Genomic DNA, 65000 nt, shown 5'->3' on the forward strand with positions numbered 1-65000 from the left:
TCTGTTATGCATGTGTGGGTGTATGTGTGAATGTGTGTCTTCATGTTTTACATTTATTTGCTAATTTATCATCATTGTTGTCTTTTTTTCTTCTTCTTTTTTGTCTTTTTTTTCTTTTCTTTTTTAATTATTACTACTACCTTTTTTATATTATAATTATTATTTATTTATTTATTTATGTAAGCTTATCTATTATTTATTCACCTTTTTTTTTCTTTTTTCTTTTTCTCAAGGCCTGACTAAGCGCGTTGGGTTACGCTGCTGGTCAGGCATCTGCTTGGCAGATGTGGTGTAGCGTATATGGATTTGTCCGAACGCAGTGACGCCTCCTTGAGCTACTGAAACGGAAACGGAAACTGCCGTCACAACCAGTTTGAACCGGTGCCGTTGTGTTATTTTCTGTTGACGCCCTCTGTTACGAATGCCGTACGCCTATGTGTGCGAGAGTTTCAGTTTCAGTATCAGTAGCTCAAGGAGGCGTCACTGCGTTCGGACAAATCCATATACGCTACACCACATCTGCCAAGCAGATGCCTGACCAGCAGCGTAACCCAACGCGTTTAGTCAGGCCTTGAGGAAAAAGAAAAAAAAGGTGAATAAATAATCCTCTACCCCACCTCCCTCCGCACCCCCACCTCCCCCTCACACACACGCGCGCGCGAGAGAGAGAGAGAGAGAGAGTGAGTGTGAACGTGAAAATACATGCTGCTTTTTCTTTTCCGAGTTTCCCATCCTTTGCTTTGATAACACGCCTACCAAGTATTGTTTTATCAGAATCAAGCCAACTTCTTCATTAACATGAAAACACGGTGTTGTGTTTTTTTCCTCTAGGACCGCGTACTTAACCTCCTTTCGTTATCTGTTTGGACAATAGGCCAACACCTTCAAGTTCTGGAGAATCGATAATTGCTGTTTTATTGATAATTGAGCGATATGGGTGTGTTAGCTCAGTCAGTGATCACGTTTCTTCTTCTTCTTCTTCTTCTTCTTCTTCATCATCATCTTCTTGACCTAATCAGCAATGGCATTATTTTACGTTTTTAGGTTCGCGAACATTCAGAACCAAAATTGATTCATTATCACAGCTGGAGAAATTAGGAGTGGGGAAGATTGTGACCTGCTGATTACACACAGAACGGTAAAAATAAAAAATAAATATGAAAAAAAAAGTATAGGCCCTTCAGCATAAAACACACTCTAAAGGTCAAAGCCAGCCCGAGTATCATCTTACCGTTATTCAAAGTACACAGACGCACGAGCGGACACTTGCGCGGGCACTCATGCACGCATTGTGTATGCAGACACACATAGAACATACGTATATGATGGTAAAGTCAATATAAAACTAACAGCACAACTTGTAAAACACGTGACACAGTGGCAAAAGAAATTCGACATAAAAACATCCATCTCCATAGTTGTTATTGGTTTGGGGGGGTTGTTTGGTGTCTTGTGTGTGTGTGTGTGTGTGTGTGCGTGTGTGTGTGTGTGTGTGTGTGTGTGTGTGTGTGTTTGCGTGTGTGTGTGTCACAGTGTGTGCGTGTGTGTGTGTATGTGTGTGTGTGCGTGTGTGCGTGTATGTGTGTGTGTGTGTGTATGTGTGCGTGTGTGTGTGTGTGCGTGTGTGTGTGTCACAGTGTGTGTATGTGTGTGTGTGCGTGTGTGTGTGTGTGCGTGTGTGTATGTGTGCGTGTGTGTGTCGGGGGTCGTGTGCTTTAATGTGTAATGTTGGACCTGTGCACATTTGTTTGTGCTTTCATATCTTTGAGACTACGTATTTGTTGCATATGTGTTGTGCATGTGCATGTGCATGTGCGTGTGTGTGTGTGTGTGTGTGTGTGTGTGTTGTCCTGTCCGGGCGCCGATACGGGGATGGAACTCTGAACCTAGAGACTGAAAGTCCAACGCTCTAACCACGTGGCTGTGACATCCCTTTGTTCCGCCAGTCCCTCTGCTGGGCCCTTCCTCTGGATGTGGTTTGGTTTCTGTTTGTTTTTTTGTTGTTTTGGGACGTTTGGGTGGGGGGGGTTGTGTGTGTGTGTGTGTGTGTGTGTGTGTGTGTGTGTGATTTGTGGGGGTTTTTTGTTTTGTTTTGTTTTTGTTTGTTTTTTTGTTTGGGGTTTTTTGGGGGGGGGGTTGTTGTGCGTACGTGTGTGTGTGTGTGTGTGCGTGTGTGTGTGTGATTTGTGGTGTTTTTTTGTTGTTTTTTTTTTTGGGGGGGGTTGTTGTCGTTGTTGTTTTAGGGGTGGGGGTTGGTTGTGCGTACGTGTGTGTGTGTGCGCGTGCGCGCGCGTCTGTGTGCGTCTGTGTATGTGTGCGTGCGTGATTTGTGGTGTGTGTTTTTGTTTTTTTGTTTTGATTTTGTTCTTTTTGTTAGTTTTCCACATTCCAGGTTGGGGCATTTAACAATAAACGGGATACTGCAAGACAGGGAGACAAGAACATACAATGGTAAGGCGAGAGAGAATGCACTGTTGGGGAGCCTGCAGACAGATCGACAGGCTGACATGAAGAAAGGAGGTGAAGAAGCCGCCTGCTTGGCTGAACGCTAGGCTCGCATTTGACGTTTCTTAGTTCAAATCCTGTGCACCCAAGGAAAAATGGGACTCAGGGGGGGGGGGGGGGGGGGGGGGGGGAGAGAGTATTCATCTTGGTGACTACTTGAACGCGTTATCGTTCTGTTGGCATCATTGTTATTGTTTTATCAGGTGTCCTATCCTCTGCTCCCAATCAAACCCCTCCCCCCCCCCCCCTCCCCCCACTCTATCACAGACTTAAATTGCGCCACGCTTTCCCACTCCTTCGCCTATCCTTCGACGGATAGTCCCGTCAGCCGTATCTCCCGAGGGGTCCGTGGCTACGTTATCTGTTGTTTCTGACCCACATGTTCAAAACAGTTAACTTCCACCGACTGGAGGAAGACATTACCTTGAAGGAGACTGCCGTTTTGATGTCACTGTAGGGTCTTTAGTACTTCAAAGTCCTCATCAGCGTGTAATGATAATGTGCACGAGGGGTTTCCACATCTTGTGCCCGTGGGGTGGGGTGAGGGGTAGGGGGTCGGGGGTTGGGTGGGGGGGAGCGGAGGGGGGGGGGGTCACTTATAGTGCCCGATAGATTTTCACAGCTGGTTGTCTTTTTTCTGTTTTTGTTGTTGCTTTTTTTCACAGCTGGTGCCTGATGATTTTTCACAGCTGGTGCTTTTCTGTTGGTTTGTTGTTTACAGTTAGTTCCTCATGACTTTTCACAGCTAGTGCACGAGGGTGGGTGGTTTTTGTTGGGTTTTTTACAATTTGTGCCTCAGGGTTTTTCACAGCTTTTGTCTGAGGATTTTTTTTTTTTTTTTATTCCAGTGCCTGATGGTTTTTCAAAGCTAAAGCCTTTGTTTTGTTGGATTTTTTTTTTAAATAGAAACCCAGACACAATATCAGAGCTAATGATCTGAGTGTTTATCAGAACTGGTGGCCCTGAGTTTTTTTGTTTTGTTTGGTTTGGTTTTTTTGGTTTTTTTAATGGTGGCTTGTTTTATTAGCCATAGTGGCCCAAGATATTTTCATAGCCATAATGTTCTAGTGTGACAATAGTGGCCCAGGATATTTTCATAGCTATAATGTTTTAGTGTGACAATATTGGCCCAGGATATTTCATAGCAATGTTTTAGTGTGACAATAGTGGCCCAGGATATTTTTATAGCCATGTTTTAGTGTGACAATAGTGGCCCAGGATATTTTCATAGCCATGTTTTAGTGTGACAATATTGGCCCAGGATATTTTCAGATCCATAATGTTTTAGTGTGACAATAGTGGCCCAGGATATTTTCATAGCCATAATGTTTTAGTGTGACAATAGTGGCCCAGGATATTTTCAGAGCCATAATGCTTTAGTGTGACAATAGTGGCCCAGGATATTTTCAGATCCATAATGTTTTAGTGTGACAATAGTGGCCCAGGATATTTTCATAGCCATAATGTTTTAGTGTGACAATAGTGGCCCAGGATATTTTCATAGCCATAATGTTTTAGTGTTACAATAGTGGCCCAGGATATTTTCATAGCCATAATGTTTTAGTGTGACAATATTGGCCCAGGATATTTTCAGAGCCATACTGTTTTAGTGTGACAATAGTGGCCCAGGATATTTTCAGAGCCATACTGTTTTAGTGTGACAATAGTGGCCCAGGATATTTTCATAGCCATGTTTTAGTGTGACAATAGTGGCCCAGGATATTTTCAGAGCCATAATGTTTTAGTGTGACAATAGTGGCCCAGGATATTTTCAGAACCATACTGTTTCAGTGTGACAATAGTGGCCCAGGATATTTTCATAGCCATGTTTTAGTGTGACAATAGTGGTCCAGGATATTTTCATAGCCATGTTTTAGTGTGACAATAGTGGCCCAGGATATTTTCATAGCCATGTTTTAGTGTGACAATATTGGCCCAGGATATTTTCATAGCCATAATGTTTTAGTGTGACAATATTGGCCCAGGATATTTTCAGATCCATAATGTTTTAGTGTGACAATAGTGGCCCAGGATATTTTCATAGCCATGATGTTTTAGTGTTACAATAGTGGCCCAGGATATTTTCAGAGCCATACTGTTTCATTGTGACAATAGTGGCCCAGGATATTTTCATAGCCATGTTTTAGTGTGACAATAGTGGCCCAGGATATTTTCATAGCCATGTTTTAGTGTGACAATATTGGCCCAGGATATTTTCAGAGCCATACTGTTTTAGTGTGACAATAGTGGCCCAGGATATTTTCATAGCCATAATGTTTTAGTGTGACAATAGTGGCCCAGGATATTTTCAGATCCATAATGTTTTAGTGTGACAATAGTGGCCCAGGATATTTTCATAGCCATAATGTTTTAGTGTTACAATAGTGGCCCAGGATATTTTCAGAGCCATACTGTTTTAGTGTTACAATAGTGGCCCAAGATATTTTCATAGACATGTTTTAGTGCGAAAATATTGGCCCAGAATATTTTCATAGCCATGTTTTAGTGTGACAATAGTGGCCCAGGATATTTTCAGAGCCATAATTATTTAGTGTGACAATAGGTGCCCATGATATTTTCATAGCCATAATGTTTTAGTGTGACAATATTGGCCCAGGATATTTTCATAGCCATATTTTTTTAGTGTGACAATATTGGCCCAGGATATTTTCAGAGCCATACTGTTTTAGTGTGACAATAGTGGCCCAGGATATTTTCATAGCCATACTGTTTTAGTGTGACAATATTGGCCCAGGATATTTTCAGAGCCATAATGCTTTAGTGTGACAATAGTGGCCCAGGATATTTTCATAGCCATAATGTTTTAGTTTGACAATAGTAGCCCAAGATATTTTCATAGCCATAATGTTTTAGTGTGACAATAGTGGCCCAGGATATTTTCAGAGCCATAATGCTTTAGTGTGACAATAGTGGCCCAGGATATTTACATGCCATAATGTTTTAGTGTGACAATATTGGCCCAGGATATTTTCATAGCCATGTTTTAGTGTGACAATATTGGCCCAGGATATTTTCAGAGCCATAATGTTTTAGTGTGACAATAGTGGCCCAGGATATTTTCATGCCATAATGTTTTAGTGTGACAATATTGGCCCAGGATATTTTCATAGCCATGTTTTAGTGTGACAATATTGGCCCAGGATATTTTCAGAGCCATAATGTTTTAGTGTGACAATAGTGGCCGAGGATATTTTCAGAGCCATAATGTTTTAGTGTGTCAGTAGCCCAAGATATTTTCATAACCATAATGTTTTAGTTTGACAATAGTAGCCCAAGATATTTTCATAGCCATAAGGTTTTAGTGTGACAATAGTGGCCCAGGATATTTTCAGAGCCATAATGTTTTAGTGTGACAATAGTGGCCCAAGGGTTGTTCAGGTAGTAGTGACCCGAGGATATTTCACAGATATTGTGGTCCTAGGGTTTTTCAAAGCTCGAGGCAAACAAATCAAACTAAATTTCTTTTCTTAATTTTAAAGAATGATTCCGTACTGGCTCGGTAAACATCTTGCAGTTTTGACAGTGGATGCATTAAAACGCACAGCGGCAGAATCGATAGGGCGTGTGACATCTGACTTGGTGTTCACCATAGATTTTGACGCCCCGTGGTGTTTTGTCCTTGGGAAAGACACTCAAACTCATATTTTCCTCACTCCATGATTCAGTCGGGGAAGGTCATATTGACAGAGGGAAGAACTGGGTCGCACCTTCCCAAGCAAAGTCCTTGACACAGTGAATATGAATTCACTGCCCGTATGGCCGTATAAGGCAATGGAACCTTCAACCTAAAACCGTTTTCAGACAGAAGGGATTTGCTTTAAAAAATATTAATATATATTTTCTAAAGTCATATGTAGATAAGGGGCAGAACAAAGCAGGAACGACCTGATCAAACTTAATCTTTCATATATACATATATAATAATAATAATAATACATAGTTTTTCTATGGCGCGATATCCAGCACCAATGCTGTTCAAAGCGCCTTACATCATAGTTGACTAAAAACATGCCTTAAACAAATATCAACCGCTATCTGACAATGGAAAACATCCAGTGTGTTCATATGAATGCAAAAGCACACTAAAGATTATAAAAGCTATGAAATAAATAAGGCTTAGATTAAAACAAAATGCATTTTATAGAACACACACACACCCACACACAGAGATTATATAAACGTCCCTCCCTTACAGACACACACACACACACTGATATTAAATATCAGCTGCACTAAAAACAAAATTGCATAAGAATTAAAATCTTTCTTATTTTCTAACATAGAATTCTGTTCGGACACATGCCTACACACTTACACATGCGTACCAGAGCATTGTAACCTCACAAACACATGCACGCACGCACACACACACACACACACATGCCCATTAAAAATAACCAGATGGAAAAAAATGACATCACATCTTAGACCGAAACCACATAAAATACACAATGCATTCAATGCATTAAAACAGGACTGTAAAAATACTAGCACAAAGATACTTGCCAATAAGCATACCTTTCTTTAACCATTCCGCCCAGAACAAAAATGCTTATGGAAAAGGTAAGTTTTCAGATCTGACTTAAAGGAATGTAGATCAGAGTAATTTCTTCTTCTTCTTTTTTTTTTTTTTTTTTTTAATTTTTTTTTTTTTATAATGAGAGGTTGGTGTAGCATAGCTTGTTGCAGTAACTTTGTGGACAAGCAAACAGGTATTTTCTTTTGATTTCCTGGACAGCATGGTCCAAGCGAACTGTATTTTGAAAGGTCTGTTTCTTTTCCTGGAAAATTTATGTCCAAGATCAGCAAAACATTTTATGAAAGATATTTATGGCCAGGGACCTTAGTAAGTTGGGTCAACTTAATGTTGGTGGTATGTTGGTGTGATACGTATTATGATGATTTCAAAGCACATGGACTAGTCCATATACTCTACACAATATCTGCTACCAAAAATTTTTTTTAAATAATTTTTTTTTTTTTTTTTTTTTTTAAAGAGCAGATGCCCAACTTTCACTTAAACCCATCACAACAATTTGCAGTCTCACACACATCAATGTTTAACCAACAAAGGTGCCGTCCAAGGTCCCACCCCAAACCAACACCGACACATATACCTTAAGTGCGGTTCACAAACACATGAAGTGTCACTTAGCGGGATTATGGATGCGCATACACACACAAATGCACACGCACATACACTTACGGTACAGATCTCATAAGACAAGCACATGCATGTATTTGTGCAGCCACACTAGCACACCGCTCCCCCAATCAACGCAATCAAACACATGCACAATGCCCCCCCACACACACACACATTCCCCAGCCCCCACAACACACACACAACACACACACACACACACACACACACAAGCTTCCATGACACATTCATAAACACATACTGTGACAGTTTTGCTGCAAAAGGGGTGGGAAGAAATCTCCCATGCCATGGACGTAATGTTCAGCATCTTGTTCATTGATCACTATTTGGGAAGCCCCAGATAGGCCCTGCTCAATTTTGAAGAAATCTGCACATTGTAGGTTTAGAGATAATACCAATTTTCGTTTAACTGTAATAAGTATTGTGAAGTGTTGTGATAAGGTATGTGCATTATTATGCTGTGTTGTGTGTGATTTTGTGTGTGTATGAATATAAAGTGATATTTAAGCGTTTGGTTGGATGTTTGTGCAGGGTTCTGCTAAATAAATTTATTTGTATAATTATTATCATCATCATCATCATTCTTATAATTTATCATAATCATTATATGGTCAGTACATCTTCAAGGAAAAATTTGATTTCTAAATAACTGTATTCTTCTTCTTCGATTGTGGGCTGCGACTCCAACGTTAACTCATACACAAAAGTGAGCTTTTATGTCTATGACCGCTTTTTCCCCCACCATGTAGGCAGTCATACTCCGTTTTCAGGGAGCAGAGGGTTGGGGAGACGGGGGAGTATGCATGCCAAGTATGTTCTTGTTTCCGTAACCCATCAAACGCCGACATGAATTACAGGATCTTAAACGAGTGTATTTCCTCTTCTGCAAGCATATATATACACGAATGGGGTTCACGCACTAGCATGTCTGCACATCTGTTGACCTGGGAGATTGGAAAAATCTCCTCCCTTTACCCACCATGCGCCGTGACTGTGATTCGATCCTGGGACTATCAGATTGACGGTCCAATGCTTTAACCATTCAGTTGTTGCAACTGTCGTTTCATTGTGATAAGTATTGTGAAGTGCTGAGATGTGATATGTGCATTATATTGTGTAGTGTGTGATTTTGTGTGTATATTTTTAAAATTTCTTTGAAATTTACTCATCTATTAAAAAACATGAACAAGCTAATACTAAAAATATAGCATAAAGAAAAAATTGCTGGCATAAAACTACTCACTTTCCATGCATTCAGCCCATCACACATACACACACCGACCTTACTTCTTTTTTTCTGTGTCCTGTTTGTCTGTTTGTTGTTTTTATTTTTTGTTGGGTTTTTTTTTTTGGGGGGGGGGGGGGGGAGGGGGGGGGGGGGGGGTTTGGGGGGGGTTTTGGGGGGGTACCATTTTTGTAGCGATACTCTCACATCACTCATTTCACAAAACAATGCACACAGTTTTGGTTTTGCTGCAGCACAAATGCTACATTTATCAGATGAGGATCAATCACCACGGATTCAAACACGATCTAAAACCGATCAAACGTAACAGGAGGAATGTTAACTCACTCAGTACGGCCAGTCCTCTTCTCCTCTACACAGACCCCTCGGATGTCCAGTGGGTGTCTGAATGACCCAACGTTTAGCTTCCGTCGTCAGAATTGTGGTATTCTTTGTCAACATTCACTTCTTCAGTATAAGAGCGTTCCGCTTGCAATATTTTGATGGTGGTAATTGGGGTGAAACGCTGTTAACGTCGTCTCTTTCGCCGTTCGTATGGAGAGAGTTAAAGATCACAGATGTTGTATTGCATCACCCACATGAAATGCCTCAAAGCCAACAACTTTTCCCTCCCTCCCTGCATCATCTGCCGACAAAAGCGAAAGAGTGTCCAGCACCACAGCCGACTGACAGTGTTCCTTTCACCTGCAGCGCCACCTGCATTGGCAAGGGCACGTCACTCTCGTTGCCTGTGCCGCACATGCCGTGCTCATTCCATCCCCAGCACAGCAGCTTGCCGTCGCCTGGAAGAAAGAAAATTTTAAAAAAAAGGAAAAAATAATGGACACCACTTTCTTATCCCCAGCCCCCACCCCACCCCCCACGCCCCCCAACCCGTTGTTTTTTAATTTAAAGTCTCCTCCTGACTGTGCAACATGAAAACACTGCCACATTTAATGAACTGATTACTTATTTGTTTATCTAATTGATTATTACCTATTTATCTTTGATTCTTATAGCACAGCCAACCACAAAGGGCCATACCAGGGCTGAAAACTGAAAATAATTATTTATTTATTTATTTATTTATTGTTTATTTATCTGTTACGCTTACAGCACAGCTGAACGCAAAGGGCCATACCACAGTTGAAAAACCATAAATATTGGCCCCACAGAATTTGGCAAAAAAAAAAAAAAAAGGAAAAGAAAATCTCACAGGCAAAACAACATTCACATACATCTCAGATACCCCTATCCACTGTTTTAGTACTGTGAGATTTATTCTTCAGCTGTTCAGAAGAGGCAGGCCAGAAAGTCACGGGCAAACAAGCTCCCTGACAATGGTATGCCTGTCTTTGTCTGCCCCAACTGTCAGCGAACATTTCGTGCGCAGATTGGACTATTCAGCCATCTGCGCATTCACAGATAGATTCATGAGCATCCTCCCCCCCACCCCACCACCACCCTCCCCCCATCCCCCAGCTGGATGACAATGATGGTCATCATCGATCTCGATGGACACACCACCACCATTGTGAGATTTATTCTTCTACCCTAAGATCAAATGCATACAATACACATACACAGTACTTATCGCAGAGCCACTAACTACACCTTGCACATAAATCCTTCTCGACAATGCCATATATCTGATTTGATTTTATTTGACATGGATGCTTATATAGCGCTCACGCTCAGTTGGAGACCAGGCTCTAAGCACTTTACAAACTCGGGGTCATTTGCACGACAGGATGCCTAACTGGGTAGAGCTGACAGATGCTCATCATTTATTTCCCGTGTCATTCAGTCAGATTTCAAGCACGCACACATACACACTCAGACAGACATTTAACATTTTACGTGTACGACTGTTTTGTTTATTTACCACGTTTTCTGGGGGTGCATGCTGGGTATGTTCAGTCTTGTTTCCATAACCCACTTATCGCTGACATGGATTTTACAGGATCTTTAACGTGCATGTCTGATCTTCTATGTGTGTATAAACACTAAGGGAGTTCAAGCACTAGCAGGTCTGCACATATGATGACCTGTGCGATCAGAAAAATCTCCACCCTTTATCCACCAGGTGCCGTTACCAAGATTTGAACACAGTACCCTCAGATTGAAAGTCCAAGGCTTTAACCACTCGGCCATTGCGCCCATTATGTTATAATAATAATAATATTAATGGTATTTATATAGCGCTGAATCTTGTGCAGAGACAAATCAAAGCGCTTTCGCACCAGTCATTCACACGCATGCATAACTCTAAAACTGGAGAAACTGAAGACAAGGAAGAGGCAAGATAGGGAGGCTATTTTGGGAAGAGATAGGTTTTAAGGCCAGACTTGAAAGAGCTGAGTGTGGAGACTTGACGAAGCGAAAGAGGAAGTTCATTTCAACTGCAAGGTCCAGAGACAGAGAAAGAACGGCAGCCAACAGTCAAGTGTTTGAATCTGGGTATGCGTAAACAGAGTCGATCCGAAGCCGAAGTTATGTGCTTCTCACAGAAACAAACCATATCACTCAGCAGATTTACACACATACATAAACAATACCCCCCCCCCCCCCCCCCCCCCCCCCACACACACACACAGAGTACCTGTCAAAGCGAGGCAGTGCTCCGAGCCACATGCCACACCTCGTGCGTCTCGAACGCCGGCCACAGGTCTTGGAGTGTGGTCACATGACCCGTCACATGACCGCCCCAGCTGTCCGTAGTCTGCACGTCCCCAGCTGTACACCTCGCCGTTCTCTGTCACATGGAATACGAACCATTACATATGTTCTGGATGCACCATAACTCACACTATCACCATTCACTAAACGATTTTATTACTCTGTTGAAGATTCACTTTCACCAAGTTTTATAACGCTGTCTCTACAAAGGATTCAATCACCTGCTCCCTCCAAAATGGTGGAATTTCAAACAGAAAAAAAACAACAGAAATAAACTGTTAAAATGTTCATCAAAAAACCTTTGCTACACATCGTGGGTGCACGAGTCCTCATACTTCCATACACTGCCAATGCGAATGCATCCACACTGTTTCATGGGAACAAACTTCCTTTGGCTCCGTGCACATCTTCAGACCACATCAAATCATGCTGCGTACACTGACAGCCTGGGCAACCACAGAGGGGCCATTTCAGGGATCAAATCAAATGAAGCTGCTAATACTTACAGCTCTGAAAACACCAAAGGGGCCATTTCAGGGATCAAATCAAATGAAGCTGCTAATACTTACAGCACGGTCAACCCCAAAGGGGCCATTTCAGGGATCAAATCAAATCATACTGCTTATACTTACAGCAAGGACAACCCCAAAGGGGCCATTTCAGGGATCAAATCAAATCATACTCTTATACTTACAGCAAGGACAACCCCAAAGGGGACATTTCAGGGATCAAATCAAATCATACTCTTATACTTACAGCAAGGACAACCCCAAAGGGGCCATTTCAGGGATCAAATCAAATTATACTGCTTATACTTACAGCCTCGACAACCCCAAAGAGGCCATTTCAGGGATCAAATCAATCAACTGCTTATACTTACAGCAAGGACAACCCCAAAGAGGCCATTTCAGGGATCAAATCAAATTATACTGCTTATACTTACAGCACGGAAAACCCCAAAGAGGCCATTTCAGGGATCAAATCAAATTATACTACTTATACTTACAGCAAGGACAACCCCAAAGGGGCCATTTCAAGGATCAAATCAAATCATACTGCTTATACTTACAGCAAGGACAACCCCAAAGAAGCCATTCAGAGATCAAATCGAATCATAATGCTTTTACACAAGCCGATAAAAAAAACAAAAAAAACAAGAGAGGCAAGGCCTTCAAGACTCACTTGTTATACACTTAACCAAAAAAAAAAAAAAAAATCCAAGCTTTTTATGTATTCAGTATAATTTCAAAATGGAATGTTTAAGATGAGAAAGATCAGTTTAAAACAAATTAAGTCCCCTAGCATTAATTACAGAATAATTTCCCTTTTTTACTATCTGCACCAAAACGTTTGCAAAATAAATAAAACTTCCATGCTTAGCAAAAGAAGTTCCTGTTTGAACAAAAAATGATAATAATGACTGCTCTTGTTGTTGGGTCAGAATATCAGATCAAAGTGCCAAGTTTAGAGAATACAAAAAATATAAATATAACAGTAAATGCAGTTTGCATAAAATTAGGCTTCATTTTTTTATTTTTTTGTGCCCATCCCAGAGGTGCAATATTGTTTTAAACAAGATGATTGGAAAGAACTGAATTTTTCCTATTTTTATGCCTAATTTGGTGTCAACTGACAAAGTATTTGCAGAGAAAATGTCAATGTTAAAGTTTACCACGGACACACACACACACACACACACACAGACAACCGAACACCGGGTTAAAACATAGACTCACTTTGTTTACACAAGTGAGTCAAAAACTACATCACCATTTCAGGGCTGAAAACCTGTCTGGTCTTAAAACTGGTCAAAGACTGAAAGAAAAAACCGAGCAGTGCATCTCTCACCTGTCAAGGCCAAGTTGTGCGTCCATCCAGACGCAATCTGCTTGACCGCTTTCCCCCCAAAGACTTCAGCCGACAAGCAAGACGGTTGGGTCGGCTGAGATGCGTCCTTTGGATCTCGTGCTAGCTGCCCGAACTTGTTACAGCCCCACACACACACCTCCTGGCAATCTGCAACAGCGACAAGGAGGTGTTAAGGATTATGTTTGGTTTGTGTATTATGCATTGCACGTTTACAAGTTGTGAAGTGGTGGCCTATGATAATGCGCCCAACTTCTTCTTCTGCGTTCACTCGTATGCACACGAGTGGGCTTTTACATGTATGACCGTTTTTACCCAACCATGTAGGCAGCCATACTCCATTTTCGGGGGTGTGCATGCTGGGTATGTTCTTGTTTCCATAACCCACCGAACGCTGACATGGATTACAGGATCTTTAACGTGCATATTTGATCTTCTGCTTGCATATACACACGAAGGAGGTTCAGGCACTAGCAGGTCTGCACATATGTTGACCTGGGAGATCGTAAAAATCTCCACCCTTTACCCACCAGGCGCCGTCACCGTGATTCGAACCCGGGACCCTCAGATTGACAGTCCAACGCTTTAACCACTCGGCTATTGCGCCCGTCATGCACCCAACTAAGAAACAAGTGTTCACGGGTTCCAATCCCACATACAAACCATGCTTTTTACTTCCTTGATATCTAGACCTGGAGTGGTGGTCTGGGTGCTAGTTTTTGGAATGGGACAATAAATTGAGGTGTTGTGTGTAGCTAACACATGTAAAAGAACCCAAAGCAACAAAAGGGTTGCCCCTGGCAAAATTCTGCAGAAATGCAGCCCCTGTTAGGAAGCAAGTGTCTACATGTTCCAATACCTTATATGGGCCAGGATTTTTTATTCCCCTTTCCACTTGATCTTCAGTGGCGGTCTGGATTCTAGTTCTTTTTATGTCATGATTAGCTAGCTAAATTCCTGTGTGCAGCATGCACTCACTGCAGTAAAAGAACAAACAGCAGCAAAACAGTTGCCCCTGGCAAAATTCTGTAGAAAATTCCACCTTGATAGTAAAACAAATACACTTACAGACCAAAAAAGAAAAAAGAAAAGAAAGAAGAAAAAATGTGGGTGACGCTGCACTGTGAAAACACACTCTTCCTGGAGACAGCAACTTGAATTTCACACAGCGAGGTCTGTTGTGACAAATATATAATTATGATACCTTTCCTTATGATAGAAATGCACGTATAAAACTACAGAACAAGACAACAATCTTACCTGTGAGAACTCCTGAATGGTACGCCCCAGCCAGCAGTTGTACACTTTTGCCTTTGACTGGCAGATTTACTGAAAAGAGAAAAACAACAGAAACACACAAAAAATATGCATTCAGGTGGAGACACAGAACTGTCAGTCATTCGTATGAGATGATCAACCTCTTGCACGCACTTAGCGCATGTTGAGAACCCACAGCAACAAAAGTGTTCATCCCAACAAATTTCTGAACAATCCACTTTGACAGGAAATCAAATACATCTTACAGGCAGAAAAAAGGGGGAAAATATGGGTGGTGCTGCACTGTAGTGACCCACTCTCCCTGAGGAGAGCAGCCTGAATTTCACAGACAAATCTGTTGTGACTTCTTTTCTTCTTCTTCTGCATTCACTCGTATGCACACGAGTGGGCTTTTACGTGTATGACCGTTTTTACTCCGCCATGTAGGCAGCCATACTCCGTTTTCGGGGGTGTGCATGCTGGGTATGTTCTTGTTTCCATAACCCACCGAACGCTGACATGGATTACAGGATCTTTAACGTGCGTATTTGATCTTCTGCTTGCATATACACACGAAGGGGGTTCAGGCACTAGCAGGTCTGCACATATGTTGACCTGGGAGATCGTAAAAATCTCCACCCTTTACCCACCAGGCGCCGTCACCGTGATTCGAACCTGGGACCCTCAGATTGAAAGTCCAACGCTTTAACCATTCGGCTATTGCGCCCGTCATCTGTTGTGACAATAGAGTAATACAATCATTCTACAATAACAATCCACTTACCAGCTAAACCATTTAATATCACAGTTATACAAATGTATGCCCCTACATAAGACTATGGTGATGACCAGTCTGGAGAAGTCAACATCAAGCTTGAAACAGTCCTCAGCAAGTTTGACAAGACAAAGAATTCCTCATCATTCAGGGTGACCGAAATGCAAAGGTTGGTATACATGCACAAGAAGACATGGTGAATTTCTGAGGCCCATATGGTCATGAAAATACCAAAGATAGGAGACTACGCCTGCTAGAATTTACCACTGATAACGACTTGGTCCTCGCTAACACTTGGTTTCTTCTTCTTCTTCTGCGTTCACTCGTATGCACACGAGTGGGCTTTTACGTGTATGACCGTTTTTACCCCGCCATGTAGGCAGCCACTCTCCGTTTTCGGGGGTGTGCATGCTGGGTATGTTCTTGTTTCCATAACCCACCGAACGCTGACATGGATTACAGGATCTTTAATAACATGCGTATTTGATCTTCTGCTTGCATATACACACGAAGGGGGTTCAGGCACTAGCAGGTCTGCACATGTTGACCTGGGAGATCGTAAAAATCTCCACCCTTTACCCACCAGGCGCCGTCACCGTGATTCAAACCCGGGACCCTCAGATTGACAGTCCAACGTTTTAACCACTCGGCTATTGCGCCCGTCTAACACTTAGTTTAAAAACAGCGGGGAAGGGAGCTTGGAGTACGCAAAGACACCCATTCTCCATTCTTATCACGTGAAAGAGTAAAACCCTTTTCCAGTGTAATTTTGGGGAAACAAACAAACAAGCCAGTATGTGCATGAGATCAAAAATGGCAGAGGGACACGGACGATGAATGAATCTCAACAAAAAATGTCAACAATGAAGCCCTCACTACCAGCAAAATGCCTTTGTTGGCTGGGGAATGTTCTATGGATGCGTTTCTATTTGCACAGATTACAGAAATAAACAAGGAAAACAAGGGAAGAAAACTTTTCATGATGGATATATAGAGAGATATATACAGATACAGATATATTTATGACAAGACTTTCTCATTATCCTATCCAATTCACATCTGCCAAGCAGATGCCCGACCAGCAGCGTAACCCAACGCACTTAGTCAGGCCTTGAGGAAAAAAAATTAAAAAAACCATAAAGATAGGTATAGCTGCCCAGTTTGGTGAAGTAAAAATGTCATGCATATAAAAAGCGAATGAGTGAACATGGGGGGTGCTCCCTCATGAGTGCAGGATTTTACTGAAAAGGGTTTTACTCTTTTACGTGATAAGATGTGATGTAGCGTATATGGATTTGTCCGAACGCAGTGACGCCTCCTTGAGCTACTGAAACTGAAACTATCCAATTCATGATAGCACTTTTTCTCCTGCACTCATGAGGGAGCACCCCCCATGTTCACTCATTCGCTTTTTATATGCATAACATTTTTACTCCACCAAACTGGGCAGCTATACCTATCTTTATGGAGACGACTCAGCAACAAAGAAATAATACTCAGAACCCTTACAAACCACCATGGTGAAATGGTCAGTACTCAGAACCCTTACAAACCACCATGGTGAAATGGTCAGTACTCAGAACCCTTACAAACCACCATGGTGAAATGGTCAGTACTCAGAACCCTTACAAACCACCATGGTGAAATGGTCCGTACTCAGAACCCTTACAAACCACCATGGTGAAATGGTCCGTACTCAGAACCCTTACAAACCACCATGGTGAAATGGTCAGTACTCAGAACCCTTACAAACCACCATGGTGAAATGGTCAGTACTCAGAACCCTTACAAACCACCATGGTGAAATGGTCCGTACTCAGAACCCTTACAAACCACCATGGTGAAATGGTCCGTACTCAGAACCCTTACAAACCACCATGGTGAAATGGTCAGTACTCAGAACCCTTACAAACCACCATGGTGAAATGGTCAGTACTCAGAACCCTTACAAACCACCATGGTGAAGTGGTCAGTACTCAGAACCCTTACGAACCACCATGGTGAAATGGTCCGTACTCAGAACCCTTACAAACCACCATGGTGAAATGGTCAGTACTCAGAACCCTTACAAACCACCATGGTGAAATGGTCCGTACTCAGAACCCTTACAAACCACCATGGTGAAATGGTCAGTATTACTGACTGACAACTGCACAGTTTATTAAAAAAAAATAAATAAATAAATTTTTTTAAAAAAGGTTAACAATTCCATAGTCTTTTATGACCATCCAGGCAGTGAATTCATGTCCACTGTGTCCAGGACTTGGCATAGGAAGGTAGGGCCCAATCCTCTCCTTCTGCCCACCTTGATCAGGTACCCATTCACACCTGGGTGAGCGAAGGAAAATCGGAGCAAAGTGGCTCTCCCATGGACACAACATGTAGTTGAAACTAGGCCTCAAACCCTGATGACTGGTGAATACTCCATCCAAAGCCTGACCGACTCTGCCAAGCCCCTTCCTAAAGGACAATGGGTCACAAAATAGATTGTCATAATAATAAGCACAATTACTATCACATCTTATATTTTCTTAAAACGTTTTACTACTTTTCTTTCTTTCTGTTTTTTAATTAGGGGTGGAAGGATGCAGGGGGAGAAAAGGGAAAGGGGGAAAACCCAGCTGCAAGCTTCAATTTGACGCTTATAAGGGGAAGCAACTTTGTGCAACTTACAGGGAAAAAAATGACTGAAGACTGATTTCCCTTTAATATGTTTCCTGCATTTTGAAACTGAAACCGGTTCACTATTGCCACAAAGTGAGTAGTAGCTCAGCTGGACTCAGATACATACAAGTTATTCAGTAAACTCAAGCTGATGAAGAATATTTGATAAAAGTCAAAGTGAAATAATAACCCCCCAAAATTAATGAAATTTGAAATGTTTGAAATGCTTTCCTTTTCAAAAATAAACTACAATAACATACACTTCTGACAGAAAACAAAACAAAACATGTGGGGGCCAAACCATTGGTAAACCAAACTCATGACCCTGGAATTTGGGGTTTGAATTTTCGCCAAACTGTTTGGTCCAGGGGGAATTTTAGCCTCAGAATTGACAGTTCTGATTCCCTACCTATCTTCTGAATGAGACAAGTATTTAAACAAAGGTTCCATGTTCAAGCTCACAGCATCTTCCACACATATTAAATCCCATCACCATCTTTTGGAAGGGCAGGCCATTTTGCCTTGCTATAGGCCGATGGTATGGGTGACACGTATTCACATGGCACACATCATCCCTGAAGATGGAACGTAGCCACCTTAATGGTGGGATTCTAAACGAACCGTCACATGTGCAAAAAATAAAATGAAATGAAAATAAAATATCCCACCAAAAACTGCAACCCCCCTCAACTCCCCTTCATCACCCATACCCCTGTCCTCTCTCCCTTTCCACAGTGCAGCAGATTCATCAATATTGAAGCTGGCTACCTGCCAACAAGGAGGAACGTGGCAGAATGGTTAAGACACTTATCTGCCAATACAGAGTCCGTGAGGGTCTTCTTCTTCTTCTTCTGCGTTCACTCGTATGCACACGAGTGGGCTTTTACGTCTATGACCGTTTTTACCCCGCAATGTAGGCAGCCATACTCCGTTTTCGGGGGTGTGCATGCTGGGTATGTCCTTGTTTCCATAACCCACCGAATGCTGACATGGATTACAGGATCTTTAACGTGCGTATTTGATCTTCTGCTTGCATATACACACGAAGGGGGTTCAGGCACTAGCAGGTCTGCACATATGTTGACCTGGGAGATCGTAAAAATCTCCACCCTTTACCCACCAGGCGCCGTCACCGTGATTCGAACCCAGGACTCTCAGATTGACAGTCCAACGCTTTAACCACTCGGCTATTGCGCCCGTCATGTGAGGGTCTAGATTCAAATCCCGGTCTGGTCCTTTCTCCCATGTTTAACTGGAAAATCAAACTGAGCGTCTTGTCATTCAGATGAGATGATAAACCGAGGTCCCGTGTGCAGCACACACTATAAAAGAACCCGTGGCAAGAAGACTGTCATAACATATATATGCATGCACTCAAGGCCTCAAGGCCTGACTAGGGTTATTCTGCTGTCTAGCAGATGTGGTGTGGTGTAAGTGCGTTCGTTCATTTATTTATTTACAGTCTGTTCACCTAAGATGATGATATTAGACTGAAAATAAATATTATTATTATTATTATTTGGATTATTATCATTCCTATCATAATGATGATTGTTAGTATTAATTAGAAATCGACATTTCTGTATATTCGAATGAAAAGGGGGGCAAGGGGGAGGGGACTAAGAAAGGAAGAGAGAGAGAGAAAGATAGACAGACAGACAGGCAGAGAACAGAATGTGGAAAAGATAGAGTACAGAATCTAAAATGGAGAGGGTGAGTGTCAGTGACTGGAGAAAGAAAAAACATAATATTGGAAGGGTGTGTGAGAGGCGGGACGGGGACAAGCGGGATTAGGAGAGAGAAAAAAATCAAATATTGTATGCACTACTTCTGTAGATTATTTTTTTAAAAGAGGTTCATGTGGGGACCTACAATAAACAACCAACTGGACTATTTAACACATAACTAGCTAGCGTAAGTGCGGATTTGTCCAAAAGCAGTGACACCTCCTTGAGAAACTGAAACTCAAAACTCAAAACTCAACAAGAAGTGAAGAACAAACCCCACCCTTGCAGAACAACTTACCTTTCCTCGGCAGGTGGACAACCTTCTGATCCTTCCCGTCATCACCGGAGATGCTGCCAACCTGGCCTTTCCTGTTGTGGCCCCATGCATACACCGACCCATCCACTGCAATTACAAGGAGGTAGGGCAACAAGTTTATTTCATATGCCCCTTAGAGGCTATGAAACAATACATACGTGCATCTTCCACTGCAATTACAAGGAGGTAGGGCAACAAGTTTATTTCATATGCCCCTTAGAGGCTATGAAACAATACATACGTGCATCTTTCACACACATACCATACAACCGAAAAGAGTGAAGTCAAATACTAAACAAACAAAATAAGCCCATATAAAGGTCTTTTCCATTATAAACAGACAAATAGTTATCAAAAAGAAAGCTGTACAGAAGAGGCAAGGGAATGAAATTCTGACAATATTCTTTCTTTTTTCAGAAAACAACAGACTGAATGTGATGGAGTTTGGACAGGTTCTCTTGTATCAAGATGAATATTTTTGTCTAATACTGTCAACAACAAAAATGGAAGGGGGGAGGGGGGACAAAAAACAAGTTGTGAAACGCATCAGCAGTGTCAATGGTGGAACATTTATCACAGATTCTTTCATGTCTGGGTGAATCATAACTGTTCCTTCAACCCTTCAACTTATTCACCTCTTCAACATGACATGTGAAGCAGTGCCCTGCAGTAGTACCTGACTAGCATGCAAACATCCACAGGTTCAAGTACCACGTACAGACAGGGATTTTTCACATCCCCCTCCACAAGACCTTGAATGGTGGTCTGGGTGCTAGTTTTTTTGGATGAGACTATAAACCGAGGTCCTGTGTGCAGCTTGCACTTAGCACAGGTAAAGGAACCCATGGCTACAAAAGGGTCGTCCTGGCTAAAGTCTGCAGAAAAATCCATTTTGATAGAAAAAAAATACTCTTGCAGACACAAGATAATTAGATCAATAAGGGTGGGGGTGCCATATGGCAATGATTGATGAACTCTCCCAGGGAGAGAAGCCACAAGTTTACATGGCAATATGGCGATATCTGTTGTGACAAATGAGTAATACAATTCAATGAAAAAAAGATCTGATTTCAAATCATGTTATTCAGGAACGCCACTTGAACAATACACAGACCATATGAGACATGCAAGAAATTTAATACAGAAGATTAAAAAAAAACATGACAAATAACTTCAATGTAGGTGGTCTATACATTTGACCAAGCAATCTAAAATAGAAATGATAAAATATCACTGAATATTAGACATTAGTAAAAATGAATACAGGGAACTGATAAAAATGAAATAATCAAAACAGATTAATAAAAATTAAATAACTCTTAACACGTAATTTTATGTTAAAATAATTCTTTAACAATAAAACAAATGCCTAGATTAACTATCTGTTCCATTGCTGTGTGTGTAACAGAGGTTGAATTGTTCAACCCAATTTCCTGCAAGCACTTTACACACACACCAATTTTATATGCACACACACACACACACACACACACACACACACACACATATGCACACATGCACACACACACACACACACACACACACACACACATATATATATCCGCAAACATGCACACACACACACACACACATATGCACACACGCACACACGCACACAAACACACACACAGAAACTCACAACATATGTGGACAGGGAACACCTACACCAATTTGCAAAACAACACACATACACACACTGTTCATATACATGCTATGAAAATAATGTTCAACCATTTTCAGTAAAAAAAAAAAAAAAATAAAAAAAATTTTTTTTTCTTTTTTTAACGTAAGAAATTCACCTGTACGATGTATAAATAATGTTCTACCATCTTCAATATAAAAAAATGAATAAATAAATAGAAAACTTTTTTTTTTTTTTAAAGTATGAAAGTCACCTGTCAAAGCCATGGCATGTCGCAGTCCTGCAGCCACACAGACGACAGCACAACCATGCGGAAACTCCACTTTGACCTTCACCCACACAACACACAACACATGCATGTAGCCACACCTTCTTTTCTTTTTTTTCTTTTCTTTTTTTTTTTAAACTACATTATTTCACCTCATAAGGTAATAAGCACAAACTAAAAAGGAATGGCAGAACTTTTCAGCAACAACACCAAAATATCTGTCTGACATTAGTCTGCAGCTCAGTCAGTTTATACTTTGCTGGTGTTGCTGATCAAACTGACAGTGCCATAGTTTTGGCGCTTTTGGTTATTTCCTTTCTCTGACGACAAACTATGGCAGTTTTGGTTATTTCCTTTGTCTGATGACAAACTATGGCAGTTTTGGTTATTTCCTTTGTCTGATGACAAACTATGGCACTTTTGGTTATTGACAAACTATGGCAGTTTTGGTTATTTCCTTTCTCTGATGACAAACTATGGCAGTTTTGGTTATTTCCTTTCTCTGATGACAAACTATGGTAGTGTTGGTTATTTCCTTTCTCTGACGACAAACTATGGCAGTTTTGGTTATTTCCTTTGTCTGGTGACAATCTATGGCAGTTTTGGTTATTTCCCTTTCTCTGACAACAAACTATGGCAGTTTTGGTTATTTCCTTTCTCTGACAACAAACTATGGTAGTTTTGGTTAAAGGAAAGGCAGTTTTGGTTATTTCCTTTCTCTGACAACAAACTATGGTAGTTTTGGTTATTTCCTTTCTCTGATGACAAACTATGGTAGTTTTGGTTATTTCCTTTCTCTGACGACAAACTATGGTAGTGTTGGTTATTTCCTTTGTCTGACGACAAACTATGGTAGTCTTGGTTATTTCCTTTGTCTGACGACAAACTATGGTAGTCTTGGTTATTTCCTTTGTCTGACGACAAACTATGGTAGTGTTGGTTATTTCCTTTCTCTGATGACAAACTATGGCAGTTTTGGTTATTTCCTTTCTCTGACGACAAACTATGGCAGTTTTGGTTATTTCCTTTCTCTGATGACAAACTATGGCAGTTTTGGTTATTTCCTTTCTCTGATGACAAACTATGGCAGTTTTGGTTATTTCCTTTGTCTGATGACAAACTATGGCAGTTTTGGTTATTTCCTTTCTCTGACGACAAACTATGGCACTTTTGGTTATTGACAAACTATGGCAGTTTTGGTTATTTCCTTTGTCTGATGACAAACTATGGCACTTTTGGTTATTTCCTTTGTCTGATGACAAACTATGGCACTTTTGGTTATTTCCTTTCTCTGATGACAAACTATGACACTTTGGTTATTTCCTTTCTCTGACGACAAACTATGGTAGTTTTGGTTGTTTCCCTTCTCTGATGACAAACTATGGTAGTTATGATTATTTCCTTTGTCTGACGACAAACTATGGTAGTTTTGGTTATTTCCTTTGTCTGACGACAAACTATGGTAGTTTTGGTTATTTCCTTTGTCTGACGACAAACTATGGTAGTTTTGGTTGTTTCCTTTCTCTGACGACAAACTATGGTAGTTTTGGTTATTTCCTTTGTCTGACGACAAACTATGGTAGTTTTGGTTATTTCCTTTGTCTGACGACAATCTATGGTAGTTTTGGTTGTTTCCCTTCTCTGACGACAAACTATGGTAGTTTTGGTTATTTCCTTTGTCTGACAACAAACTATGGTAGTTTTGGTTATTTCCTTTGTCTGACGACAAACTATGGTAGTTTTGGTTATTTCCTTTGTCTGACGACAAACTATGGCAGTTTTGGTTATTGACAAACTATGGCAGTTTTGGTTATTGACAAACTATGGCAGTTTTAGTTATTTCCTTTCTCTGACAACAAACTATGGTAGTTTTGGTTAAAGGAAAGGCAGTTTTGGTTATTTCCTTTGTCTGACGACAAACTATGGTAGTTTTGGTTATTTCCTTTGTCTGATGACAAACTATGGCAGTTTTGGTTATTTCCTTTGTCTGATGACAAACTATGGTAGTTTTGGTTATTTCCTTTGTCTGACGACAAACTATGGCAGTTTTGGTTATTTCCTTTCTCTGACGACAAACTATGGTAGTTTTGGTTATTTCCTTTGTCTGACGACAAACTATGGTAGTTTTGGTTATTTCCTTTGTCTGACGACAAACTATGGCAGTTTTGGTTATTTCCTTTGTCTGATGACAAACTATGGCACTTTTGGTTATTTCCTTTGTCTGATGACAAACTATGGCAGTTTTGGTTATTTCCTTTCTCTGATGACAATCTTCTTCTTCTTCTTCTTTTTCTTCCCCCTTAACTCTGTGAAGTATGGTCAGCTGGATTAAATTCAACAAGATCTGATTTGATTTGAACTCCTGAAACAGTCAGTAGGGGACCACACTGAAGTATTATTCACCAGGTCTGTCAGTTATGTGTCAAAGCCTGAGTCTCTGCAAATGATTTTCCTGTCCATTCTGCAGTGTTGTCAGCACATCGTTTCTTTCTGTCTTCCCTTCCGTCTCCCTCCCTCAACAGTTCCTTGGAGGACTGTTTTAACAAAGCTACTGGATCACCTAAGCAGATCTAACGGCCTCGCTGATGATAAAACTGTCATTTGAAATGAATTAATGATACAACCTTTTTTTTTTTTATTATCTTTACTACTGAATTTACAATCCCCCGCCCTACAAAACATAGTGTGACGGGCGCAATAGCCGAATGGTTAAAGCGTTGGACTTTCAATCTGGTGGTCCCGGGTTCGAATCACGGTGACGGCGCCTGGTGGGTAAAGGGTGGAGATTTTTACGATCTCCCAGGTCAACATATGTACAGACCTGCTAGTGCCTGAACCCCCTTCATGTGTATACGCAAGCAGAAAATCAAATACGCACGTTAAAGATCCTGTAATCCATGTCAGCGTTCGGTGGGTTATGGAAACAAGAACATACCCAGCATGCACATCCCCGAAAGCGGAGTATGGCTGCCTACATGGCGGGGTAAAAACGGTCATACACGTAAAAGCCCACTCGCGTATATACGAGTGAACGTGGGAGTTGCAGCCCACGAACGCAGAAGAAGAAGAAGAAAAAAAAAACATAGTGTTACACTTTGACTGGAAACGATAAATGCAGAAAACAACAGCTAGCATCACAACACTGGCAGAAAGTCAGTTCTACAGAGTAAAGGTAAAAGACCCCACAGCCTTTCCCAGCAACAGGGGCAGTGAATCCATGTTCACTGTGTCAGACCCTCCGTCACATCAATATACATACAGCCTTTCCCAGCAACAGGGGCAGTGAATCCATGTTCACTGTGTCAGACCCTCCGTCACATCAATATACATACAGCCTTTCCCAGCAACAGGGGCAGTGAATCCATGTTCACTGTGTCACACCCTCAGTTACATCAATATACATACAGCCTTTCCCAGCAACAGGGGCAGTGAATCCATGTTCACTGTGTCACACCCTCAGTCACATCAATATACATACAGCCTTTCCCAGCAACAGGGGCAGTGAATCCATGTTCACTGTGTCACACCCTCAGTCACATCAATATACATACAATGTTTACCTACACACAACCTTTGCGTTAGCTGTGCTTGACTATGTGTGTATACATATGTATGTGTACACAACTACATGCATGTATATGAATGTGTATTGTGTGTGCGTGTGTTTATGTAAGTTTGTGCCTGCCTATGTGTGCGTATGTGTTAGGGTAGCTGTTAGATACACATGTATGTTAAAATGTATGTATGCAGTGTGTGTGTGTGTGTGTGTGTGTGTGTGTGTGTGTGTGTGTGTAGTCACATTCTGGTGTGTGTATGTAACATAGATATAATGTTTTATGTCAACAAAAGCGTTTTTGTAAAGCACCTAGAGCAGATTTCTGGATAGTGTGCTATATAAGTATCCATTATTATTATTATTATTATTAAAGACAGATTCTGTTTTCAGAAGCTGATTGTGTTATTTACACACTGGGCCCTTTTTGCAAGTCCAGGATCTTCCCGGTGCTCTGTATTTCTTGCATTTCTGATCAGTAAGTAGTTCATTACCCCATTCATGGAGGAAGGTGGTAGAACGGTTAAAGATCTTCTGTCAATACAGTGTCTGTGAGGGTCTGGGTTCCATTCCTGGTCTCACTCTTTCTCCCAAGTTTGAGTGGAAAATCAAACTGTCTCGTTAGTTTGAGTGGAAAATCAAACTGTCTAGTTGTGGAAAATCAAACTGTCTATTTAGTTTGAGTGGAAAATCAAACTGTCTCGTTAGTTTGAGTGGAAAATCAAACTGTCTATTTAGTTTGAGTGGAAAATCAAACTGTCTAGTTAGTTTGAGTGGAAAATCAAACTGTCTAGTTAGTTTGAGTGGAAAATCAAACTGTCTCGTTAGTTTGAGTGGAAAATCAAACTGTCTAGTTAGTTTGAGTGGAAAATCAAACTGTCTAGTTGTGGAAAATCAAACTGTCTATTTAGTTTGAGTGGAAAATCAAACTATTTAGTTTGAGTGGAAAATCAAACTGTCTAGTTAGTTTGAGTGGAAAATCAAACTGTCTAGTTGTGGAAAATCAAACTGTCTATTTAGTTTGAGTGGAAAATCAAACTGTCTATTTAGTTTGAGTGGAAAATCAAACTGTCTAGTTAGTTTGAGTGGAAAATCAAACTGTCTAGTTAGTTTGAGTGGAAAATCAAACTGTCTAGTTAGTTTGAGTGGAAAATCAAACTGTCTAGTTATTTGTATGAGACGACAAACTGAGGTCCCGTGTGCAGCAAACACTGGTGCACTGAAAAAGAACTCACAGCAACAAAAGATCGTCCTCTGGCAAAATTCTGCAGAGGAAATCCACTCCGACAGTTACACAAATATACAGGCAGGCACTCAAGGCCTGACAAAGCGTGTTGGGTTATGCTGCTGGTCAGGCATCTGCCTCGCAGATATGGTGTAGCGTATATGGATTCTGAAAAATTTAAACAGAAACTGAAATTCATTATCCCAACCTGCACTCGGAACACCAAGTGTGCTGAAGTGACTTACAAGGGAAAAAAAGGAGGGTGACCCAAGCTGGCCAAAAATGAACTCGGAACAATTTTCACATCAGCATAACTGGACATCAGAAGGTGGATGCAAGAGAGGAAAGCCAAAGAACGTCTAATGCAGAACAGTTGAAGAAGAACTCAAGACCCTGAAACAAACCTGGAACACCATTCACAGACTGGCCCAAAACAGACAAGAGTGGCAGTTCTTTGTTGCTGTCCTACACACCAGAGGGCATGGTGGACAAGTAGTAAAATAACAACAGAACAAACTACAACCAGTCATAACAAAATACAACAAAATCAAAACAGTTGGCATCACTGGAGATTAACTTAACACAGAGAGACTGTCTTAACACAGGGCCTTCCATGACGTGCTGACATCTTTCAAAGCCTCAACACGACATTGCATTTATACACTGGTTAGATATCTGCTCCTTTTAAAAAAAACTGTTCATCAAGCCGATGCGATGTAGAATACATGGATCAGTTTGTATGTTTTGACATCTCCTTGAAACTGAAACTGACTGAACAGAAGCAAAGCATTGTGGATAAGGCCTTAAATTTGCATCAACATTCGTAAAAATAAATAAATAAATAAATAAAAATAAATTTTTAAAAACCGCAAGCATTTGGAATGAAGTCTTAAAACTGCACCCAGTAAAAACACTCACCGGCACAGCAGACCACTTCTCCGCAGTCTCTCTCCCCAGCTGGTGAAAAGCATTACTGCCCCACGTGTACACGTCTCCCTCCTCTGACAGACACACAGGTAAAAACATGACATGTAACAGTAATGAGGGACAATATCGTTACCTTGTTTTTTTGTGTGTGTGTGTATTTCTGTTTCTCTTTTCTTTCTTTTTTCTTTTTTCTCCTTGTTTTTGTCTGTTTTCCAGGACAAATGTTGTTGTTTTGTTCCCCATCCCCCCCCCCCCCCCCCCCCCTGCGTTTATCTTTCTTGTCAAAAAAACAGACCACAATGTCAAAAGAAAGTAATAAGAAAAGGGTCAACAATGCTGATGATGATGGTGGTGACTGCCTCAATGATAATGTTAACCGACAGTATTTTTGATTCATTTGATCCCTTTTAAAGTTCAAAATATTCTCAGACGTAAAGATGAAATGTATAATATGTTGGGCAATAACACACACACACACACACACACACACACACACACACACATGCACACACACAAACACACACACACTAACACCCCCCTCCCCCTCCAAACACACACACACACATACACAAACACACAATGTCTCACCTGAGCATGCCACAGTGAAGTCCCAGCCTCCTGACACATGTGTGATACGGGGGAGTGTGGGGGAGGGTACCTTGGTCAACACCGCTACGTCCTCCCTGTGGCCAAGTCCTAGCTGACCATGAGAGTTGGACCCACACACCCACAATGAGCCATCCGCTGCACACACACACACACGCACACATACACACACACACATACACACACATATGCATGCGCGCACACACACACACACACACACACATACACACACACACACATGCACGAGCGCGAGCACACACACACACACACACACACACACACACACACATATACACATATCTGTTCTTGTTTTCATTCAATCATTGACCCTCTACATATCTTTCACTTATTATATTTCAATGTACTGTATTCACTTGTTCATTTTGTTTGATTACTGTATGTTATGATTACTGTATTTCATGTTATGTTAATGTTTCACACAAACCTGGGGCAGCTGGCCTCTCAGGCCTGATCAGCGTTTTGGGTATATGTGGTCAGGCATCTGCTCCATTTTTCAATTTTTTTTATTCACATCATATGTGGTGCAGCATATATGGATCAGTTCTCACACCTTGACACCTCCTTGAAATTAAAAATGACACACATATACATAATATGATATACCAATTCCATGTCAACATGCCACGACAGCTGTGCATACTTAACATGCATGTAATAATCAGTGTTAACCAAATGAGACAGGGCAGGTTAATTCACTTCCAAGGGACAGGGTGCAATAGCCGAGTAGTTAAAGCATTGGACTTTCAATCTGAGAGTCCTGGGTTCGAATCTCGGTAACGGCGCCTGGTGGGTAATGGGTGGAGATTTTTCCGATCTCCCAGGTCAACATATGTGCAGACCTGCTGGTGCCTGAACCCCCTTCGTGTGATTACACAAGCAGTAGATCACAACGCACGTTAAAGATCCTGTGATCCATGTCAGAGCTCAGTGGGTTATGGAAACAAGAACATACCCAGCATGCACATCCCCAAAAATGGAGTATGGCTGCCTACATGGCGGGGTAAAAACAGTCATACATGTAAAAGCCCACTTATGTACATATGAGTGAACGTGGTGCAGCCCATGACGGAAGAAGAAGAAAAAGACTTCCAAGGGAATACCTGATAGGCAGAAAATGTAACGAGAATACTGTAGGTCATAAATTCTATTTTATCATGGATTACCCCTATTTCTTAGACAAAAGTAAAAGATCGTTACCCGATAAAATATTCATGTCTGAACTCTGTATTCTGGTTTTGTAAATTGTTTTCTGCAAGCAAACAGGGTTCTTTTAAGACTCTGCAAATTCACTGGAACTTGCAATGTTGTGTAGGACACTTGCACATAAAGGGAGTAACACTAAAATACTTTTGTGAAAATATTTGATAAATCAAGTTTTGATTATGTTGTTTTCTATACCTACCTCAATAGGGTTCACAGGTTAATCAAATTCTTGAAATCTTGACAGGTCTTGGTGAATGAAACAAAAGCTTAATGTGCACAGACAGAAACACCTGATACTTTGAAATGAAATTAATAATAGGCAGCATTTGTTTGAAGTTGTTTGTGCACCTTCAAGGGGTAAATTGTTACTGCTCTTCACTTCTTGTTTATAATTTGCTTCTCGGTAAGAGAGACAGAGAGGGGGAGAGAGAGAAGGGGTAGCAGTTGGGAGATTGTGTTCTTACACACACACACACACACACACACACACACACACACACACACACACACACAAACTATTGATGCTGATTTCCATATGATAAATTCCCATACCTGCAACTGTAACAATCTATATCTGCATGTGTAACTATCTATACAGGTCTGCAACTTTAACAATTAATGCCTGCAACTGCCTGTGACAGACTATACCTGCATGTAACAATACACACCTGCCACTGTAACGTGCTAAAAGTCTGTATGTACAACAATTTACATCTGCAATTGTAATAATCTACACCTGCACTTGCAAAATTTCATGCCTGAATCTGCAACAATACATACCTGCATCTGTGATAATCTATATCATTTACACCTGCAACTTTAATCATCTGCGACAATCTATACATTTACCTGCAACAATCAAGGTGTGACCTCCTCCGCCAGTGATGACGCGTGGAAGTGGAACACATGGCATGCTGGTCTTTGCTGTTTCCAATGGAGACAGCTTGTCTTCTGTGTGACCTTGACCCAGCTGGCCATAACTGTTGGCTCCCTGTCAACAATATTCACAAGAGAGACAATGACACAGAGAGAGGGGGAGAGAGAGAGAGAGAGAATGACAGAGAGAGAGAGTTGATGATCAATCCTGGTGCTGTCTCTGTTTTAAACAATGACAGAGAAGTGTGAAAAACCTGTCCTGGTTCGACTTTTTACCTATTTACCTATAACGACTGGCTTGCACCTAAAACTGGGAGGGAGTGGGGAGCATGGAACGGGAAACAGGTAGGGGGAATGGGGCAGAAAAGATGCAGGAGTGAGGAGTATAAAGTTCCTCGATGAGTACAATGTGTAAATACTGTGAAGTCATTCGACTAATTGTTTTCTTCAAAGGAAAGGTTAGCACAGCAAAGCACAGCAAGCAACAGCTGTTTCGCTCTTTAAACTGTTCGGCTGGCTTGCCACTTGTTTGTGGGTGTCAACAAAAGAGAAGGATTCCCACTTTTATGCAAACAACTCCACATCCAGCTGGTTGAACAAAGATGCACTGTATTGTATTGTATTGTATTGTATTGTATTGTATCACACTGCATCATATTGTATCATATCGTAGTGTACTGTATTGCATTGCATTGTATCGTACTACATTGTATTTTAATTTGTATTGTATAGTATTGTATTTTACTGCACTGTATTTTACTGTACTATATTCTGAAAGAGACATCTCTTCTGCTTAGAAATAGTTCTCTCAAAAACAAACATCAGTGACAATTGAAGGGGAAAATAAAAGAATTCTGACAAAATCAATGGTCTAACATTTCTCTGAAAATGAACAAAAAATGAAATCAGTCTAGGACAGGAGCCAGTGACAAGGAATAATAATCCACAGGGAAATACAAAGGCACTCTTAATAAGAATCCCAAGATTAATTAGAAGAACAACAAGAAGAAATGAATTTATATGGCGCTGAATCCTGTGAACAAAAACTCTGTGACAATTCCAAGCACTTTCACACCAGACTTTCACAGGCATACACATATACTTGATTGCAATGGTTTTAAGAGCGAATATGTGAAATGCTTTTATTTGAGAACATATGTTTATTACTCTTGTTTAATCAAGTTATCCGCGTGTGTGGGGTGGGGGGGCGGGGGGGGCGGTGCGGGTGTGTGCTGATTATCTGGTTGTGGTTTTCCGCAATTCATCTTTATTCTTATCTTATCTGTCTATTATAATCAATGTGCAGTATAGTAGGCTATGTTTATAATTATATTCAAATAATGTTTCTTAATTCTTTCTGTTTTTACATTAAGAATACTAGTTATTACCTGCAGTGTGTGGATGTATGTATGAAACGATGTATGTGATATTTTTTACATTTGTATCTTCGTAATATTTGTTGGGGCTGTTGTTGGCTTTTACAGTTATGGTCCCCATGTTGTTTACTTGTCTATGTTGTGATAATGCACCTGACCAAATTTCTCCAGTTGGAGATAATAAAGTTATTCTTATCTTATCTTATCTTATCTTATCTTATCTTACTCTGCATCAAAGGGATGAAAGATAAAAACTTATTAACACTTGCAGACAGAAGACTGGAGAAACTTATACAGACAGGAGGAGGGAGGGAAGACGGAAGCTATTTCGGAAAGAGGTTTTTGGGGGCCAAGACTTTGAAAGAGCTGAGTATATATGTACGATAGTCAGTCGTGTCCGACTATGACCATCAGAACAGCAGAGGAGGCAACTGCTGTTCCGACTATTTGGGCTAGAATTTGATAATAGTGGACAGTGTCTTGCCTGAATTACATCCCCACTCTCTCGGCCAAGAGGGTTTTAGGACAGTCGGCGTTGGGATGGCTCCCAAAGGCCAACCAACCCACAAGGCTGCAGCACTCGGAGCCAGTGCAATTTTGCCTCCTAGTTTGAGAATCATAGTCCTCCACAAAAGACAAAGCTGTAAATGATTTCCCATTGACTGGAGAAACCATTGATAATACTGCTCTCACTTTGCTGTTGGCCCAAATGTAAACTTATGTCAATCTGTGATATAAGGCAAGTGTTGGGCCTAACAGCTGAGCACAGAGGTTTGATAAAGCAAGAGCGAGCTCATTCTATGTGTAAGGTCCAGAAATCAATAATTTTGATTAGATTTTATTTGATTTGATATGGATACCTATATAGTGCCTTTCCTCAGTTGAAGACCAAGCACTTTACAAACTCAGGGTCATTTGCACAACGGGCTGGGTAGAGACAACATGGCAGCTGCCATTAGGCGCTCATCATTCATTTCCTGAAAGAACAACAATGTAGAACTAGGCACAAGCCAGAAGGACTCACTGAACTGAGGTATGCATAAAGAGAGTTGATAAGAAATCCAAGCACTAATATTCTTATTTTCCATGAGGATATGTAAATTTATACAAAATTTAAGGGGTGAGTTGTTATGATGTGCATGTATCCATCAGCCAAATCACAGGAAATCTGGCCTGGACAGTGGCATGTGACATATTGCTGCCAATGCACACAGGCGTGCACATAACCACACATGAAAAAAATATATATAGAAATATCTATATATATATCTAATGATAAATCTTAATCTCTAAGTTATGTCAGACCCTGTACTGAACTGAAAACATGTATTTCAATCATTTAACACTCTCTTTCACACACACACACACACACACACACACACACACACACACACACACACACAAAATATAAAGAAAGCAATTACATAACACAAGTTTACAAGCAGGTCTTGTCAAAAGCTGTACTGAATATTTTCAGTCATTTCACACACATAAACACCAAAAAGAGCAATCAAAATTTATATAAAAATCTATAACTGGTACAAACATGTATGCCAAATATTACGGATATTGTTTTTCATGCAAGCTTTCAATGCAAGCTTGTTCTTAGTTGTACCATCTAAATCACTGGTGCGTGTTCTCCAATGTGACCCAAAATGCATTATGGCTTCTAAAGTCCTGATAGTAACAAATCATTGAATTAACTAACACCTGTAATTCAGAAAACTCGGCATCTCATTCCTATAAGAGAATACAGAATCATCTGTCATCTTCTACACCTTTTTGAATCCCACCCAAAAGTGGTTCCAACAATTAAATATCAAAACACTGCAATCATTTTGCTTTTTTTATGGGGACAGGGGTTTATGGTAGATACAATAACATAATAATTATGTGACATTATATAAACAATAATGGGTATTTATCACTGGAAGCAAATGGTGAAAATCAACAACCTAACATTCTGTATAAAATCAATGCAATAGTCTAGTTCTCCTTTCTTTTTCTTTTTTCTTTATGGGAATAGGGGTTATAGCAGGTTTCAAATAAACATTAATCATAAACATGGATATATATATATATATATATATATATATATACCGGTATATGTGTGTGCGTCACTGTGTGTGTGTGTGTGTGTGTGTAGCCGTATACCCGAGTGGTATATAAGGGGGCAGTACAAAAGAACTAATGATTTACTGTATTAAAGGATAGACAAGAATTCCCGCGCACAGGCCAGGAACATATACAGGCCAGTCACAAAAGGGTTTTCTATTGTTTTATTTCTAAAATAGTTATTTAGAAGTTAAAGATTTTTATGTATGTATGTATGTATCTCCACATAGGCGGACAGTAGTTTGCACAGGACAGGAATCAGACTCCCTGCCGGAGTGGGCCACGGTAAAGTATGTGTAGTGAAATTTATGTTTTGAATGTATATATGGTTCTGTCTCCCAAACCTGTAGAAAATGGCGGTCTCTCAATCTGCTTCAATATACACTTGTTTACAATGATCATTCAAATGTTTGCATGTTATCAAGACTGCAACTGAATAAAGAAATATCTGCAACTATTTTGTGTGAATCTGTTTTGTTCTTAACTTCTTTTGTCCTAAATGTGTTGAAAAATATTAAAAAGACATCCCCAATTTCAGCGCCATTTTCTGTGACATGGCAATGTGTCTGAAAATGGAGTGGTCAGAATCAAACACAAACCTATCAAAATCCAGTCAATATAGATCTGATAAATACTTCTTTCTTGTTCTAATAAAACATCTATCTTCAATAAAAAAAAAAAAAAATTTAAAAATTGTATGTTAAGTTTATGATGAGAATGTTACTTCCCTCCCCAACCCCCCCCCCCCCCCAGCCCCCTCACCCCACCCCCACCAACCCTCTCTCCCCACCCCAACAAACCCCATTCAACAGTAATTAATGACGACTTTATGATGTTAGACACTGTTGCATAATGGATGCATAATGGATATTTGTGTTGTGTATGGGTGTGTGAGATAAGATACAGTGTCTTCATTTGGTTACTGGGCTCCATAAGCCATCAACGGAGCTTTTTCTTTCTTTTCTTTTTTTCAGTCTTTGCATAGGTGGGCACCGTCACTTCCTTCACTGAATACTGTTCCTTGCACAATAAAGAAACGGAATAACATCAAAATATACAGAGGCAACCACACACCCATTTGCGATGGTTATGTACTCTGGCGTCTGCTCTAGTTTCTCAAGGAAGTGTCGCTACTTTTAATAATAATGGATACTTATATAGCACACTATCCAGAAATCTGCTCTAGGTGCTTTACAAAAACACTTTTGTTAACATAACACATTACATCAATGTTACATACACACACCAAAATGTGACTGCACACACACACAATGCATACATACATTTTAACATATATGTGTATCTAACAGCTACCCTCAACACATATGCACACATTGGCAGGCACAAACTTACATAAACACATGTTCACGCGCATGCACGCGCACACATACACACAGTACATGTTCATATACATGCATGTTGTTATGTACACATACATATCTATACACACATAGTCAAGCACAGCTAACACAAAGGAAGTGAACCTGCCACAACTGAACTTATTGCTGAGGGAAAAGGCAAGTTTTGAGACAAGATTTAAAAGATGCGAGGGAATCAGAATGACAGTGGTTATCAGGGAGCTTGTTCCCCATCTTTGGCGATTGATAGGTCTTACTTCTCACATGAGGTATCCTGAGAAGTTGAGTATCAGAGGAAGAACGGAGCTGGAGAGACGGGGTATAGATACGGAGGAGTTCAGAAAGATACTTGGGGCTTGATCCGTTGACTGCAGAAAAGGTCAGAGTGGATAGCTTATAGTCTATTCAATCAGAAACAGGCAACCAGTGGAGAGACTGAAGGACAGGAAAAACATGGTCAAATTTAGAAGCTCTGCAAATGAGTCTGGCAGCATTATTCTGAATTTGTTGGAGTCTGTCTAATAGATATTTGGGAAGGCCAGCCAAAAGAGAGTTGCAGTAATCCAATCTTGAGAGAACCAGAGAGCATACAAGTGTCTTGATTGCATCGGTTGAGAGACAGTGGTGGACAGAACTGATTCTACGCAGTTCCAAATAGGCAACTTTACAGATATTCGAAATGTGCTGTTGGAAGGAAAGAAACTGGCCTTGGATTACACCAAGACTGCGAACAGAATGAGAAAGTGAAACAGGTGTGCTATTGATCAGAACAGTCAGGAAAGGAAGGATGTTGAGGAAACTTCTTTGGACAGGTTATCATAAATTCAGTCTTATCATCATTTAGTTGCAGCTTGTTGAGAGTCATCCAGTCCTTTAGGCCAGCAATGCACTCCCGTATTTGAGTCACCAGTGCATCAAATTCTGCTACGGAAGCCAACTGTTAAAGTTGAGTGTCATCAGCAAAGCTCTCATGCGACATCACATGATGACTGATGACATCCGACACAGGAGCCACATACACCATGAAAAGAACAGGACCTAGGATGGACCCCTGTGGGACACCATATTTTAAGGCAGATACTCTAGAGTATCTACCATTTACACACACTTTCTGTGTATGATCTGACAGGTAAGACGTGATCCATGCCAGTGCAGTGTCACACATACCAAAGGAAGTTTTAAGTCGGTTCAAGAGGATAGACTGGCCGATAGTGTCAAAAGCTGCTGACAAGTCTAAGAGAGTGAGAACAGACATCTTATCCTCATCAAATCCACTGAGAAAGCAAATCATTCACTATTCTAAGAAGGGCCGTTTCACAACTATGACCACGTCTATAAGCTGACTGGTGAGAATTGCGTAAACCATTTTGTTCCTGATGAGCTAAGAGCTGATACAATGTGATCTTTTCTGTCAGTTTTGATAAAAATGACAGATTAGAGACAGGTCGATAATTTTTCAAACAATTATGATCCAGAGATGGTTTCTTGATGAGTGGACGTACAACAGCAGATTTGAAACTTTCAGGGAAACAACCAGACAGTAAGGAAGAATTAATGACATGAGTAATATGTGGCAGTAAAACATCAATACATTCAACCAACAAAGAAGGCAGGACTGGGTCAAGCTCACAGGATTTCGGACACTGGATTTTGCCTTGGCTTCATTTTCATTTCGCCAAGTGTGTGCTGCACACGGTACCTCAACCGCGAATGACTTAACGCTCAGTTCAAATTGTCAGTCAAACTTGAAAGAAAGGGCGAGGCCGGGAATCGAACCGAGTCCCACACAGGCAAATAAGCGTCTTAACCATTCTGACACCTTCTCATATGGCCTCCCATCTTTTTTGTGTTTCCGGTAATGAGGTTCCGGTTTACAGACAGTCTCGTTCAGACCCTCCGTCAACACCGCTGAGATGGTTGTTGGAAGCATTAAAGTTAGGTTCAGTGCCTGGAACATTCAATATTACAGCACTACGACAACTCCACCGCATGAAAACAGTATGGTCAAAGGACAAGCAAGTCAACCGATTCTAAGACAGGTATGCTACACAGATAGCTTGTGATGATGGTCCGCCTCTGTGTTTTTTAGTCACACATGAGGTGTGTTGATGATTAAGCTGTCGGCCGGCCTCATTCTGCATGTTTTAGTCAAACATAAAGAAATTCATCGACATGCCATTTCTTCGAATAACGGTTTTGAAGAAAAAATGTTGTGAGTCAAGCCACAGGCATTCTTTGGTTGGGTGGGTACGATTAGTTTGTTCTGTATTTTGCTGAAGACGAAACCACCGACCACATGGCCGGCGCTCAGGCTACAACAAAGGAGAGCCACCGTGACTGCGCGAGCCAGCTACGGCAAGCCGGATAGGCTGATTGCCAGCCTAACAGAGAGCGGCACACAAACTAGCTCGCTTTCTCATAGCACACCATTTACCCAGGCCAGAAGGCTGACAGAATCGATTTGTCCGTCCTCAGTCGGTTGTGGGAATCCGTCTGCTCCTGCCATCGTGTTTTCTTCACGCGTGTAGCAGCTGGAATATTGACTGAGACTGCCTCTCTCCCTCACTGAAACCCAAGCCCCACAACGCAAAGTCGCTGAGCTCTTCCATTAAGTACACGTCCCTCCCGGTTTGAATGGCTGTCGGAATCTCGTTATTCGCCTCCTAAACCATCCTTGGGGCGAAATAAACCGTTCACTTGTCAAGTAGAATATCTTATTACAGATTCTGATACATTTTCAAGTGTGCTGCCATTTCCGTATTCAATAGACAGAAAAAGCAATGGGCTGTTTTCCGACAACGTGGGAGGAGATACCACGATTCCCCAACACCAATTGCGGGCCAGCTCTGGCTGTGCTCGCACACGGCTGCCTACCGTCATTCGCTGCTCCGTGTTCCCGATTTTCATAGCCAATCACTGTCTGGGGAAGGACGCTACCAGTGTTGTAAGTCTGAGCAAATTATCTTCTTACAATTTTGTATAACCATTCACGATTTCTGTACGATTGCGACAGCGACCAATCCTCTAACTCAGTGGGATGGCCTTGTCATAAAAGATTTTAATGAACTTTGTAGGTAATGTGCAAAATACAAAAAAACTTACGTGGGTCCGTGAACCAAAGCCAATCGTGTCTATCTTTGTTTCCGAGCACGGCATTCGCTAATCATATGCGAGAGATTTGAGTGAACCCCCCCAAGACGCTTGCCTCATCATTATTTCCTATTTAAAACATTTCATGATAATGTCCTATTAGTGCAGATGTCATGTCAGTGAGTGACAGATTGAACATGGGCCCCTGAACATGCGTGCCCCTGATCATTCGTCGCTTTGTTTTCGACCGGTCCGTTCAAACTGACCAGTGAAGTCGGGTAGGAGAGAGAGACTCGGAGTGGTCTCGTCAGTGTTGTGGTTGGTAAAGCCTGATCCCGGTGTGTGAAACTCAGGTGCTGGTCGTTTTAACACGTGTTCTCCCATCTGTGTTTTGAAAAAATCTGGATAATATTATAAACATAAGCCAACGGAATGATCCCGGGGTTGGTCATGTCAGTTATAAAAGATGCCACTTCTCGGAGATTTGGGTTCAGTGAGACAGATCGAGTGGGATAGATGTTGATTGTCATAGATAAGAGTATTTATTGGTATTGTTGATACGAATAAAGATATTTTTACATAAGTAATTTAATTGACAGAGGTTTATAATTTGTTTATTCCTTTTTCACAGTTGTTTAATCCTTTAAACCCCGTTTTTGTTGTGGAAGATGAAATATCCATACCAGTACACTATTTCGGTGCAATAGAAAAAAAATAATTAAGAAATCCTGTTAAAAAAAAACTCAGATAAAAGCATCAGTCTACTCCCTTTTACAGCAGCACTTTGATCCTAGTACACCATTTCAGTGTGCAGAGATTTTACTTTCAACTGTTGTACTTTTCAAACAGCTTGCACTGACTGATCATGTGATCACTACATGATAACTAGAAATCAACAAGGGGAAATAAAGGCCTAGTCACTGCATGATTACTAGACATCAACAAGGGGAAACACAGGCCATATCACTGCATGATAACTAGACATCAACAAGGGTGAATAAAGGCCTATAGTCATTGCATGGTAACTAGACTGTAGACATCAACAAGGGGAAATAAAGGCCTATAGTTATTATATTGTTTGTTTTGTCAATGCAGATTGAGATATTAATAAAGACAAGTGTTGTTGTTTTTTTGTTGTAAAATCACATGTGCACAAATATTTTAGATTAAAAGGACTGTACTGCAGTATAAAAATGATGATATAATGATTTTTTTTTTAATATATAAATATATATATATAAAGTTAGAAAAAAAAGTAACAGTCTTAGTACTACAGTGACTCAGTAATTCAGTGAAAATAATCATGAGCTCTACACACTGTAGAGCTAGCCTGCTAAGAATAGTTTTTTTTAATCATTTGCCTTGTGTGCTTGCTTTTTTTGCTTTTTTGTTTGTTTGGGTTTTTTTTTGCTTTTTTTTTTTAACAGTATTATGAATATATAAATTTGTTTATTTTATTATATTTTGGGTACATTGGTTTGGTATGTTCTCAACTCAAAGTCTTGATAAAAACAAAATGATGCAAATGATTTAAGTCAAATTTGAATAAAATATGCTGCATTCACTGATTCAGTCACAAATTTACTACAGCTACCAGTAGTACTACTTACTACATCTGGTTTATTCATTTCTACTAGTGCAAGACTCTGTGAGAGTCTTTTACAAGCAGGATTTGTACAGGTTTTAAAAGTGTTGTAAAATGACATCCCTTTTTTTTTTTTCTTTTTTTTTTTCCTTCAGCAGTTCAAGGCCTTTAAAGAATTACATAGATTTGTGAAAGTTTCTTTTTTTTTCACTGCCTTTACAGGGAAAAAAACAAAAATCTCATGGTTTTTGTCAAAGCACAGCATGAAAGGTTCCACATAATTTGGAGTTAAAATCAAATCAATGTTTTAAAAAAGCTGATCCTGAGACCATCTTTCTTAAGGAATTTAGCCGTTCTTATGCATCCATTACATGTCAGAAGATGATTCATTTCATGCAAGGGGCATCAGCTGGCACACAAAGTACTGTCTCATTTATGTCGGTTCCAGACTTATTACTTGGGACTTACTGGACATGATCTTGGCTATTAAAACTGGAGTGAACAAAAGGCTAGAGGGTGTATTTTTAATGAAGCATATTTTCAAAACCAGAGTTTGCCACTTACGCCAAATGGCTTTGAAAAGATTGTGTTTGGGCAAGGGCGTTTGCCACTGGGTATCATCAAAACATACCCCGAATTTATAAGGTACAATATTGGACCTGCTTTCAACAATATATACAAGGGATGTTCAGTTATGATTTTCCCTGACCCACTTCCTATGGACTGAGGGGAATGAAACTTGGCACAGTTATTAGTCTTTCTCAACATAGGTACCACCAAGGGTGACACACTTCTCCCATCGCTTCATGCAGATGTGAAGACCTTACCTGTAGAAGTCTGGGGTTGCGCCAGAAGCCAGGACTTGACCTTGGAAATATGCGTTTCATCATCTGGGAAGTGCTTGCACTTCAATAATGACTTCATGGTTGGAAAGAGGTGGAAGTCAGAAGGTGTGAGCTCGGGAGAGTAAAGGGGGTGAGGAAGGATTTCATGATAGCTGTAGGACTGTGCTTCCATCTGGGCAACATGCGAGTTGTAAACTGTTTTCTTACTGGAGGCAGACATCTTTGGTCAGCATGCCACGCCTCTCGGTTTTGATGCATCCTGTGATTTCTGCAGCAATGAAGTGTAGTATGACCTGGTAATTGTGGTACCTTTTGCCAGAAAATCCATTATCACTACTCCATGCTGGTCCCAAAAGACAGTGAGCATGACCTGCCATCCGAAGGCTGGACATGTGCCTTCTTCGGTGGTGAATCAAAATGCTTCAAGTTCCATTGCTTTGACTGGGCTTTAGTCTCTAGATCATAGTGATGTACCTATGTTTCGTCCTGCATAATTAGTCTGTTGAAGTCCTGGTTTTCTTGGCACATAGCCAAAAGAGCCTGGAAGCACATGACTCGTTCCTGCTTCTGGAAAGGTGTGAGCAACTGGCGAATCCATCATGCAGACAACTTCTGCAAGTGCAAATGGTCATGGATGATTTTTTCCACAGTCCCAAAACTGATCTTGACATCTTGGGCTAGTTGGTGAACAGTTATGCAGCAATCCTTGAAAAGGGCGGCTTCCACTTGCCAGAGGGTGTTTTCATCAATGGCAGACTGTGGTCGCCCTGGAATGGGAGCCGTTTCCATCAGTGTCCATTCACACTTGAACTGACGATGCCAATGTTTGACTTCGTCATACGATGGGGCATCCTTCCCATAAGTCTTTCATCTCATCGATCGTCTTCCTTGGTGTACGGCCTCTTAAGTACAGAAACTTGATGAACGCTTTGCATTCAACTAGCTCCATTATCCCACCTTTCTGCACCTGTAAAAGAGAGCTTGTTATGAGTTTAGAGATTATTCAAACAGATATGTGAACTATAGAGATATGTATGTTTATTCATGTACAGTTTCAGCCTCCTACAATTACCAAAAGTAAGTCAAGGGAAATCTTTAATAAACATCCCTCATGGCCACTGAGGAGGTGTTGTTGTTTTTTGTTGTTGTTTTTTGTTTGTTTGTTTGTTTTGGGGTTTTGGAGGGGATTTTTTTTGTTGTTTGTTTTTGTTTTGTTTTTTAATAAAAACAAGAGAGGCATGCATATGTCTTGATAAGTGATTTGAATCTTAGGGTGAGGTATGGCTTGGACTATCACCTGGTGTCTCTGCCCACACGACAGGAAAATATTTTTCGTATTTCTCTGTTTGTAATCAGTTTTCTCTTTCTGTTGTTCTGTTTCAGCTTCTCCATATCTGGTGTTTTGTTTGTTACCTATTGTTTGATAGAATACACTGTTTTCACAAAACATGCACTAGTTACATGTGTACATTGGCAAGCACTACACACACACACACACACACACACACACACACACACACACACACACACTAACAGTAACACCAACATACACACACACACACACACACACTAAACCATATAATGACGTTAAGCCCTTTCTCAGTATTTGGGTTTTGGGGGGATTTTTGTTGTTGTTGTTTTGTTTTTTTTGTGTTGTATGTCAATATTGATTTCGCCTTTGCGGTTTTAATGTTGTTGGGTGTTTTTTTCTTTTTGTTTTGGGTTTTTTGGTTTTGTTTTTAGCAATTGTCTTATGATAAAAGGAATCTGCATGGACTCTGAAGCTTGACCGATGTATTTTTGGTAGGCCTGGTGATGGTGTGTGCTTAACTCCAACTCCAAGTGACCCAAGACAGAGCGAGTGGTAGTGTGGCTCACCCAATGGTTGCAATGGATGTGACGGCATCTTTGGCCGCGTTTGAACAGCAGCAGCAGCAGCAGCCGCTGGCTGGAATGGTTCAGCAACCGCTTGCCTCCCTATCGTTACCGCTACAGATGGCACAGCTTCAACAGCAGGTGAGCAGAGGAGAAAGGAAATTATAAAGGAATTGTGTGTGTAGAGTGCATTGTGAAGAGATGTGATTTACGAAAGTTCTACTACTTTAACACTAAAATTTTTTGATGGGAAGATAGGGAAGAAAATAAACTGAAATCAGTCAAAGTATGTTAATTATAGATTTATAGCAGGGTAAAAATGGTCATGCACGTAAAAGCCCACTCATGTACACACGAGTGAATGTGGGAGTTGCAGCCCATGAACGAGAAGAAGAAAATATAGCATTGGAAAATTATACTTTTCCCACAGGCAAAACTTTTCTCCGTTCGACGGTGAACTCTGAGATTAAACTTAAAGAAGCAGCTAATGTTCAAGGCAGTGTGTTCCCAGCAGTATTAATCATCAGCCGTGAACTTCCCCACCCCATGACAACAATTTTATAGGTTAAACAGCATGAATTGTGGGATGCCAGTGTACTTTGAAAGAAGGAAAACTGAAAGTAACATGAAATTGCCTTTCAGCCAACCTCTGAACTGTCGCTTCCTGGTTGGAGCTGGGTAAAAGGACTCCCTGAGGTTGCTTTTGACAGCTGTTGAGAATGGCAAGGAACACTCCCACCCTCTGTTGTATTTTGCATTGTCCGGAGACATCGTCCTCTTTTTTTTTTTTCTTTCTTAAGGAAATCGTTGTTGATCTTTTTATTTAACTCTTTTTATTATTATTATTATGCAGTGATTATATGTGAAGCCATAGATAACAGATTATGTCTTGACTTTCAGTGCAGCTCTTTATTTTGCAAAGAAGTTATGTCATTGATCATAATAGCTTTGTGCCCGCTGATTGTTGCTGTGTTTGATTTTTTTCCCACCATTCCCAGGTGTTTAGAACACATGCATGAACAGCAAATCTGTGTTAATAAAAGAGTTAATCTATGAAGGGGGGTGCGGGGGGAATTTGGTTAATTATTTTATGGTGTACATATTTGAAACATGGTGAAAACAAAAAGATGTCATCGTGGCGGTCTTTGTGACAGCAACTTCCCCTCCTGCAACTGGCGCAGAACCACATCCTCCAAGGTCAGCTGCAGAGTCAGCTACAAGGACAACTGCAAGGACAGCTGCAGCAGGGTCAACTGCCCAGTCAGCTACAAGGACAACTGCAAGGACAGCTGCAGCAGGGTCAACTGCCCAGTCAGCTACAAGGACAACTGCAAGGACAGCTGCAGCAGGGCCAGCTTCAAGTGCAAGGCCAGTTACAACAAGGACAACTGCAAGGTCAGCTGCAGCAAAGTCAGTTGCAGCAAGGTCAGCTGCAGCAAGGTCAGCTGCAGCAAAGTCAGCTCCAAACTCAGCTGCAGAACCAGCTGCAAAACCAGCTGCAGCAAGGGCAGCTGCAAGCCAGCCAACTGCAGCAAGGCCAGCTGCAAGCAGGCCAGCTGCAGGCAAGCCAGCTGCAGGCAAGCCAGCTGCAAGGACAGCTGCAGAGCCAGCTGCAAGGACAATTGCAGAGCCAGCTGCAAAGTCAGCTGCAGAACCAACTGCAGGGGCAGCAACTAGTGCTGCCTTTTGGTCAGGGGCAGTCACTACAGCTGCAGGGGCAAAATGGCCAGTTCTTTCAGCAGGTAGGTGTATGCATATGGATGGATGGACAGTTCATTAATATTTTCATATTTTGATAGAACAGCTGAGTTCCACCTCTCTCTCTTGCTCTTGTGCTCAGCTGCCTCTAGAACAGTCTGCATTAAAACAGGTCTAAAAAGGTGAAAATCTGGCATTGGAAAACATTTTGTGACATATCTTTTGCTGAAGTTGTGTGCATATGGAGAGATCAGAATTGATTAAGACCACCCTAATAACCTAAGATTATTCTTGTTGAAAACTTTGTAAAAGTCCTAAAATAGTCATCTTAATGTGACTTTGACATTATGTCACAAGATCAAATTTATCATGATTGAGAGGTGTTCAGATTAAGTATTCTCTAATCCAAGCAATATTGAAATAGGCCAGTGTCATGAGAGTCATAGAATATATCGTTATTGATAATTATTCAGATGAAGCATTAACTGGTCCAAGCGATACCAAAATCAGAAACAGTTCTGTTGTGTTACAGTTGTTGTTTCCAGTTGTTGTTTCGGGGGGGGGGGGGGGGGGGGGTTCCTTTTGTTGTGTTTTTTAGTAATTGAATTCTGTATGCTCGGTCAGGGATTATCAGTGCCACTGATGATGACAGTGTGACACAGTCAAGTTGCTGTGTGTGTGTGTGTCAGAGAGAATCATTAGAGAGCAAAGATTGATAAGAATATGTGTACATGAATTATTTACTTTGAATCTGAAAGCAAGTGTTCCACACTGGATAGCACTCTCGACTGGTGTGAGTGTGGGTGTGAGTTCTCAAAAAGCGCAGCTGTGCATCACTTATTCATGCGAGTGCGGCCCATTCAGACACAAATTCCCCCCTGCTGCAACAGCACTTTGGGGGTTATTTCCTATTTTGGTATCCTAAATTCTGGCTCCTTTTTAAATGAACATTTTCATGCTTTTGCATTGCAGGCATGTGAGAAATGCTATGCAATGTGTGATCCACCCTTCTGGTCAATGTTTGGCTTAAAAACAATGTGAAATGACCCATGTTATGAACACAGACTGACACTTGTTGGCTCACACCACCACGCTTTTTGTTTGGTGTTGTGTTCCCTGGGGCCTACAGAAGGAAGGAGCAGCTCTCTGATTAGCACAGACTGAATGAAGGTGTCACTGCAGATGGTTTAGTGAACCTGGCAACCAGGCTGCATGTTAGTGTGGCAACTGAATCTTCATAAGAATTAAGTACAATAATCCCCAAAATAGAGTCTAAAACAACGGAAAATTGACCAGAATATGTAGCTCATTGTTATGTCACTTAAACATTACATGAAAATTGTCATTAGAATATTGTAATGAGAATTTGCATATTGTAATGAGAATTTGCATTTGTACTTGTTAGAATTTGTATCTGTATCACTCTTTGTCAACAGATTTTTCTGTGTGAAATTCAGGCTGCTCTCCCCAGGGAGATGGCATCGCTATAGTGCAGTGCCACCCTTTTTTTTTTTCTTTGTTTTTTTTTCCCCTTTGTTTTGTTTTCCTATCAAAGTGGAATTTTCTACATAATTTTGCCAAGGACAACCCTTTTGTAGCCATGGGTTCTTTTACATGTGCTAAGTGTGTGCTTCACGTGGGACCTTAGGCAGTTGCGTTACCACTAGGTCACCATTCCACATTGAAAGGTCCCTGGATGAATAGGTCCCTGGATTTAAGATCCTAACATCCAGAAATGACAAGTGTGTTGGTATCCACCAGGTGCCCATCATGTGTGCGGACGGACAGCAGATCCTGGCGCAGGTGCCGATCCAGACAGTACCGCAGCAGATCTTTATCCCCCAGGCCCCTCAGATCCAGGGCCAGGTGGTGGGACAACTGGTTCAGGCCGAGGGAGGGACCTACATCCTCCAGCCCACCTTCATTGGCGCCACTGCCGACGCCAACCAGCAGCAGCAGCAGCAGCAACAACAACAGCAGCAACTACTGCAACAGTCCATACAGATACAGCCACAGGGTAAGTCGTGTTGTTGGACTGACAGCAGTGAAGAAAGCTGATGCCTGCTTCAGATATATGCCTAGCGATATTGTCCCGCTTTGTTCCAGGAAATGAACAAATAATGTGATGAGGAGTTCCCTATGTTTATGTTTTTTGAGTGTCTGACGAGTTACTTATCCCCCTTTGTGTGTTTTAGAATATAGATAGGTAAAGTGAAGTTAATGCCCCTGTGTCTTTTTGATGGTGGTGGTGGTTTTTTATTTGTGTAATTTTTACTTCTTTTTTTTTTCCATCTTTTTTTTTGTGTGTATGTGTGTGTCTTTTTTTGTGTATGTGTGTGTAGGTACATATAGTGGAGTTATGTATTACTCGGGGTCTGTTTTTGAAGTGTTGGTAGACAGTGCAGAGCTATAGATTTCCAAGCCTGTTTCTTAGAGTGTAAATAGATACAGTGGAGTTATTAATGCTGCTGCGGTTTTTGTTCGGAGTGTATGTAGATAAAGTGGAGTTATGGAAGCCCTTTTGTCACTTTCTAAGAGAAAACATGAACTTAGGGAGATGATTGCCCCTGTTTCCCTACATGTGTATGTGTTTTCAGAATGTATGTTGAATAATTTTTTAATCACATTATTCTGCTGTAGGAGTATATTGCGGGGGTGGGGGGGACTACTTTCTGACTATTGTGGTTTGTGTTCTCTTGAACCACCAGTGCTGCAAGTTGTGTGGGAGGCATTTCCTTGCCCTAATATCCTTAATAGGTCAATGCATGTTAATGATTTATGTGTGTTGATAGATTGATGTTTGAGATGTTCAGTGTCAGGATTGCTGTATGAATATGATTTTCATTGTCAGGATTGTTGTGTGTAATGTTCTTTCTCAGGATTTTTTTTTTTTATTGTGTAATGTGCTTTGTCAGGATTGTTGTGTGTTTGTAATGTTCTCTGTATGGATTGTTTTATGAATGTTGTGTTCTTTGTCAGGAAGAGAAGATTGATGTATGTATGTAACAGTCTTTATTGGGAATAAAGAGAAGATTGATAGTATCAGGAATAGAGATAAGGTTGATATGTTCTTTATCAGAAACTGAGAAAGTCTCTTTTGTAAAACAGAGGTTTTCAGGTTTGTTTGTTTTTTTAATGACATATGGAACTGTGAAGTTGTTGGTTTTTGACTGACGTTGGGTAGGCCTTTTGCTCAGTCACCCTGCGTTGTCTTAGTGGTCAGCAGTATATTGATGAAACTGACTGACAATACTTGGTTGGGTTTTATTTTGCTGTTGTCGTTGGTTTCAGTTCCAGTGGAACAGCTGGTGAATGGTGCTGGGCAGCAGTTCATCTGCAACGCTTCAATGCCCCAGGTCACCCTGGACACCAGCCAGCAGCAGCAGACGGTGAACTCGATCATCCAGATGCAGCCAGTGAGCGCCGGCACCCAGACTGCTGAGTCTGCCATTGTTGGGGTGAGACTGCCTTGACTTTTTCCATCTTTTTTTTTTTTTTTTTCCTATGTATATATATGTGTGTGTGTGTGGATGGATGGATGGGTGGATGGATGGATGGATAGATAGATATTGGGCATTCTTGAAGTGAGAGCCCCTTCGACGTTTTTTTGAGAGGTGGTTGGGGAGCAACACACAACACAAGACCAAAAAAAGTTCGAAATTAAATATGCTGTACAACTCCTGACTTGTCCAGAACTGTACAGACAAACTGGCCAAGACCCTGGTCAGCTGGGCTGTAACTAACTTAGTTAATGCCGTGAGTTTTGTGATTTGATTTGAATCGAGTTCCAGTTCATTGACTGGTTCTTGCACCCTTTTACCTTTCTGACCCATTCCAGATTTACAGTCCACCCCGATGGCCTGCGTTCTTGGTCTTACACATGTATGTTTGAAATACCATGTTACAGACATAATTCCCATGGTTTTCAAACGTTTGCACACTATGGTTCTTGGTTCTGGAAATCTCTGTAACAAAATGTCAGACATGTTCTGCTATTGAATCTGTGAAAAGTAATCTTAAAACATATTTGTTCAAACAATACTTTAAACTTGATTTCACTTCCCCCGCAGAATATCTTTGTGCTTATGTGTCTGATCGATATGTGTTTGGGGACGGGTGGGGTATTAGTTGTAATTGATGTTCCACAGTCTTTTAAAACAAGTTTGTATCTTAAATGTGAGTGATGTTCAACAGTTGTTTTTTTTAACATGAGCTTGTATCTTAACATTACGTTATATTCCTGTGTCTCGTTCATGCCACATGTATCGTTATGCGCTTAGACTTAGAGCTGTAGGCAGGGTGAGAACAACATAAATCTATGCACATGATGATTATTATTATATTAGTCCGTTCATCATTGTTGTGCCTTAGCAGCCAGTCATCCCAGGATCCACCAGCGTCGGCACCACCACCGCTGCGGCCACCTCCTCCGTCTCCCAGCCGCCAGCGACCACCGCAGCAGCATCAGCATCAGCAGCAGCGTCCACAGCATCAACATCAACGACAGTGGAGCGTGTTCCCATCATGGGCGAGGACGCCAAAGAGGACGACAAGCCTCACTATGTCAACGCCAAGCAGTACAGCCGCATCCTCAAGCGGCGGGACGCACGGGCAAAGCTGGAGAGAAGCGGGAAAATCCCAAAACAGAGGAAGGTAATAGGGTTGGTATGGCGGTAGGCTGGTTTTCAAGGGGAAGGGAGGGGGGGGGGGGGGGGGGGGTTGTGGGGAAGGTTTGTGAGCAGAGGAAGGGTAATAACAGGGTTCATACAGGTTTTTTGACTTTTTTTTTTTTTAAGAATTTGTTTTTTGTTGTTGTTTTTTAAATGACATGCCTTTTTTTAAGACCTTAAAAGTCTTTATAAAAAGATAATAAGTTTTGTGAAAAAGAAAAAAGTTCTTGATTTTGGCCTCCATATTACTGTATTACCAGCAACAACAAAAATATACATTGTTTCTATCAATGATAAAGCGCAGCTGGAAATCTTCTACTTGGGTTTGAATTTAAAGTAAGATATATTTATATAAAAAAAAAAACAATAATAGTCTTGAAAGAGTCATTGTGACAGAAATGCAGGTACTCAAAATGTCATGCATATCATTCAGGTTTCTGACATTTAATGTTTTTTCTTTGGTGTGTGTTTTGTTTTTGTTTAGTTTGTGTGTGTGTGTGTGTGTGGTGGTTTTTTGGTTGTTGTTTTTTGTTTTGTTTTGTTTGGGTTTTTTTGGTGATTAAAAACCTGTATGAACTGTGTAATACTGATAGGGTTGTGGGGAGGTTGGGTTGTGGGAAGATTTGTAAGCATAGGAAGGTAACACTGACAGGATTGTGGGGAGTTTTGATCAGTGAAAGATTTGTAAAAGCAGAGGAGGTAATGCTGATAGGGTTATGAAAGATTTGGTCACTGGAAGATTTGTAGGGAGGTTTGGTTTGTGGGGAGCACTTTCTAGCTTGTATTTTTTGTGGTCTTCTGCCTTTCTTTCACTTCCAACGTAGATCTGATGTTTTCAGAGGCAGATAGTTTGTCACATTAGAGGAAGTGGTACTGGATGTTATGCTGTTAAAAGAAAAATTGTTAGAATGGTTAATGTTTTTTGAGCAATTTTATTGTAGTCGCTTTGGATATTATTTGCCTTCAGTGCTACAGATGTATGGATGCTCATTATTTTTCTTCTTTACCTTACCGCTTACAGTGCAGTTGTTTTAGATGGTACCCTTTTTTCACTGCTGTTGTGAGTAACTTGTATTTTTAGGAAAGAGTAGGAGGTTTAATTTGTTTATAGTTCAGGGAAAGATTAAAGCTTCAGGGTTCATACAGAATCATGTAAGTCTGTAGAAGCTGAGGAAAAATAAGAGGGGAACCATTTCCAGGGCTGGAAAAGTCTTTGAAAAATGTTTTGTGCTTCAAGATCTGGAAAAATCTTGGAATTTAGATAAAACATTTGACCAGTACCATTCAACAAAGATAGTAATAAATGAATAAAAACAAAAAACAAAAAAAAGGTTAAAGTTCATTTTGAATATTGGGACATCCTTCAGTCTCTTTCATCAGCGGCATAGCAGACAAATATTTGATTACGTTTGTCATGGAAAAATCTTCAGTCTGAACCGGAAAACTATGGAAGTTTCTTTGGCTACATCTGTAGGAGCCCTGAAGCTTCCAGTGTTGTGAAAATGGGGCAGTTACTTCATTAGTTTATTCATTTGTTCACAGTGGAGTGCAACATCACACAGGGCTGAAATAAAAGCTCACAGCATGCACGCACAGACACACTCTGACAATCATGCGCATGTGCTCACATAGAGTACAAAAAATACATTTGTATGCCCAAAAACACAAACACACACCATATCTGTCTCTCTCATATACATACATGTGCACATACTCACGCAAAACTGAATTTTACACACACACACACACACACACACACACACACACACACACACACAAAGTTATATTGAAGGCACACATAGACACACACTGTTTCTCCCCACCCTCCCCTCTCTTTTATCACACACACAGGATCATAGGACTGAATTGAACACACACGCACATGCGTGCACGCGCGCATTGAAAACAATACACATGCAGGCACACATACACTCTCCATCTCTCTCTCTCTCACCCCCTCTGTCTGTCTCTCATTAAACATAAAACACTGTTTCTCGCGCACTAAAGTGACCCCCCTTCCAAACTACAATTGTTACTTTTATACATATTAACCATTAATTGAGGTGAAGAAGCAACATGACACAGACTGTTTAGCTGGTGCTGCAATTCCACAGTTCTCTGATAATAGCCCACTGGAGGTTTTTCCATTCAAAAGCATCATATGAGAAAGTAGCACCTTGTCTTCCATTGTTGATTACTTGCAATGCTAAATCATTTGTAAGAACAAAAAAAATAAATAAATAAACAGAAAAAAATAATACATGGCTTCATATGTCTTCCTGTAAATTTTATAAAATCTGTGAGTTAAGCACTGTATCTTAACCTACATTTAGTATTTTTGTGTGTACATTTAATACATCTGTATAACTTAGCGTTAACTCCATTTCTCATCAAAATATGCCAGAGCAAATTTTTGTTGATAGAAACAAACGCTTTTTCAATGTCTATAAAAGTTTCAAATGGTTTACAGTTATACTTATTGATTGAAAAACAGCTTTTGGATAAGCGCTAATAGGGTAAACATAATACTTTCGTTGAATATCCTTTCTTAAAACCTGCTTACGGAACTCACCAATAATGTAATCTACTGTTGATTACAAAACTAAAAAAATTCAACCTTCATCACAAAGAGAAATACCTCTTAATTGTTTGGATTGTTAGCTTTACCTTTCTCAAACAATGGGGAATTATCAATTCTGTCCAGTTTTTCGGAAACTCGGCATTTTCAAAAAGTGTAAAAAAAAATAATAATAATTTGAAGAAAAAAATTACAGTGTGATAATTTGAATTCGTTAGTAATTCCCCAACAGTGCCATCTGGACCCACTGCTTTCTGAAGTTTGGTTTTTTCCACAGCCAATGAAAGACTTCTTTAGAGATAGGACGATTCATGTATTTAGTGCTGTCATCATCAGACACATCATTGTGCATTTCATTACTAATCTCTTTGTAATAAGGATCTGTCATTTGTAATATTGCTTACTTGTTGCTTTGCTTTTTAAAGGGAAGATGTGTACAGCTTTCTGAAATTCTTATTCTTTACAGTTGAAACAAGTTATCAAGCAAGGTATTAAGCTGTTTTCGTTTTCTCTTCGATAATTTTTTGTATTCACACCAGGCAATCGTATGATCTTGTTGATATTCGTTCTTTATTGATCTGCTGCAACTTCTTCTCAAAATGAATTATCTTCTGACATTTATCCTGCTTATCACGCACTCCTGGTCATCACCTTGTGATATGTATTTATTAGCTGCTTCTTCTTTTTTTTCATGCATGCAGCACTCTGTTTGACACACTCATTAAACATGTTTAAAGCACCATTAACACCTCTATCTGTTAGCAGCTTTTTTTTTTTTTGCTTTTTGCTTTTTCTTTTTTCTTTTTCTTTTTCTTTTTTTTTTTTTTTCTTCTTTTTTTTTTTTTACAAATGTCTTTACTGTGTAACATTTCATGAAATATGTCTGTATAGTGATTATCCAGCCTTCACTTTCTAGGTCATTAACAATTTTAGTTTAGATATTACCATTGATGTTACCATGGGTTTAACAAGTAAGTAATCAGAATCCGTTGTTTCATCCACACACAATTCACACAAATCAAAAACAAGTGATAGTAGATCATTAGAAAATGAGAAACGCATGTCATTAATGAAATAATGGTCACTGTAAAATAATGGTTACTGTCAATATTGGCTACATTGTGTTGGAGAGTTTGTCACATGAAGCTTCTCCTTGTTTTGTGTCTCTGGAGGTTGGCATCTGTGGGTGGTGGTTTTGGAGGAAGGAAATGCAGAAACAGAGTACTCATTGATTTTACCGGTTACTGTCTTCTTACAAGTCTCTGGTTTCTGCCCGCCCTCTCTCCTGACCCCCTCCGCCTCGCAAAAAACAACAGCAAGAGAAGTCTTGTATAGATAGGAAGAATGTGATCTGCACGTGCTTTAGTCATAAGGGGATTTATTTTCCCCCTTCGATTACCAGAACTTGTCTTTTGCTTTTACAGAAATACCTCCACGAGTCGAGGCACAACCATGCTATTAAGCGGACACGGGGCGTTGGCGGCAGGTTTTTCTCCCTTAAAACCGAAACCGGGGACGACATCAAAGAGGTAAAGAAAAGGCAGGAAAGAACTGTTCAGGGAAAGAACTGGTCCCTGATCTCTTGATTGGTTGACTCTTCATGACGAAACTTGATTTGAGAGCTGTGTGTTCAGGTTTTGTTTTGTTTGTTGTTCTCTTCTTACAGCACAAAACACTGGGGTAGTATGCACTGTTGTGTTGCTCTTCTCTTTGCCACCGTCCCTTCCTCAGTGCAATGGGAAGTCATTTACAGCTTAGTCTTTTGTGAAGGTTTACGACTCAGACTAGGAGGCAAGACTGCACTGGCTTTTAGTACTGCAGCCTTGGGGACAAGCTGGCCTTTGAGATCAATTTCAGCACCAACTGCCCCAAACCCCTCTTGGGTGACAGTCGGGGGGTAATCGGGCAAGACACTCTCCAGTATGATTAAATTCTAGCCCAGATAGTCAGGACAGCAGTTGCCTCCTCTTGATGTCCGACTATTATACATACATTTTTGAAGACAGAAAACAATTTGACAAGTTCTTTTGTGTTTGAAAGGTGGGATACTGTTCTGTTTAATGTCCTGTCACACAGACTTGCGATTATTTTTTCTTCTGTGTGGCTGTCTGTAGCTCTAAATTTTTTGTTTGTTTTTTGTTTTTACAGGAGCCGACCAGTCCATAAACGCTGAGGACCTCAAACAAGTCCTCTCTTTGTGGATATCAGATCAAATTTGGTGCTAGTGTCAAGATGGCTGCAGCTTCTGCCATAACAGCCAGCAGACCCCATGACACAAAGAGCATGTGTGACTGTGGAAGGAAGGGATGGGGGGACAGAGACAGCCAGTGGTGGTGAGTGAAGAAGAGGTGCGCAGGAGGGAGGAAAACTGAGTTTGGGCAGAGACACAGAGCTGCTGAAGTTTTCACTGGATGGTAAAAGGTGGATGTGGAAAGAAAAAAACCGGTGGTGTGGAGAAGTGAGGGTGCTGGTGGATTGAAGAACAGCAGTGTGTTGTGTCAAGAAGTGAAACATTGCTTTTTTTTTTTTGCTTTTTTTTTTTTTTTTTGCTTTTTTTTTTTTTTTTTCATTCATCATGGAGCAAGCTACAAGACAGTACAGTCGACCTCTTCCCTGTCTCTTGCTGTTTTCCTGCTGTGACCCTGAAGCGGGTCAGGTATCACTCTCCACTGCTGTGTCGGCCATGAGCCTATCTATGTGTTGTTGGTTCCTCCCCATTCTTCACTTTGAGCCATGCTCGCCCCTGTGCCATTGGACTAGAAGACACACACTCTACCTCTTCTGCCCATGCCTCTTGGTGACATGAGTTGTGATGAGACAGTTATTATGATTATGATGAATGCAGCCCATGTTCTTCCTTTTTGTTATCATAGTGTTTGTGATGACCACACTGCCATATCTCAGAAACTCGAGGATATTTCTCTTTTTTACGTACCAGTTTGTGAGGAAAGAGTGAGTCCATCGGTGTTGGAAATGAAAGCATTTATGTGGCATGTTGTTCCATGATTTGAGGCTGGAGTCTCTCATCAAAGGAAAAGTGCTTGGGTGGAACAGGATTAATCGTCATGTTCCGAGTGTGTTAGAGCTGGTGTGAAAGTCATGTAGTTTATATATATATTTGCCAAAAAAGATTGTAGGTTTTTTTGTGTGTGGTGTTGTTTTTTTTGTTTTTGTTTTTCTTTGGGGGGATGTTTGTTTTTTATACTTGACCTCTGTGTGTTTTCTTTTTTATGCGTGTATAAATTGTTTTAATTAAATTCAGTTTTATTCACAGTTCAGAACAGGTTGATTAACTAGGAGGATGCAGGTTTGAACCCTATCTGTGGCATGAATAACTGAGGAATTGTTTGAGACCCTCACCTACCCAGAGCTGACTTTGACTGTGCTATGGGCTCAGTTGGGAAGACGGGCCACAATGTCAGTTTTCCTGACCAGCACTGCAGGTGTTATCTTGGACCTAGCTGATGCCAAGATAGGTGATATAAAGAACCCTCATCACATAGACCCAGACCTAGATCCCACACTTGCCAGTATTGTCTTCCCCTCCGCTAGACCTTGGGTGGTGGTATGGAAGCTAGGCATTTGGATGGGACATTGAACTGGTCCCATGTGCAGCATGCAGTTAGCATGTAAAAGACCCCACTGCAACAAAAAGGGTTTTTCATGGCAAAATTCTTTAGAAAAATCCACTTTGGTAGGAAAATGAATTCACTTGCAGGCAAAAAAATTTTTTCCAGTGGCATTGTTCCCATGCCACTTATTCTGAGTCCCCCAAACACAGCCACACCCAGTTTCGTCTGTCTCACCCCCAGCGTTAGCAGTCCACAGGGATCCATTGATGTTAGGTCACCAGGAAGCCATACACCAGAGGAGACCCTGCACTGCTGCTGAGCCACTTAAATGGTGTTCAGTGGTGCCTGTTCTTATTTATTGTACTTAGGACACTAAGCACCCTACTAACAACAGTCATGGTTTAGTCGCGGAGCCAGACTGAGTGAGCATCCCTCCCAGAGTGGAGATGGCCGCCACACCCTCCAACTGCCCCGCCCCCCATGAATCTGCCAACACAGGAGGCATTGACAGTACTCGACCCAAGCACGGAAGTGGAGGTGTATCAAAACTGAGGTCACCATGACAGCAGGACATGAAAGGCCACAGACTTTGGGACATTTTTGTTTATATTGGCAATGATGAAGGAGGAGGATGACAATGATGATGACGATGTTGCAGTGGAGGTTCATTTTAGTTTGGGACTTCGTGACAAGGCTGTACTCTACACTTTTTTTCATAATGATATCCCGGCATCAACCAGGCCCGAGAGATACAGACACTTGCAGTGTTGGTCAGGTAATTAGAGCAACACACCCAAAGACGCATCCGTGAAGTGGATGACACTGGACTGTGTGGTCCCAGTTTCACCATTTAAACCCATAGCACACTCAGCTCTGGGTAGGAGCCATCCGCGGGCTGAAAAACCTACCTCCACTGGAATTCGAACCCGCGTCCTCCCAGCTGTCAGTTCATGATGCTAACTGCCGGTACTTTGCCACGGCAGCTGGTAGATTTCTTATTTTTAATAGGAGTTGCTTTTACTGTAGCTATGCACTCTCCCTGGGGAGAGCAGCCCAAATTTCACACAAAGAAATCTGTTGCAACAACAGAGTTATACAGTACTCTCCAATACAACACAACACAACACAACACAATACAATACAGGGTTCTCCATGGAAGCATCTTTGTTGTCAACATCTTCATTCATCATCAGTGTCTTAGAGCAACAACAAAATGTCCCAATTTTACCATTTTTTCATTTGTTGATGTCAGTTTCAAATTGCATGAAATTTTGAAAAAATGAATCAAAATTCAATGGCTCAGAGCAACAATAGGCTATCTCAATATTTTGCCAGTTTTTCATTTCTTGACATCAGGTTCCAAATAGCATGAAATTGATAAGTAACAGAATTAAATGGCTCAGAGCAGCAACTGGCATTCAGTATTTTGCCCTCTTTTTTTTTCATTTCTTTGTATGAAGTATAGGAACAAAGCAACATGAAGTTTAGAATGATAAAGTAACAGAATAATAAAGTGTCAGTATGAAAAATATTGAAGCTACTGTTTACAAAACTGTTGCACAAAACAGCCATTCTCACAAATGACTGGCAACAATGGACGTCCAGGATATGTCCCACTCTTTTCTCACCAAGCAGCAGGTGTGTGACAGTGTTATCAAAGTTCACAGTTTGAACAGCAGTGGTCTGCTGGGGTGATGCTGGGTGCTTTGTCCCTGAGAGGGGGGCAGGCTGCAGACATGACGGCTCTGTTGGAAACAGGGGCCAAGTCGTGCAAACATGCTTCCAGCCTGGGCATTGTGGCAGTGGAGCCTGATCTTAACTGTCAGCTAGACTCGGGGACTGTTATTTCAAAGCAATAAAGGCCAATAATACCAGTGCAGAGCTGAATACAGAAATATCAAATAAATCATCAATAATACCAGTGATGAAGAAGAAACCATTTTCATGGAAAACAAAAGTCGAGTTTGATTGGCCCCACAGTTATGTTATTAACAAGGCCCTGAGATAGAAATTGGTATCCAAAGGTGTAAAACATACACCAGGCAATAAATGTGCGAAGTTTGACTTTTGCAGCATAACTTCTTTTTTAAGTTATTGGAATTTTGATCAAGTACCTCACAATTTACTGCTGCATATTTGACCACCCCACCACCCCACATCCCCAGGGCTCAGTAGGTTAAGGTGGAGCTTGGTGTTTTTTTTGTTTTTTGTTGTTGTTTTTTTAAGAAATTTTGCACACTTCAAGAACATGTAAAGAGCACCTTGACAAAGATGTGTATATTTTGTTTTAGAATTCTAATTATTACAGGTGTTAAAACTTTTCCAAGTGTGTTTATCTGAAAACTTTGGCTGTTCTGGAGATACACTGTTGTTACTCAAAGACATTGAAATGTAGAAAAATCGTTCCAAAAGTCTGTGGCCATCCATGCCCAGCTTCCGTGCTGACCTCCGTTTCAATTTCCTATCCGATGGGTGCAATAGCCAAGTGGTTAAAGCATTGGACTTTCATTCAATCTGAGGGTCCCAGGTTTAAATCTCAGTAACGGTTCCTGGTGGGTAAAGGGTGGAGATTTTTCCAATCTCCCAGGTCAAGATATTTGCAGACCTGCTGGTGCCTGAACCCCCTTGGTGTATATATATATGCGAGCAGAAAATCAAATATGCACGTTATCGATACTGTAATCCATGTCCGCAATCGGTGGGTTATGGAAAAAGAACATGCTCACTGTGCACACCCCCAAAAACGGAGTATGGCTGCCTACATGGTGGGGTAAAACCAGTCATACACGTAAAAGCCTACATACAAGTGAATGTGAGAGTTGCAGCCCACGAACGAAGAAGAAGATTTCCCCTCCACTTCCATGGTTGTGAGTTCCTGTGCATCACTGACAACAGTGCAATGCCAGCCTCCTTTTTTCTTTTTTTTCCTTTCCCTGTCTGTTAGTACATTTGTTTTGCTTTCCAAGTGGATTTTTCTACAGAATTATGCCATGGGGGGTTCTTTTTAGGTGTGCTGAGTGAATGCTGCTGCCCGTGGGACTTTGGATATATCATCTCATCCAAAAGACTAGTACCCAGACCACCACTTGAGGTCTAGTGGAGGGGGGAGTAAAATTCCCGGTCTGTAGATAGATATATAGATAGATAGATATATATATGGACATTACCACCAGGCTCCCATTCCTCAGTGTCATGAGTGGAGGGGCTTTGGAGGTGGGTGTTCTGGATATGTTGACTCATCAAAACAGGCACTTCTGAACATGACTCATCGGTAATGTGATGTGTTGCATGGTCACATAGTAGTTTCTTTTGAGTGCATGTATGGTTTGTATGTGTGTGTGTAGTTTGGAACCATTTTTATTTTGTTATCTATTAAAGAAGTTGTTAGTTTTCTTTCATTTTCTTGATTCGTTTCAATCAAATATTTTGCCAGACTCATTTGTGAAATATTACTTAAATGGAAGGATCTTTTCCTCCTGTTCATGATTTTTTTTATTTTTTATTTGTTATCTTTTAATTCCACAGACATGAAATGGTCTGTTTAGAAGACCTAGCTTTGAATCTCATAGTTGACCGGTTGATATTAATTTTCATAGTTATTCTAGATGTATTATCAATAGTTTGCTGTCTTAAAATTGATTAAATTTTGTCAGCAGGATTTTTTTTTTTTTTTTTTTTTTTTTTTTTTAAGGTAGGTAGGTAGGCCACGTATTATAAGAACAGGTTATGAAGATTTTTCAAGCCCTTGTTTCAAAAGTTGCCTGTGTATATTTTCCAAACAATTATGATATCACATGTTTGATTTTGTGTTGACTATAACATGTCAAGAGGCAGCAATAAGTGTACAGTATATATTTATGTTGTATCAGAAATGGTGAGTGAGAATTGGGACTTAGGGGTGTGTCTTCCTTTTACTACAGATTTTCTTTTTGACATTTTTTTATGTTCATTTTTTTGTAATTATCGTTATATTTTGCTTTCTATTAGTATTGTAGATCTCTATGGAGTGTACTGTTAAGAGTGGTTTCAAAGTGGGTCCAATGCAGATTACATACCAATGGTTGTGCTTGAGTGTCTTACAGGCTTTAAGAAAAAATATATACATTTGTGGTTGATGGCATAGCATGTCCATTTATTAAGGAGGATGTAAAAGCAGCTGCGGTTAGCATTAGAAATGCACATGGTTTCTAGCACTGCCTTGTTTGCTTCCCACCATGTTTGATTTTACTGAATTATATACATGTAGTTGGAATGGGAACAGGGAAACTGTGTTTTGCTTATTCTGTATAGGTCAGTGAAGATTCATGCACATTTGTATGAACATTGCTGTATAGCATGTATTCAGCACTGCTTATGGCCCCTCTCCAATTGCTGGTTTATAAACAACATGATCTGATGCATTCAGCCTGCCGTGTGCAGTAAGTGGCTTTCATCAGAACCAGTTTTGCAGGACAGAACATCCGTTTGTATCAAACCACCCCCACTCAACAGATTGACATGTTTCGGATCAGATCAGACACTCTCCACTGTGGTTTTAAAAAGATCACCAGAGTTTGATCAAGCCATAGAAACAGAATGACAAGATAGGAGAGGTGTTGGTGGGGTGTTGTTTCAGTGGTTTGCTTTTTTTTTTTTTTTTTTTTTTTTTTTTTTTTGCAGTGTGCTGGTTTGAATGATTATTTTCGTCCTGTTCAGTATTTTGGGGAGGGAAAAAAAATCATTTTTAATATGATGGCATGGTGCAATATTTTGTATGTATGACTATGAGTATTGTACATGTTCATTCAGTGAATGATGGAAGAGTTTTGAATGTTTCGGACGCACTCACCTTCATCTGTTTCTTGTTTTGCTTTCATCCAGTAACAAATACACATGAAACCTTGAAGGCAGGATTGTTACCTTCGCTGAATACATGTTGTGAGCAAACTTCTATTTATCACAAAGTTGTGCTGTTGAAAATGATAATGGCTGATCCTTGAAAAATAACTAGTCATAACTAGTCATCATCAGGCCAGTAAATAGAAATGCAGTATTTTTGCATTTGGTACAACTGTTTCTCTTTCCTAAAAAAATTGTTGGTTTTTTTTGTTGGTTTTTTTTTTTAAATAATGATAAAAAAGATGATGAAAGATATTCAAAATAGAATGAAGACTTTCCATCCTCTAAGCTGTTTTTTACTCCATCAGAACTGTTGATTTGTGTTATGGTTTCCTGAGTTTTTCTTTTGCAGCATTTCTTTCTATTATTCCTTTTTTTTCTTTTTGTTTCCCCCCCTTTTTTTCCCCTTAATTTCATCGTTTATTTACTGCCTTCCATTTCAGTTGATGTTTAAGCCCAACTTTTTTTCTTTTCTTTTTTTTCTTTTTTTTTTTTTGCCCATATGTGTAAATAGTCTATGGAATAACCCTTATATTTTGAAAGAAAGCGTATTTCAGCCTTGTCACATTGTCCCCAACCTGCATAGCGACATGGATCTGCATAGCGACATCACTGTCGTCATCAGTGTAGAAAAAATTGTCCCAGATTCTGTGACTTTCTTGATAGTTACCAGTGGACTGCTGGTGCTTAAACTGCAACAAAACCAGGACTGGCTGTGCATGGGGAACTCCAAATGAGCAACATGGAAGTAAATGCCATTGAAAGTGGTGCAGATAACAGAGTAATGTGTGTCTAATTGGGAGAATTTTTTTTTTAAATCAGATTCAGTATACATTTTTGCACAAAGGTTTGGAGTTTTCATCATAATTTGCCCAGAGCTGTGAAATGGAAGGTCTGAAACTTCAGTACAAGGTCTGAAACTTCAATACATCTGTATTGTGATTGTGAAACAACAAAGTGCCGATTAATGTGGGCTGCTTTTGGTGGAACTATTCTGTTTCCAGCACATATTTTTGGTTTTGACGAACACTCATTTTTTTTCAGTAGGAATCACAAGTGAGCCACAAAAACTTTCGCCTGTACTGGTGTTTCAGCCACTGCGTTTTCTTTAACATCTGTTAACCATTTTGTTCTTAAAAATGAAAGTGGAAATTAAGTTGTTTGTCTATACTACTGTTTTAGACACTACATTTTCTCTAACATTTGTGTTTTGTTATTTGAAATGAAAGTGCAAATGGTTGTTTTAAAACAAACAAAAATCATGTGTGTTATGCAAAACTGATTGTCGACACTTTTGATGAAATAGTTTTAAAACAAGTTGTTTGGTCAGACATGTTTAATAAATTTGTATCAAAATGTGTGTGTGTGTTTGTGTGTACTGGCACATGTGAATGGAAAAATTAAAATGAATGTGGCGAAAAGTAAGATGTGCGCAAGAATTAGCCTTGAAAGTCACAAACTCACCACCAGATGGAGATGGATCAAATAAGAGATGGATGAAATAGCCAAATGGTTAAAGCATTGGACTTTCAATTTGAGGCTGTCGGTTTTGAATCTCAGTGACGGCGCATTGTGGGTTAAAGGGTGGAGATTTTTCCAATCTCCCAGGTCAACATATGTGCAGATCTGCCAGTACCTGAACCCCCTTCGTGTGTGTATACGCACGCAGAAGATCAAATACGTTTGTTAAAGATTCTGTAATCCATGTCAGCGTTCGGTAGGTTATGGAAACAAGAACATACCCAGCATGCACACGCCTGAAAATGGAGTATGGCTGCCTACATGGCAAGGGAAAATAAAAACAAAACAGTCGTACACACAAAAAAAAGTTAATGTCTGCCTGAGTGTGTATGTGTGCGTGCCTGAAATCTGATTGAATGACACAGGAAACAAATGATGAGCGCCCAATGGTGGCCGTCAGTCGGCTCTACACAGGTAGGCAGCCAGTTGTGCAAATGACCCTGAGTTTGCAAAGCACTTAGAGCTTGGTGTCTGACCGAGGATAGGTGCTATATAAGTATCGATATCAATCAGTCAAGTGCCGTCACGGGGCAAGTGAGAGAAATTTCACAAACAGCAAAATTCTCCCTGCTCCCCCCATCTCACACCTGACATAAAGTTGAAAAGCCACAATCATGCTTTAAAGTTGGAACAGCAGCATGTGGTCCCGATATCCTATAAACGATAAGTCCAGTGTTGTTCACTTCTACTACTAAGCTTTTGTTCTGTTTCCTTCTTTAGTTAACACCCTTCCCCCCTCATCTCACGCTCTCCCATTTCTCATATTATATTACTTCCCTATAATCATATATGAATAGATATATATAGAGTGGACTACACTTCGCACATCTTGGTCATTCGCCTGACACCTGTGCAGAACATGACTGAGATTATTGACCACACACACACACACCATGGATATAATTTTTATATAATTGTATATATATTTCATTGACACACACATGGACGATCAGGGGGTGACAAGAGCACTGTTGATTAAGCTAGCTGAAGACTCGCGTTGATCGAGGCTATGGTTGGAGCTGCGTCTCCTGGCGTGAGCTCAGTCGTAAACTCCACCAGTAGTGAGTGTGTATGTGTTTGTTTTTGTTATTGTTTTTCTAACCCCTTTACAAGTGTCAGAATAATCAACTTGATGATTGTGGGCACTCTACGGATGATGATGATGTCATTAGAACCGCATTGTGTGGACTCGGTCCAGTGAGGGGGTCAGCTCGGTACTCCCCCGTGTCGATACTCCCCCGGCTCGTTAGCCCATCTCACAAAAATCCAGAAACAGCCAAATATTAATACTGATAATGCTTTCTGTTTGATCAAAGAAGTGTAGGGGAATGATAAACGTTCTTGTGTCTTTTCTTCTTTCCAGCCGTCCGCCTTCAGAGTTGAGCAGCAGCGCGCGGATTGTGTGTTGGGTCTGTGTGGGCTCGCTGCTTTCACGGGCCATGTTACTTGGACTTGCACGCTCTCATCACAGCACAATGTTTCGACGGGAGTTTTTCTCTCTCTCCCTCCCTCTCTCTCTCTTTCAATTTAACCTCATAGCTGTATCATTTGAACGATTAGGTTTAGCAGTCATTCTTGAGAAATCCAAAGTGATAGTATTCAGGAAAGATGGACAATCTATCTTCAAACGAAAAACTTAAATGGCTCTTGAAGAGCAATAACTTAGAAGTTGTGAATAGTTATAAATATTTAGGACTGACATTCCGTGCACGAAATAGTTTTGTAGCGGCTCGTGATGAATAATCGATAAAAACAAAGAAGAAGACATTGATAATACTTAGAACGTCACGGATAATCCACCAGTGTTACTCACCTCAAGTAGCTCCATCGCCGGTTTACTAGTATACGCAGCGGAGATAAGGGGATACAGGCAATATGAACAGATAAAACAAGAGTTCATCTCTTTGCTCGTCCCAATCAAAACAGCAAATGATATTGTTTATTGGGAACTTGGTCGCTACAGTATCCATTGCTCATTAACACCATCATAAAAGTATTAAGATATTGTTTCCGAATCTTAAGACAGTCAGATAATGTGTATTCAAAGAAAGCTTATAACACGCTTCTATCATTGCACGAAAAGTGCACAGTGACATGGGTGAACTTAACACATTTTTGCCAGGGAAACATACATGACATGCCTGAACTGAACTAGCGATGGGTGTGTCACTCTCAATTAAAGATGCATCGTTGTCGGTTTTACATGACAGACGAAAACATTCTTTGCCCTGTGTGTACTAAGGAGCCAGAATTAGTAACTCACTTTTTGTTTGTTTGTTTTGTTTTGTTTGGGTGTTTTTTTTTTTATTGCCAAGGTTATTCTGATATCCGTAGGAAGTATTTCCCTTGTTTCACCCTTTATACTGGCACAGACAAACGGCTCTCTGAATATTTAACGTTGACTCCCCTGAACAGTTTGTTTTGTCAAAATTCGTTGTTCTGGCCTTTATGAAAAGAGCATCAGCAGAAAAGCACTAAAATGATTGCCATGGCATTTAAGACCAACTTCACTTGAAATAGCATGCAAATTGATCGTTTCCAGTCGAGTTAACGTATGTGTTTATTTTCGTTCGTTGACAGGCATGCGTGCAAGTGCCGGCGGTGCACACGTAGAGTATATGTCTGTATGAGTGCGTGAGTGTTGTTGTATAGGGAAGGGTGGATGTAGGAGTGCCTCGTTCATCCCGTCCGCCATCAGAGGCCTGAACGAGTTCAGGGGAAGAACCTACGAGGTCTGAACTGGTGCCACCATCTGCCATTCCAGTACTTACCTAGATAAGTTACCCCCCAACCCCACCACCTCAGTCCAGCGCTACCTCCCCCCTCCTTCCCTGTTTCTTTACCCTACCCCCTTTCCCGGTTTATTGAACTGTACCCCCGCTCCCAGCACTACCCCCACCCCCTCCTTCCCTGTCAGTTTCCTTACGCCATCCCCTTTCCCGGTTTATTGAACTGTACCCCCACTCCCAGCACTACCCCCACCCCCTCCTTCCCCGTTCCCTTACCCCTATCCACTTGCCCGGTTTACTGAACTGATACACCTCACCACCCTAATGTATTGGATCGACTCACTGATTGTGTGATTGAGTGCTTTTGACTGAGTTGATGGGTTGGTGCCTGGCTGCCTGGTTCAGTGAGCTGATTGACTTTTAAGTATGGTGTGCACATTCAATTCAGCATGTGTGATGTGTGTGTGTGCGAACGGCGCACGCGCGCGCACGTGTGTGTGTGTGTGTGTGTGTGTGTGTGTGTGTGTGTGTGTGTGTGTGTGTGTGTGTGTGTGTCTGTGTCTGTGTTTGCTTGATATTTTAGTTTCGGA

General features: G+C 40.7%; 1 protein-coding gene across 2 annotated transcripts; it reads right to left on the minus strand.

The window, feature by feature from the left end:
* Window positions 1–9158: 9158 nt before the first annotated feature.
* Window positions 9159–38218, minus strand: LOC143286596 (secretion-regulating guanine nucleotide exchange factor-like). Of its 2 annotated transcripts, none has more exons than XM_076594224.1 (10): window positions 37804–38218; window positions 30494–30635; window positions 28403–28558; window positions 27806–27888; window positions 22095–22170; window positions 20182–20286; window positions 14721–14789; window positions 13443–13610; window positions 11518–11670; window positions 9159–9718 (listed from the first exon to the last, which is right to left on the minus strand). In XM_076594224.1, exons 1-10 carry the CDS (start codon window positions 37873–37875, stop codon window positions 9558–9560), a joined length of 1185 nt encoding a protein of 394 aa, XP_076450339.1. In that variant the 5' UTR covers window positions 37876–38218; the 3' UTR covers window positions 9159–9557. The 2 variants fall into 2 exon arrangements, with proteins under 2 accessions (XP_076450339.1, XP_076450340.1); XM_076594225.1 differs by lacking the exon at window positions 37804–38218 and adding an exon at window positions 37000–37180.
* Window positions 38219–65000: the final 26782 nt, after the last annotated feature.

This window comes from Babylonia areolata, chromosome 10, assembly GCF_041734735.1.
Source record: "Babylonia areolata isolate BAREFJ2019XMU chromosome 10, ASM4173473v1, whole genome shotgun sequence".
Lineage (NCBI taxonomy): Eukaryota > Metazoa > Mollusca > Gastropoda > Neogastropoda > Buccinidae > Babylonia > Babylonia areolata.

What these genes read in the sequence shown, in the direction of transcription:
- LOC143286596 (XM_076594224.1), bottom strand. Translation starts at nt 37,875, where the DNA reads ATGGCAGGAGCAGACGGATTCCCACAACCGACTGAGGACGGACAAATC. An exon ending in CTGTCAGCCTTCTGGCCTGG is followed by an intron (nt 30,636 to 37,803) that starts GTAAATGGTGTG and finishes TATTGTTGACAG; the next exon opens with GGAGCCAACAGTTATGGCCA. An exon ending in GCACAACTTGGCCTTGACAG is followed by an intron (nt 11,671 to 13,442) that starts GTGAGAGATGCA and finishes TCCATGTGACAG; the next exon opens with AGAACGGCGAGGTGTACAGC.